The 51,872-nt window shown below is 42.6% G+C and overlaps 2 protein-coding genes across 2 annotated transcripts in view; one reads left to right on the plus strand and one right to left on the minus strand.

Moving 5' to 3' along the window:
- Positions 1–2,895, minus strand: part of LOC134626803 (uncharacterized) — a 13,277-nt gene extending 10,382 nt beyond the window's left edge. Inside the window, exon 1 of the mRNA XM_065470706.1 lies at positions 2,449–2,895. Within this exon, the coding sequence (XP_065326778.1) occupies positions 2,449–2,895 (447 nt within the window). The remainder of the gene's footprint in view (positions 1–2,448) is intronic.
- Positions 2,896–7,778: 4,883 nt separating this feature from the next.
- LOC134626561 (xylosyltransferase 1-like) lies at positions 7,779–51,447 on the plus strand. Its single transcript, XM_063472487.1, has 11 exons — positions 7,779–8,153; positions 18,295–18,847; positions 21,513–21,679; positions 23,654–23,856; positions 30,607–30,687; positions 31,413–31,629; positions 31,986–32,162; positions 36,816–37,084; positions 43,522–43,717; positions 46,325–46,661; positions 48,432–51,447. Exons 1-11 carry the CDS (start codon positions 7,869–7,871, stop codon positions 48,752–48,754), a joined length of 2,808 nt encoding a protein of 935 aa, XP_063328557.1. The 5' UTR covers positions 7,779–7,868; the 3' UTR covers positions 48,755–51,447.
- The last annotated feature ends 425 nt before the right edge of the window (positions 51,448–51,872 follow it).

The following is a 51,872-nucleotide window of genomic DNA, read 5'->3' on the forward strand; positions in this document are numbered from 1 at the left end:
AAATTCACAGTAATCTTCCATCTACTTCTCAGTTTCTGTGCTTGACTTTTCCACTTTGGTGCTATTTCACATCCCCGCTCTCCTGTATATGAAGAAACCTCCAAACTAACTCTTAGGGTCCAGTCATCAGTTTGTCAATTTTTTATGAACTTTAGTGTAAATTCTTTATATTTTCCTTCATTAAAAAAAAATTCTTTTGGATTAATTTAAAGTCATTTTTGTGCATATTTGTGACTGCTTGGTTTTTTTTACATTTTATTTTGCGTGTGTGTGTGTGTGTGTGTGTGTGTGTGTGTGTGTGTGTGTGTGTGTGTGTGTGTGTGTATGTGTGTACGGGTTCGTACTATCCTGGTGGGGACCAAAATCTGACTTTTACTATCCTGGTGGGGACTTTCTGCACCGTGGGGACCAAAATCCAGGTCCCCTCGGGGTTGAAAGCAATTTTCACACTCAAAATGCGGTTTTACTGTCAGGGTTACAATTAGGTTATGGTTAGGTTTAGGGTAAGGGTTAGGGTTAGGCATTCATTTTTAATGGTTAGGGTTAGGGTAAGGGGCTAGGGAAAGCATTATGTCAATGGGATGTCCCCACGAGGATAGCAAACCAGACATGTGTGTGTGTGTGTGTGTGTGAATTAAGCACACTGAGTAATGTCTGCTGTCATGTCCAGGGGGCGCTGTGGCTCTACAGTAATCACTGCCACATGGATGAACTTGTTAGTCACTCACATGAATCTACTCATTTAAATTATGTTATGAATTTATTTTATGGTCACATGTTTTCAGATCTTCACTATGACTCCAGGTTTTATGTACTGTAGATGACAATTTTCTGCTCTCATTCAGAATCAAAAGACTCAAAAAGGACACTTGTAGCAGGCACCGCCTATCCTGCCAGATTCCTGCTGTATTTGCAAACGTTTGCATTTTCTGCTGCAGGCTGTCTTACATTTACACAACATAAACCAGTTTACCGGAATAACATATTTCCCATAAATGTGATCACTGTAACTTTAAGGTTACTGCTAACTTTGTATTTACACTTTCAAATGTCTCTGAGTATTTTTTTTAAGATAAAAAAGCAAACCCATGCCTCCTAAAAAGACCAAGATCCCCTACAAACCCCCTTTTGTTTTTTGGGGGCTATTTTATGTCCTCTTTGCTATTAAAAAAAACTTTATAGGCAATTTTTCCCTCTTTGTGTTGTTTTGCTTGGATGTTTGTACATCTTTGTTTCTTTTTTATGATTTTACATTTTTTAAGATCATTATATTTTTTAGTTTTGTCATCTCTGTGGTGCTCATGTCTCCGACTGTTTTAATTTTATGCATTTTTATAAACATTTTGTGTTACCAAGTTATACAGTGTCTGACCAGATAGAAATTTATTGTAAGCTGGTCTCACAGCAAAGTAAATATACACTCACCCACAATTCATCATGTACAACTGTTCATCTGCTTGTTAGCAAAACTGTCTAATCAGCCAATCACATGGGAGGATTCAGTGCATTTAAGCACTTTACTGTTAATGAATATATGAACGTTTACCTTTTTGAATAAAGTATGAAAAGTCTCTTCCAGTTAGAAGTTTTTCCTTCCCACTGCCACCAACTCCTGCTTCACTGATCTAAAAGGTTTAAAAATGCTTTAATAATAATAAATATTGAACTATAAATATTGAACTGATGTTACCAAGATAACAATATCCAGTTTGAAAAAGGAGACAGCGAGGCAAAGTTGACAATAGAATAAAGGTTTTATTAAAAACTAAATAAAAAAGACACACAAGCCTGTATTTTACCCCAAAAGAAAGAAACACACAAACGTAATAAGTGTCGTTCAAAGGCTACATGAACCAAGGTCAGTCTTTATGACTAGCACGACCACGGCCAGTACCACCACGGGCAGCACCACCACGGGCAGCACCAGCACGGGCAGCACCACCACGGGCAGCACCACCACGACCAGCACCACCACGGGCAGCACCACCACGGGTAGCACCACCACGGGCAGCACCACCACGGGCAGCACCAGCACGGGCAGCACCACCACGGGCAGCACCACCACGGGTAGCACCACCACGGGTAGCACCACCACGACTAGCACCACCACGACCAGCACCACCACGGCCACGACCGCCTTCACTATCAGAATTGCTGTCTGGCATTGGTGCGCTCCACCCCATGGCCTGAAATCCTGCTGCCCTACAATGACACATACAAAACTCTTTTTTTTTACATCACAATACATAAAACACTTCCAAATATGGAAAATACAACAATAACTGCTTACAGAATTTACCTGTAGTGCATGGTGTGCATCCATGCACACCATGCATCATAATCATCATCATCATCATATGAGTAGTGATTATGCTCTGGGAGGTCTGGGAGTGAGTAAGTTAATTCTCTCATCGAGATCGGTCTTGAACCAGCTCGAGTATCCCTGACAGGTTTTGGTTCAATGGTCTCAAGGATTGTGATTCGCTTGGGATCCCAGACACAGTTCTCTTCCCGGCCACTTGACACCATCCCACAGTTAGGTGGCACCCAGGCAGTGTCGTATCCTTCTTCATGCCAGGTCTTCTGAAGTGGGTGATTCTGACGATCGATGGCCTTTACTTTTCCCACGTTGACCTGAACCTTAATAACAACCCTGTCACGCTCAGGGTGACCGATAGGATACCCACTTGCTTTCTGGAGGTCTCTGCTGAGGTACACGCCCCGACCCAGCATCCCGCCTGAAGACTGACGAAAACCTGAAGCCCGGATCAATGAAACATTTGCCCTTTTTGTGCCATGGTACATGACATAGGTTTTACCATCTTTTGGTCCTTCACAGTCCACTCGAACTACCCCAGAAGGAAGACCGTCATCTTCAGCCCACTCAATGCTCATTTTTTAGATTCTGATATTGGTGTCAGTGTCCCTGCAGGAAGAAGGGTTGTTATGATGAGGACATCATCAAATTAAGACAAAAACAGGGTAAGGGTTACCGTTCAAAAAGGCTTATTATTATTATTATATGTCAAGTAATTTAAAGGTGTGTCCAGAAAAGCAATTTGAATTTACTTTAAATTCATTTTTAAGTAAAGTTAATCTTAAATCATTTCCAGTCCAAACATATGGAATAAAAACCCACATATACAATAATATAGTAAGAAAAAAAATGGAAAACATGAATCTTAAAAAGACAAAAACACTTGATTAATGTCAGCTGGAGTTTGGCTTTATGATTTCAACATAAAGCCAACAGAAAATAATGATAAAAATATATAATAATAATAAAATGCAAATCTCAATAAATACAACAGCTGTCCCCCCAATTTTAAAATATCATAAGATGAATATATTCTATATATTATTTAACACAGTTGGATAGATACCAATACTTCTATTTATGGCTAGAAGTATTGGTATCTTAATGCAGATATAAATGAGACCTCTAAGTGGAGCCTCACTGGAGGCCAAGGTAATACCATCCAGTCAGTATCTGCTTAGACACCAGGTTTCTGAGGGTTATTCGCAGGAAGTACAATAACAGTTAAATCAGAATTTAGAAGCAGAAAACTAGTGGTCATCTAGGCCTTTATGTCTTTAAGACAGGCCTGGGTATGTCGTATGTATTACTGTAATAAGCAGCACCTACGGAAAGTATGTATAAAATAAAAAGTACTGGTCCCAACCCAAGAACCATGTGCAACTCTGTGACTAAGTTTTGTGGGTGAAGAAGACAGACGAGAATATTTACATGAAAAATTACTAGAATCTACTAGAACCTATTAGAAATTATTCAAACAGGTGCATTGCATTTTCTTCAGTACCAACACCCACAGTACAAAGTACTAATACCAAGTACTCGACTGTTTGCAGAAAAATATTATGGTCACTGGTATTGAACGCTGCCTAGCAGGACAGGTCCAGAGAGTGCACTGTCAGAGGCTTTAAGGGGGTCATTAGTACCCTTCACTAATGTTGTTTCTGTGCTCTGATCATCTCTAAATCACGACTGAAACTCTAGAAATAAACAATTCATCAGAAAGAGTCACAAAGCTGATTAGTCAATAAGCAGCTAACTGGACTTTAATTGGCACTTTATGTCCACAGAACTATCTGTGAAAATCTAGACTTTGAAGAAAAAAGAAAAGCTGAGTTCACGTACCTCTCTCCAGGTTCATCTGAAAGTGCAGTCTGTGTCTCAGTCTGCTTCATTTAAATAACAATTTCAGCCTTCAGGAGGAAGTACCATAAATAGACATCCTTCTATCAGCTGTTTCACATTCTGCACATTGTTACGTCCTTCAATTTATATTGTAGATGATGTTATTTATTGGGTGAGGTCTGTGCAGGAGTTATCATAGGTTTCAGTCCTGAGAACCAACTGCACACCACCCAGGGTCTATCAGACAAAATGGGCTTTCGAGAACTTTCTTTTCCTCCACGAAAGATTTATGATTAGCACAAATTTGCCTTTTTAAAATGTATATTTTCCTATAGGTCTGTAAGACAAATTACAGGCAGTCAGAAATATCAGAAGGAAATGTGCAAACAGGCATCACCTGTCCAACTACATTCCTACCAGTATTAAAGTTTCCATTGCTCTGCTGTGTTCTCTCTTACATTTCTCATCACATAAAACATCTTATGGGAATATGGCTTACATACTGTTAGGCCCTGGACTTTTGGAAAATGGCACACATTTGTAATTTAACCTCTGTACACAACCACAATGGATTTTAAATCCAGTCAACATTTTTAAAAATCAAGATCTGATTAAAATTAAAGTGCACGCCTTCAGCTTTAATTCAAGGAGGTTAACAGAAGTATCGTATTAACTGCTTAGGAATGACAGATATCTTTATACACAGTCCCCCTTTTTTAGAGGCCCAAAACAGATAGTGATGGAGGAGCAGTTTCACTGCCAGGTTAGGCCTGCTCCATCATTATTCCATGACAAATTAAGTAACTAAAAGATCTGGAGTTCATTCCAAGTGTTTGCCTCTTTTACATCTCTTTGGACCTCGTATTCAGAGTTCTAGTGAACAGCTTCCAAATGCAAGGTCATCACTAGGCTGAAAGAACAAAAATAGAGAAACAGAAAAACTTTAGGGTTTACAAAAAGGTGCAAACCACTGGCTGTACTCAGGAACAGGAAGTCCAGATTCAGTCAGAAAACATCTAAAAGAGAAATAATACTTTGGACAGACAGAACCAAGATGAATTTGTACCAAACTGATGGGAAGAGAAAAGTATGGAGAAAGACAGAAGCATGCACATGATCCATCAAACATGGTGAAAGCAACGTTAGGGCAGGAGCTTGTAGGCCTGCCAGTAGAACGAGGTCATTATTGCGATGGCTGATCGCGGCAGCAGGATGAACTGTGATGTGCCAAATGCTGTGAAACTGATCAGGCAGAACTTCACAGTGTAAGTGGATAATAACCCACAGCAAACTGCAAAAGTAACCTCGAGGCAAAGAAATGGGATATTCTTCAATCGCCAAATACACCCAATAAATGCACTTTGAAAGAAGCAGAAGTTGAAAAATGCTCTGTTTCTTCTTTAAGGTGACGAACACTAGGGAGCAGGAGAAGCAGATCTAAAGGGAGGACAGGGAATAAAAATCATCGGCCTGTTGTTTTGTTTCTCAGTAACACAGCCACCTGTTAGCTTGTTCGACCTGTTTTAAATCCAAGTTTCACTTTTGTTTCAGGTCTTGTACATTTTCTTGTAAGTCACACATCATGGTATTCAGGAGGTGTGGTTAGCAGAACAGCAGGTCCCACATCCATGTTTTTGACAGGAGACCACAAAGATATATAGTTGTGGCGGGGCGTGGCCTGTGGTGCCATGCAGGGAAGGCGGACGCACCTGCACGGCATTTGCAGTCACGCCTGCCGACTTAAATATTGCACTGGGTTCTGTGGTTGGGGTTGTTGTTGTGGTACTGGTGAGCTGGCAGCGGGAGAGCTGCAGCTCTGTGTGTATTGTGAACAGCAACTGTGTGTGTGCTAATAAAGAATGCTGCAAAGCATGTTAATGTCACCGGGTCTGCCGTGGTCATTTACAATAGTTATATGGCCTTTCCCTAAAAGAAAAAGTGTTTTTTCATTTTAATTTTGCCCTGCTGCTAGAGGAGGTTGTTTATGATCATTCATATGAAGTCAACATATTCTCTTTTTTACAGCTATATTCAGAAACCATTGGTCAACTTACAGAGTTGATAACCACTTGCATGTGCCTGTGAGGCTTACTGTGAGAAGGAAAGGATGTCCTGATAATAATTCATTTGTTTCTTAGTGCTGAATCCAGATGTGGTCCAGATGTCACCACACAATTGATCCATGAAAGACTCACATGTGCCTAAACCCTCAGTCAAGGCCACATGTGAACCAGAGAAAACTGCAGGTGGGGCTATGTTTAGGTTGAACATGCTGGCACTCAGACAATGAAGGTGGTAACAAATATTACTTAAATATCATGTTGAATATTAGGTTTGACTGCTACTATATGCTCATTCAAAAACCAAAATTTGACCAACTGTATTAGGGCTGCTTTATAAAAGAAAACTGTGGAACAGCAGTGAAGAAACTCCAGTGTGATCACGGTGACAGAAACAGAAAAAGTAGCAAAATGTTCATATCGATGCTATCAACACCTTCACGGGTTTTGGTGTTGGATCGATACTTAGTTTCCATCGTCTAAGTTCAGCATGTAGCCCACTGAAAATGATCTATTATTTTTTAAGTAAAATAAAATATACGTCAAACAGGAACTCTGAAAAATGTCACAACTTTTCAGTGTTCGCTGTCATGCCTTTTTTATTTAACGTCTATAGCACATTTAAACAACAGAAGTTGGCCTAAAGTGTTTTAGACACAGACACATTTATGTTTAATTATATACATGAAAGCTGAAAGATGTGTTTCACTGTGTTATTTATGGCAGAAAGTGAAAGTCACAGTGATTTACTGATCATTAAAATGTGTTGATGATGATTCACCTCATAAATCATGAAACACTGCTCTCCTCTGTATAAGCTCCCCTTATAGGTTAAAAATATTGGTTTCTGTTGGTATCAGCAGTGTTTTATTTATTTGGTATCACATTGATTCCAATTTTTGCAGTATGACACAGCATTACAATTCAGGCAAATGTGTTGGTATTTTTCCTCGAAAAGTAAGAAAAAAATTAATTTATAATTTTTCAGTGTGTGGTTTCATGGGGGGGGGGGGGGGGGGGGGGGGGCAACAACACCTTTCTGCTCCTGTCTACAGAAATGCAGCTCCGGCCCTGCTGAGGTGTCACTACAGAATCAGATTCAGAACATTTTATTAATCCCAGAAGAAATGATGTGGTTACAGTCGGTCCAAGACAGTAGGAACGGCAACAGGCCATATATATTATATATTATAACGTTACAAAATATAAGAAACAGCTCTAACATATACAAATAGCTTACTTATAAATATCCAGAATATTACAGACATTTTACTGTAAAACTTTGTTATTTCACTGTGCAGCATGTAATAAAGGGTACAGCTACTGGATGGGGGAGTCGTACAGATATATCCACAGGCAGGAAGGATTTCCTGAGTCGTTCACTGGTGCATTCGGGGAATCTCAGTCTAAAGACTTTCTCTGAACTGCTGACGTTAAACGGCCGCATGAGGGCCTCTGCGTCCTCTTCACTGCCTCCAAAACCCTCTCCTCATTTCGAGTCTGTGCCAAATTCCCTCCTCCTCCTCCTGCTCTCTGCCAGCCAGTAGCAGCTCTCTGGCCGCGGAGGGGAGCATTCACACCCCGCTGTCGGCGTTTAGCGGATGGAGCTCTCAGTCTAAGTCTGACCCGAAGGGAGGGAGGAGGAGAAGATGAACGGTAACCCGTGCGCCCGCAGGCTGGCCCGGCGCTCCAGGTCCGCGCTGCTGCTGGTCGCCGCTCTGGCCGTCCTGCTGGTCCAGACTCTCATCGTGTGGAACTTCAGCAGCCTGGACTCTGCTGGCGGGGACGGAGGCGCCAGGAGCCGTGAGAAGAGAGAGGACCGAACCGGGGGGCTCAACAAAGCCGACAGGGAGCACCCGCGGAGGGGGCTGCAGAAGAGGGGCGAACCGCCACCGCTGGTCGGGAAGGCGGCCGCTCAGCAGCAGCTGCAGGCGGTGGGTTTGACTGATATGTCCTTCACGAGGCGCTTTAATCAGATTTTAACACGCGTGTTTTCGGAGAACGAGCCGAAGGAAGCCGCATGGCAGCCACGGAGAGGATGCTGCAGCTGCTGCCTGTTGTTTTGGCTTTCCCGTCAATAGTTTGCCCGCTTTCGTCTGGGAGATGGGTCTGTAGGCCAAACTTAATTTAAAAAAACAGCCAATTTAAGGTGTCGATTATTGGCGGCTGTGGCAGGTAAACTGCGCCACCTTCTCATTCGTAGCTACAGTTTAAGAGCGTATCAGCACCGGTTAATCAATTCATCACTTTAAGCTGTGTGCCTCAGCCAGTTTTCATTAACGCTTCATAACAGCTGATTGCTGTGACAATGAAACGAAAACTACGGGTGATCACGTGCTTTAATTATTTTAATATCAATGCCGAATTAAAGATAACGCAGACATTTAAAAAGAAATGACCCCAGTCTTGTTCTACAATCTAACTTTAAGGGTCGACAACCGAGAAAATGTGGAAATGGCTGTTTTTGTTGTTGGAGTTTGGTTTGGCAGCGTCTCACGTTTTAAACGTCATTTGTGTTACTTTCAGCGTGAAAGGTCACCGTGTTTTTTATGAATCTGTTCATTCTAAGCCTGCAGTCATTTTAGTTTCTCATACTTTGGTGTTTTTGCACAGAATGAGGTTTGGGCCTGAAATGCTTTTCGGTTTAGGTGTTAGGGGTTTCCTTGGTAAACTTGAAGAATTGCACCGACACTTAAGGAATATAGGAAATGATTTGAGCAAATTAGGTAACAATTGTCCGTTTTTATTTGGGGTCTGTGTGTAAAACTTGGCAATTATGACCAAGAATTAAAAAATTAACATGACCCTGATGAAGGCCACAAGCCGAAACGCGTTGGTCAATTATTAAAGTTGTTCTTCTTTCCTCAAGTGTTGCTGGAGTTCCTGTTTTTTAATTCTCTCATCTTCTCCATGCACCTTGGAAGTAGGGGAAGTTGTGCCAGGATTTTTTTTACTGTGAATTATGACCAAGACGCAGCATATCAAGTGAAAGTTTTGGTGATGGGGTCCAGTCTTGCAACAATATAACTTTTGGTGTAATTCTTTTCATCATATTTTGATAAATTGTTTCATTTCAAGCTCTAACACCTATTTTAGTGTCATGTAATTTTGCACAGAATCAGGAGTTCTTAGAGGAAAATGTTTTAAGCTTGAATTTTAGGAGGTTTCCTTACTAAAATTAAGGAATTGTAGCAACACTTAAGGAACTAGGAAAACAGATTTAACCATGTATTATTAATGGAAGCCGGTCTGCTCTGATATTAAGTTGTAAAATGACTTTTATAAATGAGGCTTTGTGTAGAATTTCTTTAGCAAACCTGTATTTAAGTTTTACCCGAAAGCTAAAATTTAAAGCAGTTTTACCTTAAAGGCAAAACCCGAAAATCTCTATTTTAGTAATTTTCTGTCTTCTCACATTCATAATTAGATTTCCATCTTCATCTCCACGTGAATGCTCCACAGCTCATTTCAGGCACAGCACAGTACTCGTTATCATCCTGCTGAGATTCCTTTGTGTTTTTATGTTCAGAAAAACCTGTTGGGATCCAGGTGTTCTCACATGTTTTAATGACATGGATGTACTCTGTGTGTGTGTGTGTGTGTGTGTGTGTGTGTGTGTGTGTGTGTGTGTGTGTGTGTGTGTGTGTGTGTGTGTGTGAGCAGGAAGCAGTATCCCATTTCCAATAAAATATCACTTGCTGGAACTCAGTGAAAACCGCTTCCTCCCCCTGAAACACCGAGTGTGTGCTTTTATGTCCTATCTTTGTGAGAACATGTTGGCCCGTTCCTTAAAAAGCTGTTTGATAACTAAGAGTAGATGTTGGTGTTGTTCTAGAAAATACATGACGTGTTATCCGGCCGTGTCAGAGAACAAGAATGTTTCCAAACAGCCACAGTCTGGACTTCTCAGGAGAACTCTGATAGCGCCGATTCACTGAAGAACACTGTGGGAGTCAGCGTTTGTGATTGTGATGGTGGGGGTGATTGGAAAGGCACAGGACTTATCCCATATTCTGATCGCACTGGAGGTATGACTGTAATGCTGAGCCTGTATCAATGTGGCTGTTGATCCAAGTCGTTCCACTGTATGAGTTGGGAGGATCCCGGCATCCTGCGACCTGTCTGTTACAGACTTGGACAGGTCAGCTTTTCCGTGCTTTAATGACGGAAATAAAACAAGTATATTTAATTCTTTCGTTACTCAGAAATGTCCTATTTTAAATAGTTGGCAGCCTTCAGAAACCTCAATGTTTACATGCAGCGTTATCTACTTTTCTATCATCTGAACTTCCTGTCAGAGTGGAGCAGAACCACCAGGCCGCGACTGTTTAGGCCAGAGTTGAGGCTCGGGTGTGAAATTTGTGGTTTTCAGGGTTTTTATTGTTTACTTGGTTTCCCTTGTTGTAGCTGTGTGTCTTATTTTGAAAAAAATATTTACGCGTTACCATAGCGACCAGAGAGGAGGATGTTACTCTCAGTGTTGTTGGTGCATTTATATTATCTGACATTAAACCGGTCTGCGGCTCAAAAAAGGTTGGGGACCGCTGGTTTAGTCGGCAATGGTGACATGCCTTAAACTTGCATTCTTTCCAATGGCCAGCAGGGGGCAGTGACTCTGGTTTCAAAAAGATTTCAGGTTGTATAGAAGTCTGTGGGAAAATTACCCTACTTCACCCCTCATCTATGAGCTCAGTAAACACTTTCCTGATGATCTTCTTGTCTCAACCAGTAGTTTAAAGTGCTATTTAATACAACACAATCATGATTTATTAAACTTTTGTCCCATTAGGTTAAATAGGCAGGAGCTGCTTTAGCTTTTTAAAAGAGAGTTCAGCATCATTCGTCCTGTTTCAGTCTTGTTTCTGTTCAAAAAGCTTGCAGTTTTTTTAAATGTGCCCAAGAGCCAGTTTCAAAATCTTTACCATTCTTTGTCTTATGATGTATATATTTAACAGATTCTAACTGTTAAATGTTCAAGAAAATCTTTTATTTTTTATTCAAAATTTAGCAAACTTCAAAATTTTTTGAATGTTTAATGTTTTTATTAAATATTTGGGGTCTTCCTGGACATCAAACCTCAAAAACATCTTGAATAGTAACTGAAATATCAACAGGTTGTATGATGTGTTAATTTATCAGTTTGATGTCGTTTTTTCAGTACAAATCCCCAAGGTTTTTTTTGTTTTGTTTTTTTTAAAAGGTGAATATATTCTGGGTTTGTAACTTTTCTATAACATTAACCGCAGGATGTTGGAACAAAACGAGATATTCTGAGCATAGCTAGGAAGCATCAGACCTGGGACGAGTTGCCCCTAACCCTGGTTACATTTTTATCTGGGCATGTGCAGAAACAGGAAACCTGCTTCAGTGAAACACAATCATAGAAGTCACGTATGAGTGCGGTCCTCCACCTCAAAGGTGTGATGAATGTGAGAGTTGTGTCACTGTGGCGCCTTTCGGGATTGTAGTGAGCACACTTGACTGGATGTTATAAACGAGGCTGCAGTGTGTTGGACACACACACACACACACACACACACAGCCGTTGCTGGAAAGCTGAACACTGCTGGTATTTAAACTCTGAAATCTGCAGTTGTGTCTTTGTGAGGACTTTGTTTGACATAAAGCTTTCCCAGGTTGCTGACCCCAGCCTAATCCTGATTCTAACCTGAACTCTTAAATCAAACGTGAACCCTCAGAAAGCCCCGTGAAGCTGTCTGTGCGCACACGTGTAGCGTGCTGACCGCGCTGTGCGTGTCAGAGCCGATACACATACTAACAGCCAGGTCAGATCAGATTAGAGGATTTCTTTGGATCACGTTTCTCTGATGGGATTTATACTTTCTAATCTAGTTTAGATTGTACAATAATCCCTAAATGCTGTGTTTGTGTGTCTGTGTGTCCTCGCTTGTATCTCTGCACCGAACATTGTTAAAAAAGGAGAGTGAGAACAGTTTAAGAGCGTGAGGACAGTAAGGCTTCAGATTAGGAATCTGTCAGTCTGCCTCTCTGATGTATCCGGCTGATTGTCATGAAGATGAACGTGTGACGCACAGGAGCCTCAGATATCCTTCATACCGGCTGTAAACCTGTGATGGCCCCAGAATGATGTAAAATATTTGGGTTTCAGACCAATAAGTTGTTCTTAACAGACACAAAATGAGACGGGAGCTCTGTACATTTACTGGGGATGCTATCTGCCTTCATGTCAATATTTTCTACATGGATTTGAGATTGTAAGCTAGTTTAAAAAAAGCCACTTCTTACCTGGACAGTGCTTGATGGTGTAATGGGGCTTATTAAGACTCAGGCAGGACTCGACATTGGTTCTGTTTTTGGACTTGGTTCAAACTGATTTTGAGCATGGTCATGATGCCATTACGTAAATATTTTAGCGTTGTTTTAAGTTTTTTAAATATCATTATGTTGAGATAAGGTTTCTGTTTTTGGACTTGGTGACAGATATTGAATCTTGATCTGGGACTGGTTTTGGTCTTGGTTCCTGACTCATTGATGCTGACGTCTCTATTTTTGGACGTCTTGACAGGGTCATTGAGCTTGGGGCTCTGTTTTTGGATCATCAGAGTGGTTCCATGATGTTGAGATCAGGGTTCTGTTCCTGGACTTGGTTCATTATGAAACATTTGGGGCTTTGTTTTAGTGTTTGGGCGGGGGGGGGGGGGGGGGGGGGCTTTCCAACACCATGATGAGATCAGAGCAAAATGTTTGGACTTGATTTGAAAGTGATTTGGGAAAAAGTAAATGTTATAATCTTGGGTCCTGACTCTGTGGTGTAGACGTTGCAGCTTTGTTTTTGGACCTGGTGTTGGACTTTTGTTGATTATGGTAATTCGCACAATGATTTGAGATCAAACAATCAGGTTTGATCTAAGGTTTCCAGACCCGCTGTTGCAGGACTCTCCTAGTTATTGAAGATGATTTGTTTGACTCTGATTGTATATTTGTGCTTATGGATGCAGAATTAATTGGGATGATCTGTCTCTCTGATGGTGTTAATGATGCATATAAATCTAAAATTAGATTTTTTTTTTAAGGAAAAACCTGGTAGCAGTGCCTGAAACCAGCAGAGCAGCCGCTTAGCATAACACAAGTAAACTGATGCGATGGTCCAAATCTAATTCAGTATATGTGATTTAGCATCGTAGACCGCTGTCAGAACCACGAAGCTGCTTTATGTTTTTCTGTATTTTCTTTGATATAATTCTCAGTAAATCTGGCATGGATGGATGTAAATCCCTGCTGTAATCCTGGGGCGCCCTGTTGGTGCCGGGGTGGTTTCAGTCAGGTTTCACAGCACCATCCTAACCCTCATTACAGTCCATTTAGCTTACTTTCTGTCCATCTGGCTCTGGTTTTCCTTTGTCTCTCAATCTCTCTATTTAGACAGATTACTCCATTCATCTCCTTTGGGACGTGATGCTCTTCTTTGTCAGTTTTTTTTCTTTCTTTTTTTTTTGCCTTGGCAGACTCAGTTTTTGTTTTTTTTTTTAAAGATGAGATAATGATCATCCTGTATGGCTAATAAATGAGCGTTCCTAATCACGCTTTAAAACCCCCCCAAAACTGTCACTCAGTATCATAGTTTACTAAACTATGATGAATATTATTATTTTACTATTCCCATATCATTGTGTATTTAGTGCCAGTGTGTATTTTGAGCTACAGTGCACTTATTGCCAAATATAGTGGTCTGATTACTCAGATTTGTTTATTCAGACCCCAAAAAATCAGAAAAATCGAGCCTTTTTTTAAAAAACAAACAAACCACCAACTGTGTGCCATTCACACCGTTGTATTAAGAATGGGCAAATCTGAAAAGTATTTTTAATTCATACAACTGGACATAGCGCTGTCAGAGGGAGAAACGTTTCTCCCTCTGACAGCGCTATGTCCAGATGAACAGAATTAACTTTTGGGGACTTACTTACCTGGATGATTGAGCATGCATCAAGACGTAATTCATACAATATTCACGCAAATTTTTAACAGTGAAGAACTGACAGTCTGGTTTCAAAGTTGGTCAAACTGTATGAAGTAATTAGAACATTATCTTAAATAGGATTATTATCATAGTCACGTTTAGCTGCAAAAAGATGAGGTTAGCTCTTACACTCGATTAAACAAAATAAATGTTAACAAAAACAAATTGCGGTGGTGTAGGAGACTCGATATCATAATCCCATTACTAAGCTATAACATGCTATTCCTACAATCCCATTTCCCAAGTTAGGAAGTCATTCTTCTGGCTGGTGCGTTGAGGTTTTGCAGAAATGTGACCCCGAAACATGTGAATGTGGCAATCATAGCAATCATGGCCTGGGGACCAGTCTGCAACCATCTGGCAAACAACTGTTTCTGGGAGAAACATGCATTCGCCACAAGCTGGGAATTAACTAGTTGTGTGGCAAACTTTTTTGAGCTTTTGATGTTTTCTTTTTACTCGAGAGGACGTTCACATGAGCTAGTAGATCATCATTTTCTTTAAAGCATTTCGTATGTCTTCTGTGTTTAGGCTCCACTTTCATGCAGAAGTGAAATTATCACAGCTTAAGTTCAGCATACATTAATTACAAAAGACATTATGAAGATGCAGTAGAAAAACTAGAAACGTCTGCATAATGGCTCTCACTGTGAGACATATAGAAATCTACAGGCCTTATGAAACGTACCATCTGTGAGTTAAAACATCTCAGGCACCATGGAAGCCCTGCCAACCTTTTCTGCTTCATGGATGGATTTGTAAACATGACCAACATAAGGCAGCCTATAAGATTTTCACTGCCCACCAGTCTGCATTTTCCCGCAGGTATACTGAGGGTAAACACACCTACACAGGAGCTTGATTAATGCATAACCAGAGCTGTGTACAGATGCAGCCTACAGCCATGTGAAAGGGCTCTTTATCGCGTTATATGAAGGTGTTTTTTCGCTCTGTCTGTCACAACACACCAAATCACTGCTGCCAAGAAAACAACAGCCTCTTTCTACCCTTTCACCGCCTGCCTGTGGGGGGCATTTGAGCAGACATTAGAGACATCGTGGTACTGGATATTTGGCAGTTGGAATCATTAAAGAACCATTTGATATGAAAAATGTCCATTTCTGTGGACGGATGCAGACTTTGGTCTGAACTGTAAAAGCAGTAACAGAGACCTGTGGGCTCATTCATAAGACTGAATCATGACTTTATTGGGATTTACTGGGTGATAATAAAGGGTGAAGGTGGCATTTGATGTGAACTGTAGGTCCGTTAGTATCCATGATCATTCTGTGGAGAATTGCCTAACTTTGCAGAAAGAGTAGAAGTTCTGATGTAAACAAACGCCTGCATTTATCTTTGCATGGTCACCTTTGCTGTGTGCCACAGCCTTCGCTCACATTTGTGACTTTTGGACCTGCATTGTGTTCCTGTTGCGTTGATGTCGTTGGTGGATGTAACAGACCAATCTGACTGGTGATCTGTGTAACCAGTCAGGCTTTTAATCCAGTTAAATGTGTTAATGTAAACGAGGATATTGTGAGGCAGGCGTTTCTAATGTTGTGGCTCACTGGTGCATCTCTCGGAGCAGGCGTCTGTGCACTCTTGCCTTTTTTGTCAACACTTCAAGATCTTTTACAAGATGCAGATAAATATGAGGAGCACAGCAGCTTTTCGCTGATAGTCACACATGTGTAAGTGGCTGTTCTGCCCTGACGTGCTGCTGCTCTTCCCTCACTTTCAGACATTCCCAGAAAACACCACCACACATTCTTGTCACCACACCAGATCCAGGCATTCTCAGATTATCCTTACTAGTGTGAACTTGTAATCAACAGATGTCAGAGCAACAGGTCTCTTTCCTCCCACCCTTTCCCTGCCTCGCCCCCGGCGCCCGGGGGAACGGCCTCTCTTGTCTCTTGTGTGTCTCCTTTATCGCGGAGCAGCAGGAGGTCTGAAGGCTTCAATAGGAACCTGCTGAGAAGGAGAGTGGCTGAGAGCAAACTGACTCACACAGGAGCACCACGAGCAAGAAAGCAGTGACTCAGTCCCTCTGTGAGTGTAAAGAATGATGTCTTTGTAGGTAAGCGGTGGTATTTTAGCTGTGGTCGGTCTCCATGGAATGCACGGCCCTCTGGGAAAAAACGCTCTGCTTTTCTTTGGAGGTGGATCTTTGAAGGAGAGACAAACTTGTATTATTGTGTCGAGCGAATTACAGCCAGAAACGCTCGAGGGCATTTTGGAAAACTCCCGAAAAGGCATCAAATCGGCCTCATTACAAAAAACATTTCATTTACAAATCTCTGACAGATCTTCCTGTTTGCACTGAAGGAGTAATATTAGCTGTTAGGAAAAACAACATCATCATCATCATACGCCAGTTTTCTACCTGCTGTCCTGCTTTTTTATGTTTGTAGTCAGTTTGTGTCATTTTATTAGCGTTTCTGAGCCGAGTGTGTCGGCATCTTGTTTTTCTTGTGGTCATTTTTTTGTTTCTTTCTGATAATGTTTTTTGTCTGTAAGGTTATTTTGTGGTTGGATGGCTGGCTGCTCCAGTCTGCATGCCAAATGTCCTTGGGTAAGATTCTTAACTCCAAGCAGCTCTCCAATGCATCCATCAGAATATGCATGAGTGTGAATGTTGGACAGAAAGCACTTGAATGGGTGAAAGAGGGATGTTGTATAAATCGCTGAGTGCTCAGGTGGAGTCGGAAAGCGTTATATAAGAATCAGTCCATTTACCTTTGTTTTGTTTTTGTGTAACAGTTTTTCCTCTCTGTGGTCATTTTGACATGATTTGTGTGCGTTTGGCATTCTGTTGTTGTCACTTTGCATTTCTTTGAGGTTTTGTTTTGTTCCTTTGGTTGTTTTGTGTCTCTTTGGTATTTTGAGCCTCTGAGATGGCGTTGTGTTTGTGGCTGTTTGGTTTTCATCGTGTTTTGGGTTTGTTTGGGGGTTTTTTTGGGGGGGGGGGGTGTCTTTGGGATCTTTTTGTGGTTATTTTGTGTTTGTGTGTAAATTGTTGTTAGCAGGTTAAAGAGTTTAGACGTTTTTCACAGTTTTCTGTTGAATTTCGAGACTTTGGTCCAGACTGACATATTTTAGAGGTAAGAAACAACCTCAGTCAGATGTTTCAAGAAAGATAACGAAGAAGGAAAAACAGAAGTGTGTGTGTGCGTGTGTGTGTGTGTGTGTGTGTGTGTGTGTGTGTGTGTGTGTGTGAAATCTATCTCTTGCTGTACTCTGGAGGTTTTATTCCTGGATATCACACTTATAATAATGGCAGGAGAGCTGAAAATGTTCACTGTGGCAACACACACACACACACACACACACACACACACACACACGCACACGCACACACACACTCTTTCCTCTAAGCTGATATTACAGATGAGATAATGAAAGGTTGACTGAGAAGCAGGTGGCAAGAGCTGATATTACTGTCTTCCTGCTGGGACTTAGTGTGTGTGTGTGTGTGTGTGTGCGCGTGTGTGTGTGTGTGCACTCTTTATCCTGGGAAAGACAGATATGGGGAGATCTGTGGGATTAAAATACTCATCGAGGTCATGTGGCGATGCTGCTGAAACACAGACGACCACCAGGCTCTGATTATAGCGCTGTGGACCCCGGCGTGTGGTCGAGTCTTTGCTTCTGCTGTCTGTTTTATTGTGATGTGCAGGAACAACATTTGATTCATTCCAAGGAGATAAACGAGCTCACGTGGGTGTAACACGTGGAGCTCCGTACATTTAACATGTACGTGAAGAAGGGATAGCCTAAAGGGTCCGAATGGTCTTCCTGACTTAAGCATTGCTCCCGTCCTGTCCAAACTTTCCTTTCTAGCCTCATCACTTTCAGATTTAGCTGGAAGTTATTTATTTTCTTGCAGCTGGTCCACGTCCATCACTTTAGTATTTGGATTCAAAATGACGATGCAAATTTTTTTCTTAAACAATGCATCATATAATTCTAAATGGATGCACAGCCTGTCTTTGTAACCGTTAAAGTAGAGTTTGGTTTGATTTAATTTAGTTGTTGATTTATGTAAGAACTATATTTGTCATTCCTTGCAGGAGGTTTACCACTCGCACCGCCCCAAAGAGAAAGTCCGCCTGGACAGCAACAATAATGAGAACTCGGTCCCCAAAGACTTTGACACCATCGACAGCAACAGCAACCTGGGGGCCCGATCACATAGCCAGCGAGTGCCAGTCGGAAATGCCAAACGTAAGCTAGAAAAGAGCCAAGCGCAAAGCATGCTGGGAAAATCTGCCAACGAGGTCCTCAAGTACCCTCCCATCCAACCGAGAGTGCTGGGCCACAATCGCAACCACACCCACATCCGTAAAGCCCACCCCAAGCTGCCAACGGTTGCAGCGCCGGCTCAGGGGTCCAATCCGGATTCACCGTTCTACCAGACCAAGAAGCCGGCTTCTCCTCCGCTGCCGCCTGGTCTGGAGGTGAGGAAGGAGCAGCTGCAGTGTGAGATCAGCGGTAAAGAAGCCATTTCAGCTCTTTCCAGAGCCAAGAGCCGGGAGTGCCGGCAGCAGATAGTAGAGGTGTACTGCAAACACAAAGAGGGGACGCTGATGCCCCAGAAAGTTCCTCGCTACTGCCCCGCAGAAGGTAAGATCACATCTCAGTGTGTGCAGGTGACAACAGACGGGTTTCATATTGTTCACATAACCAACAACAAAAATCACAAAAGTCATAAACATCCTTAAATTTTAGGTTAAAGGAATGTTTTATACACTTTATGTTCTGCTGCATAAATGTTGTTCAAACCTTCTCTTTGTGAGGGAGAGCCAATCAGAATAAAGGGAGGTGACTGTGCGGACGAAGCTAAAACAGCTGAGGATGAAGATGAACTGAGGACCTCTGAATAAAATAAATTGTTTTTTTAGAAAAGTGAGTCATAGTCATCCTCATTACTGTCATGAATTGGAATGTGAAGGGTGAAAAACCCAAACGCAGGCGCCAGAAGCCGATCGATTTGATGAAGCAGAGGTTGAACGATCTGTTATGTTTATAAAGTCCAAGAATAAAACAGAAGGACGCAAAGAAGCAGAGAGGCTCAGAGAAACACATGAAACAGGAGGGAGGAAACAGCTGAAACTAATCAAAGACACTTTACCGTCAAAATAAAACAGGAAGTAACCTAAACAGAACAACTAACACCGATGAAGACTCGACAAGATGCAGGAAGACACAAAACATCAGACATGCTAAACACTAACACAATCAGATTACAGAGATTACTTGACATTAATGGAGACATGCTTACTCTTACTATGATTGTAGCGTATGTAGACATATTAATCAGTCTGAAAGAAACTTACTGTATAAACTGCCCTGGATTACAGGATTATACACATCTAGAACATGTTGGCTGTGCAATTTATAACAGCATCCGATCAATTTTTCATTGATTTCTAAAGCTGTGCGTTTCTTATTTACGATAAATCTTTCTAAGAAAATAACCAAAAACAGCTGCCCGGGGCGAATAAATGTGTCACTTCAGACGGCTTTCACATTGTGAGCTGTCTCACAAGCATTTATTTATTTTTAATGTGGCAAAGGTGATAAAATATTTTTGTTGTTTACATGGCATCAGTTACAGCGAGGGTACCAGGAATGTGTTGTCATGCATATCTGTGAAATAATTGTTCATCAAACGGTGACGGTGCCTGTAATCCATGCTTTGGTTTATATAATGAACATGTAGCTCGTGAAGAAGAAGAAGTATATGTATTTATTATTGTTGATTGTTTGGTGTTTATGAACAGCTGTTTATGCCATCTGAGTATAAATGGTGACATAATGAAGATATAAAGAAAAACATGACAAGTTGATATGCATGTCTTTGTTTTTAATACGTTTGCAAATGTCCAAAAATACGAAACACTTGGTTCAAAACACAGGACGGAGACAGTTTGATAGTTTTTTTCTTGACCATCTGAAGGATGGATGTGTAGGTGGCATCAAGATGAAAGCTGCCCACCCTCTTTGTCTGAACCTGCCATGAAGATATAAAAAGATTACTTTGATAATCTGTAAATTGCACGTTCAGAAATGTGCTTTACCTCGATGTAGCTGACAGCTGTGGTGGTGCGATCCATCACTGCAGGATGCAGTCTGCTCCGGGTGTCAGCGCGACTAAATTTCCACGTGTATGAGCACCTCGAGATTTATTCATAGTCTGCATGTATTAACCTAGGATATTTCAGACCTAAAATCATTTCATGTTAACATAGTGATTCATTTGTCAGCAAATGAATGGGCGACAGATTTAAAGACAGAAAGGACATGAACAAGTGGCTGCTTTGAAGTGGCAGATTGCAGTAAGTGGAAAAGGGATTTTTGCCTTCCAAATTTACCCTTTCAGAAACATTTTTAACTGAGCACGTGCCGTAGATGCAAAGAGGCATCCCTCACGGGTGCCAGCTCTATTTTCAGGGACTTGAAGCATGAATGGACACAGAGGAGGACGATGCTCATCCAGCATAATTACACCCTAATTAAACAAGCAGTTTGTAGTCTTATTTTTGGAAAGGCTGACTAATGATTTACTCAGGGCCGTTTGAGGGTTAATTTATATGATTATAGGTTGTTTTGATGACACACCAGTGGTTGTATCCTCAGAGTGAAGCTGGGCAGGGGATTGGTTTCAGATTGACGGGCATGCGTTCGGTCTTTTAAGGAGTTTGGTGTTTCTGTGCACGTCCCTGGGCGTATTTGACGCATCTCTGCCTCTGCGTTCGACTCAGCCGCCTGATTACTGTCATTCCCCCCTCAAACTCCAATCCCAGCATGTTCCACAGCCCAAAAAGGTCACTAATTAAAGCCAAGCAAGCCAAGGCCGGCGGGATGAGGAGGAGGCATTAGGCTGTCAGAGCGTTTGTATGTACAAGATTTGGCTCGGCCAGCTGCAGACGGCATGTCTAGGAAAGGCGGAAGTGAAGAACTGGAGTGAGGAATGAGCTTAGAAGTGGCGCTGATGTCTTAAAAAGGAAACGTTCTGCTTCTTTCCAGGTCCATATTTGTATTTTTGGGGTCTATCTTTGTATGACTGACAGTTAAACATTAGCCCTCTTTATCTTACCTGTCTGAATTGAACCGTTTTAGCATCAAAAAGCAGAGAAGTAGGAGAATGGACTAAAAAAGAAGGAGTATTATTCATAAGACCATAAAACTCACCTGCTAGTATGAAGTGGATGGGATGAACACTTTTCACACAGGCAGAGATTCATGGATTTATCAGCGAGATGTTAACCGACCTCCTCCTGTCCAGGTAAAGCTAATGTGAACGTACAGTGGGACGAGGACGCCTCCGATGCTTCTCCGCCCGTACGGATCGCCTTCGTCCTGGTCGTCCACGGCCGAGCCTCGCGTCAGTTCCAGCGTCTCTTCAAAGCCATCTACCACACCTCACACTACTACTACATCCACGTGGACCAGGTAGGACTGCTGACTGTCACCCAGAGCAGGATTTTTTTGTAATATCTTAATTTTTCTTTATAAATATTAAATTTATAAACATAAATAAACTTGAATTTCTGAACATCAAACGTAACTGAAAGAACAAAAAAATAAGACTTGAACCAGAAGTCAAGGGGCCACTGGTGCACAGAGATTATGGTTGGGGACTTTGTTTTGTCCCCATTGCAGGGGTTTAGGAGCCCAGCATTAAAGGGTTAAAGGGAGTTCCAGCTTTTATCCCTTAACCAGAGTCTAGCTACAGGTTTGGGACTGAAGTGCTGTGCTGTTACAACCAGACTGTGTCCTCTGTGGGGGTTGGAACTTTTTCCAGTTTTTGATATGGGAATGCTGGAGAAAGTTTGAGACTGGCTTCAAATGATGTGTGAGGGAGGGTCTCCCTGCAGGCTTCCCCGTGGCTGCACTCATGGGTTTGCAGCTGAAGCGTCTGCAGCTGCCCAGCTGTTTGAAAAGGCTGCTGCTTTCAGTTTTCAGTCGTGTATTCCTCGTGAAAAGATCTAAGGTTTAGTCCGCGTGGTTGGTTTATATTCTTTGTTTTTTCTTGTATAAACAGATTAATTCACTTTTCTTGTATATACCGCCTTGTTGTTTTGCTCAGGTACTTCCTGTTTGTGTGATCGAGTGCGCTGGGTTGGTCTGATTTGTTTTAACTTGGGGTCAGGTTAAACTACTTTTGGAACCATGTCTCTGCTCGGTTTGTTGTTTCAGCCTTGGTGCTTTTAATTCTCATCACATTTCTTTTAGATGAACTTGATAAAAAAGTCACACTTCATTGACAAACCCGTAGGTGGAACGAGGCGGGAATCCCGCTCTGCTACGCTGAGACGTCAAACTCATTAAAATGTGTGATTTTAAAAAAGCAGGAAAGTATAACACAGGTAACAAAATGTAATTAATAATTAATAATAATGAATGCCAACACTGGGACAGAGATCTCACTTCTGCAGCAGGACTTGGACACACTGCAGCTTTAAAGAACAGTTACAGTTAATGAACGTCAGCACAGTCACCTCAGTCATTAGTAGCTCATTGCTACCTAAACTTAACACTGTTGTCAGCGGTAATTAAGACAACGATCAGAGAACAAACACAAACTGTAGTAATGATGGAGCACTCGCTGTCGAACAACGTGACAGTGTTTTCTATGGAACACTTAATAACACTAATCCTGCAAAACATCTAAACTTAAACAGGTTTCTGATGTAAAGAATGCAGAGACTGCGTGTTATCTTCAGACTGCTGTTGCTGTTTTAGATCATGTTGTGTAAGCTCCACTATAAATTGTATCTGTTGCATTTTTATTATGTTGAGAGTTTGCGTGGCTTCAGCCTCAAACAGGTCTCCCAGGGAAAACAGATTTTCATCTCAGTGGGACTTCCTGCTACAATAAAGGTTGATTAAAAAACATTAACAGTCCCATGAGTCTGTGCACGCTCTGTTGCAAAGCTGTCCACTGTCCTAGCGAGCGCCCCCAGTACTTTATCTGACTCTGTTATTTTCTTCACGTCTTCAGCTGAGAAGCTTTAAAACTTTGTGCAACATTAACCGGCTCATAATCAGACTTTTACATCATAACACGCCACTTTTAGGCAGCGTTTCTTGTTCCCTCATTTAAACCTGCACCAAAGCATTTAGCAGCAGTGACTACAAAGCCGGCAGTATGACGCCCAGTCCACATCTCTTGGGACGAATCCGACACCCTTGATTTCACTCTTGCGAAAAAACACTGTCTGAAAAATGGAGCTAAATGTGCGTTTATAGTGAGCTTTATAAATCCTGTGAAATGGTTGAGAAAGCAGTTTTGAAGCTCTGTCGATGTCCACAGCAACAAAAGTGTTTGAACTGCTGAAAAAAATCCACCTCCAGTGGATCCCGGGGGGGTGGAGCCTATCACAGCTGTCATATTTCTTAATTGTGATCCCTTCCCTCTCTCAGAGGTCCAACTACCTCCACAGAGAGGTGGTGTCTCTGGCCAGCCGGTATCCAAACGTGCGGGTGACTCCCTGGAGGATGGCCACCATCTGGGGCGGGGCCAGCCTGTTGACCATGTACCTACGCAGCATGGAGGACCTCCTCAGAATGGCCGACTGGTCCTGGGACTTCTTCATCAATCTCAGCGCTGCAGACTACCCCATCAGGTAAGAGCCTGAGCTGAAGTTTACACCTGATATTAAAACGTGTGATTACAGTGTGAAGATGAGCCCCAGCTGAAAGTGCCCGTAGTTCATGTTGTTTATGTTAGGTCTGCAAGTGTGATCTGACTGATTCTGGTGATGTAAGAAAAGGTCAGTTTGCAGAAATACAAACAGCCTTTGGTGGATAAAACACCACAGATCTGTTTAAAATAGACTGGAAGTGGGTGACAATGAGGTTTTAATAGCTTTTCCAAAACTACCTCCTCACCATTTAATCCCATGAACAACAGTACCACCAATGCTGGAAGATGTGTCAGACCTAAAGTTGGTCTAAAAGGTCATTACGTGATGACCTTTTATAAAATTTGTAAGTCAGGCTACTTCCTGGTTTGCAGTGTGGTTTGCTCCTGAATGTAAAAGCCTGACACTGTCAGTCATCATTTGAAATCCTCTGTTTAAGGAACACAATGGCAGCGTACAGAGTTGTAATTACAGTCAGATCTTCCTGTGGGCTGTGATGCTGATAATCTGTTAACTGACACATTTTTTTCTGCCAGTTTTTCTTGCTGGCTTCTTCCTTCCTCGTACTTCCTCGGCTGCAGGTGTAGCTTTCAGACGGCTGTGGAAGCTGTGCCACTCATGTCAGCTAACAGCCACTAATCTGCCCAGTCCTGTGGGCCTTGTTTGTTTGAGTTGATGCTCTTGTGGTTTATTGGTAACTTGATCTATACGACTGTAAACCAGAGCGAGCTGTGAACCTGCAGCTTTGAAGCAGAGCATTTCTTCTTGGCTGTCCCGTGTCTCGGTTTGATGGGATCTTTTTCTCTTTTTTCTTTTATTTGAGTGAAGGGATCGGCAGTGATCAGCAGAAGTCCTGAATTATGTAAAGCAGTAACGAGGTTACATAAAGAGGCCGGTGGAGGATACGTTTTGGCTCATCGGTGTGTTTGAACTGGTGCAGGGATGTTGAGAAGCAGGATGAGATCCAGCTGCCTCTCGCCTTCCTGAGTAAACGCCTCAGGCAGGTCTTCTAGCAATTTAGGAGCAAGTGTGAGCTGGCTTTGGGGATGTCAGAGGGTCACAGATGGGTGACATGTGAAAGGAATCAGCTCTACTGCACTTTAATGCACCTCAGCCAGGATATTGGTTTAAGTTTCTCAGATTTCATTGTGACCTAATCAGTTTCAACAGAGTCCACAATTAGGTGCAAATCTTAAGAGAAAAGTATGATTGCATTCAGACGAATCAATAGCCAGTGTCTTTGTGCCCTTTCTGAAAAGGATCTAAAATAACTTCAAGTATTTATCTGATCCACATTCTTATTTCTTGTAAATATTTATGAATGACTTAAAGTTTTAAACCAGTTTGCTGAGGAGTTTAACCCTGGAAGCAGACGAATCTCAGAGCTCACATTTCCACCCACGCTGCTCGGACAAAACCAAACTCAAGCCTGTTCTTAATGTTTTGGCATTCAGAGCTACATCACACAGTTGTTCTAATTGGTTCTAGCTCTATCCATCGCATCCACAGGCATTTTGGTATGTGCTTGTGTGACAGAGGCATACTATAGCTTTCTTCTTATTGGCTGCCCCTCATAAACAGAGGGTTGGCGCGGCAGGTGGGTGGAGCTTCTGTTCCTGAGACCTATAACGCCTCTCTATGACACCATATAGTGAGAAGAATAAAAACGGCATCAAACAGCATAACAGTATTTGTATGTATATATGTAAATATAAAAGCCAAGTTATTAGGTACATTTGTTCAGCTGCATGACAGAAACTCATTTAGTGGTGTAGACACAGAAACGCAGGTAGTTTCCGTGTCTACTTTGGATGTGGCGTGGCTGGTCTGAGTCTTTCAGGATCTGCCGCTCTGGTGGAATATTCCCACAGGACCATATCTATGGTGTACAGATAATAGTCTGAAAAAGAGAGAAACCAAATTTTCTTTAACGTTTATTTAAAGATAATCTGTCCTTTGGTTGTTAACAGAAAGAGACAAAATAAGAATTACAATCTTCACATTCAAGTGAGCTTTTATTCATTTTCCCACTTTCTGTAATCTGTAAAAACAGGTAAAAGTATCACTTCAAAAATATCACTTTCACATTCAGTTTGAACCTCTTTGCAGAGCTGATCAATCAGCCAGATTTTCTGCATGCTTGGCTCTGTGCAGTGACCGGCCACGGTCCACAACATGAGCACAACAGTGCAGGCAAATAGCACGATGGCGTGCACACTCGCAGCACACCAACATGTCATTAGCATGTGGCTGCGGCCCTTGCTAATGACATTCTTCTCTGTGATGGAAGAAGACACAACATTTGTAATGCATCGATCAGTTTCTTTGATAAAATCCATGAAAGTTTCCGTCCTGCTTTCCTCTCAGGATGTAAGTCATTTGTTTTATTACCTCCAGCGGTTAGTTTGCTGTTTTAATAGAAATATAAACTATACATGAACTAATTAAGTCACACACAGCATAAATACAAACATAAACAAACCGTGCATGGAAAAGCAAAGAGAAAGCTGTCACCCTGAAAGGCCTGAGGCTACTCTGATATTAGCTTTTAAATGGAAAGTTAAAGGTGACTGAAGGTTGTTTAAACTTTACTGGTGGACGGCTGAGCAGCTGAGGTCATTGTTTACTTTGTACACAGTGAAACAGCAAAGTGGTGTTTTCAGATTTCCACATCCTGGAGTCTGGACCGAGAGCTAAAAGCCTCACAGATGCAATCAAATTTATTTACTTCTCCAAATCAGAACTGGAGTCCTAATGCTGAGCTGACTGTTTAAAGCCAGCATTCATCTAAACGAAGCTGTTTCTGTGGAGAGCTCCACTGATGACACGTGTTCATCTTTCAGTCTTTTTTCTTTTCCATCGTTCTGTCCTCGTGAGCTCACGCAGACACAGCACCGGCCTGCTGTCCTCCATAACAGCAATGGTTTGAACATGCTTCTGGCTAAAATCCATAACACAGCTGCAGCATTAGCACCACAGCATCCATCGATAGCTGTGGCGTCATGAGCGATGGCAGCTCTCTGTGGAGAGGGGGTCACACAGCTTTCTCTTTCTTCACTTAAACATTCAAACGTTTCTTCCAAACAGTAAGACTGCAGATCAGTCTCTGCAGTTTTCAACTCTTAAACTGTTAAAGCAGCAGACAGAAATGTGCATGAGCACAGCAGGAGGGCGCGTCAGGGTGTCCGCTCTCTGAGGAGGACGTTCAGTTAATCGGGACAGAGAGGAGCTCAAAGTGAACCCGTCACACTATATATTATTCTTGGACGCTACTAGAGGTGCTTTGAATGAGTCGCAGCTCAAAATGATCCTCGTTTATCTTCTCACGGTTCTTTGTGCAGCTCCTCAACTCATCTTCTAGCCCCTCCCACTTAAAGCAAACCACCTTCTGATTGGCTGCCCCTCGTAAGAAGAGTGTTTGTGCAACATGCTCGGATGTTTGCAACATGTCTGTCATAACTAGACCCGCCCAAAAGCATAATCTGATTCTTGGACCCTAATGTGGACCATAATTCAAAAAGATTACATCATTTTGAATTTAATCAGACTTGAAACTGGAGATTGAGACCATAAAACCATCAGAAAGGTCACAGATCAGGAGATTCGAGACCTGTTTTCTCGTGGCCTCATGCAGTCAGTCTTAAGATCCACTGTGAAGTTTGTGTGGAGTTTGTGGTGCCATGAAGTGTCCAGAGTCTGGAGCAGGGGTGAGGAAAGGTTTTGGAAGATGTGGATAAGTAGGGAATGAGTTTATTGATCACTGGTCCTGATGAACACTGGCAGAATAAGACTATATTGTTCTGACAATGAGATGACGGCTAAATGACAGAGGCTGTGGAAGAATCCGATTTAGCAGACAGGGGAACGTCCTCATCCAGCTGAGGAGGAAGGTGAAATATACTTAATGTATGCAGTTCTTTCATCTTTCATCGTCACGATATCTTTGCACGTGTGTGTGAACGTTGGCACACTGCAGGGAGTCATGGACGGCCCGTCTATCTGCAGGCAAAAACCTAATCAGATGTTTTTTAAAACAAGCTGTAGTGTTTGCATGTAGATTGTGACAAACAGGTTTTTGTTTTTTGTTTTTTAAAAAGATAAAGGTATGTTTCCATGAATAATTGGGGCCAGCTGTGGGCCAGCTGTGGAGACACAGCACTGCTCTGCGGGATCATGTTTTTATCTTTGTTCTTGGACAAAATAAGACAAAAAGATGATTTTAGTGTTTTGTCCATGGACACACCGTCATGCAGTGACTGTATGTACTCACCACTGCTGGCCACTTTGACAGATGTGCCAACCCAGTAACTGTGATCAGCTCAGATTAGGAGCTAAATACAAACGGGTGATTTTCCAGCTGTTTATGTTACAAATGTGTCGTTCATACATTTAAGAAACAAATGAAAGAAAACAATAAGACGATAACATGAAACTCTTCTGTTATTGTTGAGTTTCCTTCTAAAATGATTTATTTATAGTTAAAATCACATTATTTAGAAAAAAAGGTCAGTGTATATAAACAGTGAGTCAGCAAAGAAACACGAATTCATGTGTCTCAACACGAAGGGAACAAAACAGTTTCAGCCCTAATAGATGTCAAAGCATCCGAAAAAACAAGCTGTCAAAAAGTGAAATTATTCCTCAGCTAACACATCTGTAAATATAATTTACCAAAGTAAATTGTACATGTGAGAAATCTTTGCTGATATACGACCAGCTATAGATTGCTGTGCACAGCAGCAACACAAACACGGCCACAGATGCACACATGCACGCCTGCGGTTCGTCTTAACGACTGTAATCAGCCATAATCAAAGCGATCTGTGCGTCTGCTGTCCTGTCTGCAGCTCGGGCCGACACCAGGCTCGTGCTGTGCATGCTGGGAGAGTCGGTGTGAGCGTGCAGCCTTCGCTTCAGGCCTCGCGCTGAAGCCGAGCCGCTTCCCCTCGACTGGAAGAGGAAGTAAACAAACTGGGGCAGCTGTCCCAAAAAACAGCCACGCAGCATCACCTCGATTCCCCTAAATGGAAGATTGTTTTTGCACAGTTTACAACAAGAGCCGCATCCTTCGTCAGCAACAGCATCCTGCTTACACGTACGGCCGTTAAAGGTTTAAAGTCCTCATCAGACACCTAAATGTTTGGTTTCTTCAGGAGGCCAAACGCTCACGACATCATGTCAGGATCAGATATGAACGAATTATTACATAATGGGAGACTGTTATGATTACACAGGATGAGTTAAAATCCGATTTATTTATTCCAAAAGTTGGGAAATTCCTGCGTTTAAAAAAAATAAAGTTACAGCTTAATAGAGTAGAGTTACTCGAGTCAAAATGGTTTTATAACTAGAATAGGAGGAAATAAAATAACATTTTTATTTTTATTTTAATCCCCCCAAGGAACGTTGGGAAGTAGAACAGCTCATTATGACAAAATAACTCTAATGAGGTAAAAATGACACAAAAGAATTAAATAGAAAAATAAAGTAAAATTAAATGCATGATCGCAGTCAGTAAAAATCTAAATAAAAAACAATCGAACACCATGTAAAGGCTGAATATAGAACTACAAAGTAAAATAGGTCAAAAAGTGCAATAAAGCCAAAAAAAAGAATAAACAGTTACTAAATGTAATAAAAATAAGCACAGTGCAACACAGTGTAAAGAGTAGATGAGAAAAACAACACAATAAATGAGCTCTATAAGATAAAAAGGTGCTCGATAGATGAAATAGAAGAATGAAAACTTCTTGCAGTGTTGTTTCAGTGTCCGTCTGATTTGGTGTTATGAGCAGCTGAAGTCTGGATGCTTTCAGAAATAGTCCTATGAATAGTTTAAAGTTGGGGTCACACGACAGGTGGGCCGTTCCGACGTGTTGGAGTTGTTATTATTAAACCTGGTTTGAGCCTGGATTAGGACTGCTGCTGTTTAAAAGTGTTTTTATTTTCTAAAGGAGGATATTTAGAGAGTAATTTTAAAGAGTAACACTTGACAAAATTAACCGTCTTTTACCTTTGTGAGAGCACGGTGTTGTTTCTGATAGCTTTTATATTATTTTAGTTGATTACGGTAACTTTTCACACGCCAGCTTTTACTGTAACTGTAAAAACAAACACCTAGACTCTGTTTTGGATGAAGCTCCAGCTGGTTTTGCACGAGGTGTGGGACAGGCTTCAGACTCACGTTAGACTTGTTTAATCCAGGTTTGGTTTTAGGTTTTTGTGTTTTTGTATATCTGATATATTTTCCTTTTTTCCCCTTTCGTCACAGCAGACTAACTTGCACGATGTTGAGATCAGAGCTCTGCGTTTAGCCGAGATTTGTTAAACTGTTTGCTAACAACAGGGATTAAAAACCAGCAGATGTTTCATTTTACAGCTCTGACCTGATGATGGCGCCTTAATAAGAGTGTCACAATCATCCTGAGTGGAAATGTGAACATCTTCTCTGCATTTCATCGTCATCTTTGCCGTAGTTGTCCTAATATTACGTTTTGAACAGCAGCACTGAAGCTCATGGTGACATCACAACCTGAACATTATAAACCTTGTTGCTGTCAAACTGCTTGTCTTCTAGACATAAACAGACTGGAACTGTTGATACTGAGGTCCAAACACATAAGTCACAGCAGTGTTCGCAGCATGGGGCCGGGGTGTGTTTGTTTCTGTGACCCGCACCTCCCGGTCAGATGGAGTCTGATCTGATGATTCACAGCTGTCGTCTCTCCTCAGGACCAACGAGCAGCTGGTGGCTTTCCTGTCCAAATACCGCAACATGAACTTCATCAAATCTCACGGCAGAGACAACGCGCGGTAAGAGAGTCCGCTGTGTGCCCCACGGGCCTTTATTAAAACACTGAGTGCAATGAAGTGAAAAACAAGCTGCACAATAACTCAGCGTTACGTTGGGCTGCGGGCCGAGCTGCTGAACCTGAATCGTGGATTCATGGAACAACGATTTGAAGCTCTCGGCGTTTGTGAGCGTAAAGCGGGGAGATACTTGGAAATGCTCCTGCGCTTCAAGAAAATGATCCCAAAATTATGTCCAAGTTAACCAAAGCTCGGTTCCTGGAAAGCCCTTGAGGGGCCAGCGCAGTTCCACTGAAACATCTTTGGCTGCATTCACAGAAAGGAAATCTGTGGGAAGGAAACACTGCTTGCTTTCAGGTTCTTTACATAAGCCTGTGTGTGTCGCAGTGTCAGATGCTGATATGAAATATCATATTAAAAGAAACAGACCTAAATACAACATGTGGGCTAAACACCACACTCTGTTAGGGTTACGGTTAGCACTGGCTGCTGCCCCTCATCCTCCAGGCTTTGAATCACAGAATAGACTGAGGGAAGAAGTTTACAACTCTTCTGAACTTGGACATCAATAAAATCTGGTCTACTCTGCATTAAGTAAAATAAATAACATTAAAGGTTAAAGGGTGTCATTATTTGGGCCTTTTTAAAGAAATCTTTATTCTGTAAGTCTTTAGCTGTCTCCTCATTACAGCACGCTTCAGGCTGAATGATCGTAAGCGTCCTCTCAGTTTCATCCGTAAACAGGGCCTGGACCGTCTCTTCTACGAGTGCGACACCCACATGTGGCGTCTTGGAGATCGAAAGATCCCAGAGGGCATTTCTGTGGATGGAGGCTCTGATTGGTTCCTGCTCAACAGGCGCTTTGTGGATTATGTGGTCAACTCCAGGGACGAGCTGGTCGGCAGCATGAAGCGTTTCTACGCCTACACGCTGCTGCCCGCCGAGGTACCACACACGCACACATATGTATAGAACTCTTCAGACACGCCACGCCGATACAGAGTCTGTCATTTTAACAAGAAAACATATAAAGTATTCCAGCAGAAATGATCCTGGGACATCCTCCAAGTCTGTTCTCTTAAAATGAGGCAATATTTCAGTTTTATTTCAGCTCACTTTAGGAATATTTGAAAAACCTGAAACACTTCTAATTTTTCACGAGTCTCTTTATCATCAAAAAAATTTTTTTATATATTTGATAAGTCAAAAAGCAAAACGAGATTTTGGGTTTTTTATTCTGCATTAAATGCATAAAACAGCCAAACGATGATGACTGATAAACGTATCTCTCCCTCCTCCAGTCCTTTTTCCACACCGTGCTGGAGAACAGCGCCCACTGTGAGACCATGGTGGACAACAACCTGAGGCTCACCAACTGGAACCGCAAACTGGGATGTAAGTGCCAGTACAAGCACATCGTGGACTGGTGCGGCTGCTCGCCCAACGACTTCAAGCCCTCAGATCTGCCACGCTTCCAGGTAGGACGCCACACTGTGCAGCATCATGTGATATCACAGCTGGCTTAGAGCCAATCAGGGCCCAGCATAAAAAAGACCAGCACAGACACTCGTGTCTGTGCTGTGGTTTGTGTTTGGAGTGAGTAGTCCTGTAACACCGGCTCACATCCCAGCAAACACTTTCCACTTGAGTCTGAGTTTAATGAGTTGCTGACTGTGTCTATGAAATATGATGGTCTAGTAGAATTAGCTCAGCCTGAACCAGCTGCACACAGCTGGACTTCCTGTTTCTTCTGTCAGGATGATGTGCACAGACGTCTTTTGTAGGCTAACCTGGACGTTAGCATTGCCTGCTTCCCTGCTGGGATTTTCTCTTTAAACTGTTGTTACTGCAAAAAATAAATCATTGCATTACATCTTCACATATTAATACAACCTTAATGATTCCTGAAGCATCAATAATATCATTAACATTAGTCTGTAGGTGACTTAAACACTATCTAACTGTTTAATGTTCTGGACAGTTTCTTGTTTGAGCATTCAGGGGTTGTGGTTAGTCAGCAAAACCCTTCATCTTAACCAAAGAGCTTCCTCGATCACATGGGACACAACTAACCAATCAGAGACTCGGACTGAAACGTGACATATGAACATGTATATATTTAATGTTTAAATCTTATATAACCACAAACGCATTAAAAACATTTGCTTTGAGGAATAAGAAGTACAAAATGTGAATTTCCAGGTTTCCTGTATACAGAGGCAGTAATCACACAAGAGGCAGCAACACCAGTGACATTTGTGTGTGTGGGGTTTTTGTTTTAGCAGAACTACACAAAAACTGATTTGAATTCCAGACAAGTTTATTCTGACGTCTTATTGTAGATTACATTTTGGTGGGAAACTGAGGGACTGTTTGTGTGGCTGTTTTTGTTTGTTTGTATTAAATAACTTGTGAATTTTAGGTCGACTCTGTGTTTATGAATTAGCTGCTAAAACATTAGCATTTTCTTTAATGTCTCTTGATTAATGTGTACTGTCCCCTAAAACCCCTAAAGAAAAACCTTGGGAAGCCCTACAGAGAAATCTGTTAACAGTTAAAGATTGAACTGAATTTGAAAAATCACATTCAGAAGTAAAGATGCCTGCAGAAAAGAGAGACCCGATCTGATGTGAACAAATAATTCATCCCTCAAAAATTCGTAACAACGAACCAAATCCCTTCAACAATAGTTCCCTGATAGAGAGGCAACTTTTGCTCCTAATATTTACCAAACTTACATCATTAATTTACGCAGGCCAGTGACGAGTGAAGCTCACCGTTTGCAGTTTAGCGTGCATACAGTTGCAAGCTGCTTTGGAACCCACCCAGCCTCCCGTTTTCCTGCTGTTCCCGACCTAAAGTCAGATCTGTTGTACTGATGCAACTTTTTCCACCTCTGGCTAAAAACAGAGTCTCAGCCATTATGAGTGACTGTAAGAAGATCCTGTCACAGTTATGATTGGTGGTGTGAGAACACATGAAGTCTGGATAAATCCACACTTGACACTTTTTTGAGATTTACTCATGAAATCTGGTAAATTTGTGGCCGTATCATGTCTCAGAAACTCCGCCTTCTTTTCCTCCTGAAGTCACCAGAGACCAGAATAGCTTCGCATTCACAAATTAGCAGTGCTGCTTTTACTTCCAGCAGGCGGTCCTCAGCTCGCTGTAACAACAGACCTGAGGACAGCGCCTGTGGTGGGGCTGCTGATGGCTTCTGTAAGGAGAGCTGATCCTGGAAAAGGCTCTGCACTTATGGCAAAAATATTTTTAGAGCTCGGTAGCTCCCCAAAACTCACTGCTGAGGTTTCTCAAGGTTGTCATTATTATAATGTCGGGTTTGCCAGTTGGAAAAGCGGCTCAGAGTCCTGGATATAAGGGTCACAGGACATATATGTACATACGCTTTAGTTTTTAGACTAGGCCACAATAAAAAAATACTAAAATGCACTGAAAAATCAGTCATTTGTAGCAAACTGTTTACATATACAGCATTAGTTCTCATCAGTTACTGCTCTTTTAGTTATTGACTTCTTTAAATCAGTTGGAAACCATTTCACAGATAATGTGCAGACTTGTAACTGACCAAAGTACGTGACAAGATCCTCTAAATAAAAGCAAAGACTTCACTGGTGCCAGCGTCTGAAATGTGAATACTGTGGTTTCATTAGGTTCCTCTGATGGGAAGCTTGAGTATGTTTGGCTTTATTTGTCACTTTAAATGTCAGGTTGGGAGTTTGAAGGCTTAGTTTGGTTTCTGTTGGACAAACTGCTGCCAACAATAATCAGTAATGGGAATAATGAGGGAATACGGCTCTCCTGGAATAACCTGAAGGATAAAAGGGTTAAAGATGATATATCTGGGCTAAATAAAGCTCCAGCATAAGAGTCTTGTCTGACCTTTGTGGGCACAGCGGAGAGCACGGAGTTAAGGTAGATTTATATGATTTCCCTCTGATCTGATGATGGATGAAACAAAAAGGCTCCCTGACTCTGTAACTAGTGGTTTCCACTGTTGTTTAGCTACAAATCACCCAGAATAACTTCTCAGAGGAACAAAGCGCCCCGCTGCAGGCTGCTCAGGCCTTCTCATTAGTCTGGGGTTTCCTGGCTCGCCGGTGCTGCCGGAGCCCACCGAGTTGGCGTGGTGAGGTCACACCCTCCTGGTGACATCATGTAGCCACGCCCTTCTTTCCTGCAGTCTGGAGGAGTTCTTCTTCTTGCTCTCAGCCTCTTTGTCACTTCTGTCCCACATGTTCTGAGCACTTCTGCTTTTTATGATTGGCAGCTAAACCAAGAGCTCTTTGAATTCTCAATGATAAGGATCCAGTGTATCAGTGCAGGTCATACACTGGACACCTTTATGAAAGAGCTCCTAAACTCCAGACTTTTATGACCTGCATGAATCGATAGCCCTCGCAGGACCTGACGATCTGATTTATCTCTGCTGAAAACCAGCAGAGCTCAAACCAGATGTGATGCCGTCCCATCACCGTCTGCGTCTTCAAAAACCTCAAAATGTTTTAAATGTTTATTCCTTTGAGGAGCTGAACCATAATACAGATTATTACAGCAGCTGTTTCTCTGCTGTGGCATAAAAATTACATTCATGAGACGAGAAATTTCACCAGTTAATATTTGACATGATTCACCTTTTTACTGGAAACCAGTCCAGGTGGCGACCTCATAAAGCTGTCAATGCGAATGTTCGCTCGGTACTTTTATTACTACAGTCTGATTTGATCATTTTCGTGTCTTTTTTCCCATCACGGCTATTTTAGGAAAGAAGGAGCCGTTCATGTTTCCTTTGAGATCCCAGCATGATGTCAGACTTGGTGTCTGTCTGTTGGGAGTGGTTTGAGTTTTGGAGCCTGGGAGTGAGAACATCGTATGGCAGACCTTCAAAATACTGCGTTTGGTTTCCAGACTTGGTTTTAGGTTAGAATCAGGTGTAGGCCGGGGTAAGCTGTCTGGGAATGTGCTGACTCAGAGGGTTTTCACATGGACTAATGTGTTCCCGGGCCGTCCTTTCACTGAGAATAAAATGATGCAAAGTATGTTTTTCCCTCAGTGCGCGTTTAAAAAAATAATGTGTGTGATGGTGAGAGTCTTTTACTGCAATGACAGTTTTTAACGTGTGAAGCTGCATGCTGGAGATTTCTGACTTAAATAGTGATCATCAGTATCAGATATGCTGACTGAAACTGTCCTTATTATGAGCTCGGTGGCTCTGTAGCTGCTGAGTGATGAGTTGATGTTTGTTTACATTTTAATTTCTATTTATCTGTATAAAAATTCCAGAGCTAAAACATCTGGACATGTTGTCATGTGACTAAAAACAAGTGAAAACAAAATATGTGAATAGAAGCCATAAACTTTAATGGATAAATTGTTAAAATACTTAAAAGTAAAGGATAAATGGTTGAAATTGTTACAAGAAACAAGGACATTATTTGGTTTATTATTTCTAATGCTTTTTAGTGATAAATCTTACATGCTTATAATTGTAAATGGGTGAAACAGCAGAAAGTAAAGGGTAAAAGGTTTAAATGTGCATCGTCAAACGTAAATAGTTTAATGTGGCAGTGAGTTAAATCGCTGAAAGTGAAGCTAAATGGTTGAAATTGTTATCTGTGAGTGATGTTGATGGATAAATGGCTTACAGTACAGTGGAGACATTATAAAAGAGGCTAAACATCGAATTAATGGTCAAATGCAGAGGTAGCTGTGAAGTTAACGTGGGTAAAGTAATGGCTTCGGTGTTGAAGCTGTTGGCTATAATTGGACGGGCTGGTGGTAAACAGACTGCAGAAACTGACTCATTTCAGGGTTTTTACTGCAGCATTTCATTACAACATTCATCTCACAGCTGCAGAAAGCAGTGACTGAGGCTACTGTGCTTCGTGTTTTTCTTGGTAAACATCAGTGATCCTGCAGGTATGCTGGACGTAAACAGCATGAATAAACCTGTTTGTGACAGCAAGGCACCATGGGATTGTGTTCCTTGTGTTTGGACTCATTTCAACCAGTGAGTCAGTGAAAAAAGTAAAATATCTTCTTTGTGACCATCAAACTGCCTTTTATTGTGCACATATCTTCATCCCTCCTCGTCTTGTCTCTCCTGACCGCAGCAAGCATCCAGACCCACCTTCTTCGCCCGGAAGTTTGAGGCCAGCGTCAGTCAGGAGATCATCAGCCAGCTGGACGCCTACCTGTTCGGAGCTCTCGCCTCGGGAACACCGGGTCTGCAGGCCTACTGGGAGAACATCTACGAGGCAGAGACAGACGGACCCGCAGGACTGTCGGACTCTGCGCTCACCCACTACCACGCCTTTGCTCGTATGGGACTGTCCCGCGCTGCCAGCTCGCTCCAGGGACATCCCAGCGACAACAGCTGCAGGTACGAACAAGGGTGCTGGGCTCCCATGCATGAAGAGGGCTTTGATATGTGTGGCAGTGTGTTTGCACCAGAGCCCAACCAACCACACGGTTACTTGCTGAAATCCCAGGCGTGTGTGTGTGTGTGTGTGTGTGTGTGTGTGTGTGTGTGTGTGTGTGTGTGTGTGTGTGTGCATACACGTACGCACTGGGGTTCAAAATTGTCCCAGAAGCATCCAAAGGCTCTTTTGTTAACACCAATAACCACAAATGGGAACATAAACGTTAAGAGTGCATCGAATCATGACGTGTAACTTCAGGGTAGATTACAAACAAACAGGAAGTGTTTTGCTTCACGGCATCAACAGAAAAACATTTTCGGATTAGCAGAAAAATGATTCTCACAGCTCAGATTTTTGACTGTCACCGTTTCACACATGGACACTTCTGTGAGGATATTTTCCACAAATGCCACACAGCAGGAATCGATCCACTTCAGAGCCACTCGATACTGGAACTGCTCCGTGTGGTTTCGGTGAGGGGTCTGCATGAATGGAGCTTGCAGGAATAATGCCCACTCAGTAGCAGTAAATGTGCCCGGCTGTGAGCTGCAGTATTTGCACACTGGCCCAGTCTGACGTCACTGACAGGTTCAAACCGGCTAACGTATGATCGTGTGATCCATCTGCATCAGGCATTACGTTCTCTCACACCTCTGTCAGCTGATGTTTACAGAAGCTCAGACTGGAAAGGATGTGATGTGAAAATGAGTAATGTTGCTCAGGTTTACTGCTTTCTCTATATTAATCAAATGTAGCGCTGTGCAAGCTTTAATTAAAATCATACTGAAAACTTGGCCTACCTAAAGAGTCCAAACACGTCAGCCAAACAGCCTCTTTTTGGTTTGTAAAGAGGGAATTTGGGGTCGTTTTGCTCAGGTTATTTTTCGAGCTCAGCTCCTCACCTGCAGGCAGGAAATGAGATAAAAACCTTGGCTTTATCCGGGGCAGTCAGACTGGGAATAGCACAGGGTATTGCATGGGAGAGCATCCATCTACAGGTGTAATCGTGTCTCAGGATCCCTTTTTTTCCACCGTTCTCATTTATTATCTACGTGATCGCCCATGCAGTGCAGTGTTTGCAGAGCCTTCAGGTTTGAACTCCAAGAACTTTGAAACTGTAAAATGAAGATGAAGCTGTTGTTGGTTTGAACTCAACATCTAGAAGCATTCGTCTCATCAGGTCCAGCTCACTGTTTGCACGGCTGTCAGAGGCTGGAGCAGAGGTGCAGGTATCACCTCCATCAGTTTCCATCAGTCTCTGTGTGACACACTGTTATTATTGGCCGTGCCAGTAAATTGTGCTTTTTGCAGAGAAAGAAACTGTGCAGTCGTCTTCTCAGGGGAAAGGGGAGGACTAGCAGATGAAATGTCTTTCCACCAAACTGGCCACCGCTGGTGTTTGTGCAGTCCAAATTAAATATGAAGATAAGGCGAGCTTGTTCCTTTGTACAATCAGGCTTCAGTTTCTGCACAGGCTAGATTTTTCCAGCTCCGTCTCTCTCACAGACCCACAGTAGGTACAAGGAGGTACTTGTTGCTGGAGCTTGGGTGGGGACTGGTGGCTGGCATGGGTGGGGGCAGCATTATGGGAGTGTGTGTGTGTGCGTGCGTGTGTGCAAGGGGAAGTAGGGGGTGGTTAGAAAGGGCCAGTCTGTTTCCTTCAACCTGTGATTTCAGTCAGAGACCTCTAAAACCATGTCTGCAGTAACATAGATGCATTTGAAAGCAGGCAGACACGGTTCCCTTCACAGTGGTGCTTTAGTTGGTTTAACAGATCCTTGGAGATTCTCCACATCCTCTGTAGAGATTCAGGGATTCGAGCTGTCACATTAAGAAAAAGTGTTTTCCAGGAAAAAGATTCGCCTGCCAGTCCGAATGAAAAAGGAGAAACAGACATAAACACCTGAAAGACGATTTTGATAATAAGGTGAGGCCATTCATCAGGAAATGAATGATAGCCGACCTGATGTCATTCTTCAAAGAGCTGGTTTCACATTTGGAGCAAAGTACCTTTGCATGATTCAAAATAATCCTAATCTATGTCAGTGAACACTGGCCAGTCCATCCTCTGTCTGAAACGAGCCGTTTCAGCGCCCTTCTCTCTTTCTTTGAGTTGTCTTTAATAGGATTGGCTTCCCCTTCAGAGCAGAAAGTCTGAATCGTAGCAGGATGGGGTGAAGTGCGTGCTCACAATCAGAGCAGAAAAATTAACATATTAAGGACTCTTTTACATACAGATTAAAGAGCAGAAAACTGTCTGAATCTGAGCATTTACAGAGTTTAAAGCCTGAGTTTATGTTATATACGAGCACTACTGCAACAGTATGTACACAACAGAAGAAAAGGAAATGCAGAAAAGACTGTCTGGAAACAGGAGAAAGGGCAATAACAGACTCTGTAAGCCTTAAAATCTAATTATCAGAAGCTCTGAATGTTGTAATTGAGGCTGCAGCCAAATGATTGGCATTAATGTGGAGAACAGTCACATCCTTAGATGTGTCCTTGATTCAACACAGCTGATTTAAATGGCTAAATGACCTCCTCAACATGCTTTGAAGCTCTCCAGAGGCCTGGTAATGAACTAATCATGCAGGTTTGAGACGGACAGACTCCCACGCCTCACCCTCCCCTCCCCAGAGACACTGCTTCAGACAATGACCCCCAACACACCTTCCACTTCTCCCCCCTTCACCCTCCCCCTCCCCAATCCAGTCTCAACGACCACCCCCACCCTCCCCATTTCAGACTCAACGACGACCATCACCCTCTCCAATCCAGACTCAACGACCTCCATCACACCTCTCACCCCCCTTCCCTCCTCCCTGAAACTCAGAATACACACTGAGGATGTGAGCCGACTATTTCAGAAACAGAAGCCCAGGAAAGCCCCCGGACCAGACGGTGTCTCACCCTCCTGCCTCAAGACCTGTTCTGAACAGCTGGCTCCCATCTTTACTCGCATCTTCAACAGATCCCTGGAACTGTGTGAAGTTCCCTCCTGCTTCAAACGCTCCACCATCATCCCTGTTCCCAAGAAACCCACCATCACAGGACTGAATGACTACAGACCTGTTGCCTTGACGTCTGTGGTCATGAAATCCTTTGAACGACTGGTGTTAGCCCATCTGAAGGACATTACAGGCCACCAGCTGGACCCTCTGCAGTTTGCCTACCGGGCAAACAGGTCGGTGGATGATGCAGTGAATATGGGGCTGCATTACATCCTGCAACACCTCGACCGCCCGGGAACTTATGCCAGGGTCCTGTTTGTGGACTTTAGTTCGGCTTTTAACACCATCGTGCCTGAACTTCTCTCTTCCAAACTCTCCCAGCTCAGCGTGTCTCCAGCTACCTGTCAGTGGATCACCAGCTTCCTGACAAACAGAAAGCAACAAGTGAGGCTGGGGGAGATCACCTCTGAAACTCGGTCCCTCAGTACTGGTGCCCCTCAAGGATGTGTCCTCTCACCACTACTGTTCTCCCTCTACACTAATGACTGCACCTCCAAGAACTCAGCTGTAAAACTCCTAAAGTTTGCAGATGACACCACCGTCATTGGCCTCATTCAGGATGGTGATGAGTCTGCATACCGGCAGGAAGTTGAGCGGCTGGTACTCTGGTGCAGTCAGCACAATCTGGAGCTGAACACTCTTAAAACTGTAGAGATGACAGTGGACTTCAGGAGACATCCCTCAACACTGCTCCCCCTCATCATATCAGACAGCCCTGTATCCACTGTGAAGATCTTCAAGTTCCTGGGTACCACCATCTCCCAGGACCTGAAGTGGGAGACCAACATCAACTCCATCCTCAAAAAGACCCAGCAGAGGATGTACTTCCTGAGACAACTGGGGAAGTACAGTCTTCCACAGGAGCTGCTGATCCAGTTCTACACTGCAGTCATTGAGTCTGTCCTGTGCTCCTCCATCACAGTCTGGTATGGTGCAGCCACCAAACAGGACAGGAGCAGACTGCAGCGGACTGTACGGGCAGCAGAAAGGATCATCGGCGCCCCCCTGCCCTCCATCCAGGATCTGTACCTCTCAAGAACCAGGAAACGGGCAGGGAAAATCGTCACAGACCCCTCACACCCTGGACACAGACTTTTTGATCTGTTGCCCTCTGGCAGACGGTACAGAAGCCTGCAGACCAGGACCACCCGACACGGGAACAGTTTCTTTCCCCTCGCCATCTCCCTTCTAAACAGTTGACCTGTCACACTGCTCCCACTGCCAGACTGCAACTGCACCTTATGTACATTCCGTGGTATTCATTCCACCTCATTTCATTTCTGTATTTTATGTATATACGTTTAGATTAGTTATTTATAGTTGGTTTACACAGCTTTGTGTATGTATGTGTATGCATGTGTAATGTATATATAGATACGTGTGTGTGTGTGTGTGTGTGTGTGTGTGTGTGTGTGTGTGTGTGTGTGTGTGTGATTTACATTGCTGTGCTCGAGAGCCACCATCTACCGGAACCAAATTCCTTGTATTTGTCTGCACATATACTTGGCAAATAAACACGATTCTGATTCTGATTCTGATTCTGATTTGATTCAGTGTGTTGACCCAGGGTGAGATCTAAAACCTGCAGGACATCGGCCCTCGAGGCCTGGAGTTGCCCACCCTGCTGTACAGTAATGCTTAAAGCGTTTCCTGTACCCATCGTTTGCACTGAACACAGACCATCTGTGGAAACGTCACTGGTTTTCCTGTACATGAAATGTCAGATGATCACCAGACTCATTAAGATGAAGTTTTATGGATAAATAATGTTTGAATCAAATGTCCATTTGATCCATTCTGTAGTTAATGGGAAAACGTAGGATTAACATAGACTGTACATCAAAGATGGCTGTTGAGAGCAAGATGGTTACATTTTGAAGGCCCAGCATTACTGCTTCAGCCATGCTGGCTTTTTTCAGAGACAGAAATTACCAGCGGGTGGAGTGCCAGATAATTAGCCGGCTTGGTTAGCAAACTGCATTCATAGACTATGTGGGCAGACACAGATACCTGCTAATTAGTGCTGAATAACATCCAATTAAAATCCTAGAATTTCACTCATCAAAACTGGAGCACAGACTTCTTGGGTGGCATGTCAGTACAATTAACTGCACAGCAGCAAAATTATTGGTCAGATGATTGTATTACAAATGCTCCAAATACTCCAGAGGTCCAATTCAGGGACTCCAGTGAGGTGAAGCTTCACAGCTACAGTTACTTGTGCCATCCACCTGACAGTCAACTTAGTGAGATCCTTAAAAAAATCATTTTATTTAATTAATTAAATTAACAAACATTTTTGTGTTAGTCTGTAAACATCTTACTTGTAAAGTTGGGTATTTTAAACCGACTCGCTTTGAGACTGCCTCTAGTGGACGTTAGAGGAACTGCAGTTTGATACTTTTGCATTGTAACAAACTGCACTTCCTGTCCAAAGCATCATGTGTTCTCTGATACTAATAAAATCAGATATTTTGTCTTGAAGGATAACACGGGGAAAATAAATTTTTTTTATTTTATTTATTTTTTTATTTTTATTTTATTTGTTCATTTCAGGCACAACAAAAATACATATATTGAACATAAAGTGCACAAAACAAAAAACAAAATTTTCCTGAAAAGGAGTGGGACGAAGAAAACTTATTAAATCCCACCCCTATACTCACTCATCAACAAAAAAACAATAAACTTCCCGCAGCTACGCCCATCGTTGCAAACCAAACAAACCCATCAACAGCCCCGGGCACATGCAAGCATCTCAACGGCAGCTCGCAAACAGCAAATAGAACCTTCATAACTGAATACAGAATATATTAATTATAAATTGCGTTACCACAGGTAACAGGCAATTACATGGTAACAAACACACATACATATACATACATACATACATATATATCTACACACACATGTACATACATACGCACACACTTTTTTTTTTTTTTTTTTTGGAATCCATACCAGCAATGGTAAGAGAACAGACATTACAGAGCACACTAAAACCATCATTAAGTATACTGTGACCAAACCGACTGTTTGTAGAGGAATTTAAATCTATGAATACTTTTGCATTGTTTCAGTTGTAAACTCAGACTGTTCCAGATTTTATAAAGATGTGTATTTAATACAGTTTTATTTATATGGCGCCAAATCACAAAAACTGTCACCTCAAGGTGCTTTATATTGTAAGGTGAGGACCCTTTGATCCACTTGGTGAAAGTGGGAAGGAAAAACTCTGTTTTAACAGGAAGAAACCAGGCTCAGAGAGGGGCAGCCATCTGCTGGGACCAGTTAGGAGTCAGGGGAGGAAGTTGTATCTACTTTATTGTATATGTGATTTAAATATGCTTTGGGGCTTTTTTCTTTTTTTTTCTCTCCTTTCTCAGGTACGTCGGCGTGAGTCACCCGGTGTCTGTGCACCTTTACTTCCTGTCCGACCAGTACCAGGGTTACCTGGTCCATCATGTGGCTACCAACCAAGCCTCTAACCAGTTGGAAACCCTGGAGACCTGGGTAGCCCCCAAAGACCACTTCACCCTGACCAGCTCTCCACATGCCGCTAACAGGCTCCAACACATCCAGGTCAGACTTGTGTCTTTATGAGGACTCTCTTAACTAAACATAAACCTGGAAATCGTTCTGCAGTCGCTGTTTTGTGTTTATTATTACCTCAGTTTACATGCCTTAATATATTCTCAGTTACATAAATGTCCCAGGATGCTTTAATGTTTTGAATTTAAGTCTAAGAAATGATTGATCCCTGCAGGGAAGTAAAAACAAAGACTAAAAGCAAATATTCAAAAATTAGAAAGCAGGTAAATAGAAAAACATGTAGGTGAAAATACAAACCGGATTCCAAAAAAGTTGGGACAAGGCCATTTTCACCACTGTGTGGCATCTCCCCTTCTTCTTACAACACTCAACAGACGTCTGGGGACCGAGGAGACCAGTTTCTCAAGTTTAGCAATAGGAATGCTCTCCCATTCGTGTCTAATACAGGCCTCTAACTGTTCAATCATCTTGGGCCTTCTTTGTCGCACCTTCCTCTTTATGATGCGCCAAATGTTCTCTATAGGTGAAAGATCTGGACTGCAGACTGGCCATTTCAGTACCCGGATCCTTCTCCTACGCAGCCATGATGTTGTGATTGATGCAGAATGTGGTCTGGCATTATCTTGTTGACAAATGCAGGGTCTTCCCTAAAAGAGATGACGTCTGGATGGGAGCATATGTTGTTCTAGAACCTGAATATATTTTTCTGCATTGATGGTGCCTTTCCAGACATGCAAGCTGCCCATGCCACACGCACTCATGCAACCCCATACCATCAGAGACGCAGGCTTCTGAACTGAGCGTTGATAAACAACTTGGGTTGTCCTTGTCCTCTTTGGTCCGGATGACATGGCGTCCCACATTTCCAAAAAGAACTTCGAATCGTGACTCGTCTGACCACAGAACAGTCCACACTCCATTTTACATGATCCCTGGCCCAGTGGAAACGCCTGAGCTTGTGGATCTTGCTTAGAAATGGCTTCTTCTTTACACTGTAGAGTTTCAGCTGGCAACGGTGGATGGCACGGTGGATTGTGTTTACTGACAATGATTTCTGGAAGTATTCCTGAGCCCATTCTGTGATTTCCTTTACAGTAGCATTCCTGTTTGTGGTGCAGTGTCGTTTAAGGGCCCGGAGATCACGGGCATCCAGTATGGGTTTACGCCCTTGACCCTTACGCACAGAGATTGTTCCAAATTCTCTGAATCTTCGGATGATGTTATGCACAGTTGATGATGATAACTGCAAAGTCTTTGCAATTTTTCGCTGGGTAACACTTTTCTGATATTGCTCCACTATCTTTCTGCGCAACATTGTGGGAATTGGTGATCCTCTACCCATCTTGGCTTCTGAGAGACACTGCCACTCTGAGAAGCTCTTTTTATACCCAATCATGTTGCCAATTAGCCTAATTAGTGTTAATTGGTCTTCCAGCTCTTCGTTATGCTCAAATTTACTTTTTCCAGCCTCTTATTGCTACTTGTCCCAACTTTTTTGGGATTTGTTGACACCGTGAAATTTTGAATCAACATATTTTTCCTTTAAAATGATACATTTTCTCGGATTGAACTTTTGATCTGTAATCTACGTTCTATTCTGAATAAAATATTGACATTTGCCATCTCCACATCATTGCATTCAGTTTTTATGCACAATTTGTTTAGTGTCCCAACTTTTTTGGAATCCGGTTTGTATAAAAATTTAGAGTGAATCTCCAATCTCACAGGATTACATTCCCCAGAGAAACAAAAGACAGCAGAGACGTGAACAAGAGCATCCCACACACACGACCAATAGCCTCAAACAACTGTAGATGTGACTGTGACAGTTGTACCATGCTGGGACTCCAACAGTTCAATATTTCTGCTGCAGAAATGTTAAGTTGTGGTTTTATGACCGGCTAGAACAGGTTAATTAAAGCAGCTCAGACCAACAGTGAACGCTAACAGATCAGCCCCCTTCAGTGACGCTGACGTATTCTAGAGCAGCTTTCACACATTTTCAGCCAGTTTCAGGAGAAACCAGTTGGAATACTTTGTAAAGTTTTCCTTTGTCACAAGACAACAGCCAGAAGGAAACGACATCACGCGTAACAGTGTGACGTAAAGTCTATAAAAACGAGTTCTTGGATAGAAGGAGGTCACTGATTGTGCGAGCTCGATCTCATCGGGCGGGTCAGTTCAAAGCCGGGGGCCCTGGTGGCAAAACCAGCCAGCTTTAGATTGGATCAGCCACGCGGGACCAGCCTGAAGCTCTGAGGCCCAGGAGTCGACACTTCTGCTGTGTAGCTTGGGGCCAGACATGACATGCTTTAAAAGTGATCAGTAAAATATTAAAGTGAACTCTAAAAATATACAGGAAGCCAAAACCGGCCTGAACTAGTACTAAAACCAGTAAAGAAGCTGAGTTGGTGCATTCTGGCCTAACTGGAGGTGAGAGGGTGACTTTTTGTTGATACCAGAGAGGAGAGAGTTGGAGTAATCGAGCCTGGAGGACAGCTGGTAGGCTCTCAGGGTCTCGTATCAGTAAACGCGTCTCACGTGCACCTTTCTCTAACCGATGTCTAAACTCTGTCAAGCTGCAGCGCATTCGTATAGACAGCTTTAAGAGTCGTCTCTGACCTTTCCGCTGTTCAGGTGGGGACCGACTGGGATCCTAAGGAGCGTCTCTTCAGGAACTGGGGGCGTCTCCTGGGGCCCGAGGACGAGCCGGTGGCCGTGCAGCGCTGGAGCCGGAGCCAGAGCAACCTGACGGCTACGATTGTCTGGATCGACCCCACCAACGTCATCGCCGCCACCTACGACATCCTGGTGGACGCCTCCGCTGAGGTCACACACTACCGGCCGCCTCTCACCTCCCCGCTGAGGCCCGGCATGTGGACACTGAGGGTGCTGCACCACTGGAGCCCGCTGGGCCAGACCAGCTTCATCGTAGCTCCTCTGGAGTTTCACAGGCAAAGGCCGATACAGCAAGGTGGGTGATCAGACCTCATCCTGCTTAGAAGCGAGTGCAGGGTTTCCAGGAAATATACAGCACCAAGGCAGCTCTACCTGTAAAGAAAGAGTGCAGGTTTAAAACCTCCCTGGGATGGGAAGTCTCTGTTTTGTTCTTGTGCTTGTGAGTCAGACTTGGACTTTTACACATCATTGCAAGTTTTCTCATCTGTTTTGGCTACTAGGTGGACAGAAACTAAAGTTTACAGCCTCATACTTTAGTAGAAATTCATTGGTGGTTAAAAGAAAACGTGTGTTCTTAGTAATCAGAGTACTTTTATCCACTGGATTCATTTCACTTACATGCACAGCGAGTTATTTCATTTCATTTATTTATTTATAAAGCACATTTAATAACAACCGAGAGTCGACCAAAGTGCTGTACAAAGTAATAATTAAACAAGTTAGGCTTAAACCTGGCACAAAGTGTCGGCCTTCAGAAACTCTCCTGGAAACAAGTGTTAAAATTATATCTTCATACTTGTTCATGTCAATAGCAGATAATAGCCAGTACTTAAATTACACAGAGCAGAGGCCCTCCTGTCACAGCTGTCAGCACCATGCAAACATGTATTTATAGTGTCGTATCCAATCGCCCTCTCGCGCCCACACGGGGTCACCTCTGTCCGAATTAGCCTGCCCCGGGTTAACGGTCTGTTTGTTTGACCTCCTCGGGCCATGTGTGGGTATTCAGGGGATAACTGCATGACTAAGTAAAGCTCGGTGCACGAATAGACACCGAGGTTTTACAGGGCGCTGCTATGAAGTGCAGGTGGTGCGTGACGTGATCCAATCAGACTGTTGTTGCATGCACAGGCATCTGTAACTGGTGGCTGTACTTTAAAATAACAGCATTCACCTCCAATTAATTTAGAGAAGACTCCTCAAGCTTCTCGCTAATGAACTATTCCACCAATAATCATTAATTACATTTAAGCACTTTATTAGAAAGCTAAACAGTTCACAGTAAAATTTGCAGCATTTTTGTTTGAAATGTCCACTCCTAACATGGTTTTTATAATTAATGATAAACTAAAAATGTTAAGTGGTTTGGATTTGGTCAGATCTGTCTGCACAGCCCGTCTGAGGCTTTGCTGCACATGCACAGGACTGCGGGTCAGCAGGCTTTAAAAAGTGGCTCTTCGTATTGCAAGCTTCTTAAATTTTACTCTTGAAATATGCCTCATGTTGCAGTAATTAAAAAGATGAAGACTTACTGTGAAACTTACGAAACATTTTTAAGCAATAACGACTAAAAAAAACCTTTAAAATTCAGAAAAATGTGTAAAAGATAAAAAGCTGTTATAACTCTGATCCTGAATGGCTACTTGTTCTGTAGTGAAACCAGCATTCCCTGTAATGACCAGCAGGGGGCGACTCTTGGTTGTGAGACTGACTCTGAGAAAGACCCTTTTCATGACTTGAAGGATGATAAAGCAGAAGCTTACAGAATGCTAACCTCGTGTGCAGCATCCGTTAGTTTCTCACTCAGATCCTACTATTGCTTCCAACTTTTATATACAGTCTTTGGACCAGACCACCTCAGTCTGGATTTGGGCCGAGGGGAACCAAAGATACCTGAAAATAAATGAAATGTGCGTCTATGTTTGGATAAACATTTTCTGTGCTTACCTGCTTTTTCTTACCTGCGTCTTACGTAGACGGTGTTACTTTTTGTGGCAGCTCAGGTCCCCCATCATGACTACAGTTTAACTCAGACTTTCTTTGTCCTTCTGCTGTTGGACTCCAGAGGACGCTCTGCGGCTGCACGGCGGACCAGCCAAGAACTCCTACATGGAGCAGAGCTTCCACGGCCTCAACCCGGTCCTGCAGCTGCCGGTGAGCCTGGGCGCTGTCGAGGAGGCCGAGGCCAACGCCAGTCTGACGGGGGCGCCGTTGCGTCGCTGGCTGGACGGGCTGCTGGAGGGCTACTGGTCCGCCTCAGACGTCTGCTCGATGGGCCCCAGCGCCTGTCCGGTCATGCAGCGCTGCCGCCTCACCGCGTGGAGCTCCGCCAGCCCCGATCCGAAATCCGAACTGAGCCTGCCTAGAGAGGACGGGCGGATAAGGTAGCAGGCGGACGGACTGAGGGAGGATGAGGCGAGGGAAAATGAAGGAAAACACGGGGCTGACGTCCCGTTTGTGTCCAGTATTTATTTATTTAAAGTCTGTGGGCGTGAACAGAGAGGACAGATGGAGCATCAGAGGGAACAGTGGGAAGAGACACTGAGGAAAATCTTCTCCTTCAGTCCTCATTCGGTCTGCTCTCACTTTTATTTAGGACTGTGCGTGCTCGAGTGAGTGAGTGAAAGTGTGTTAAGAGTGTTCGAAGAACTTTATACCTCTTGTTGTACGAGTGTCTCCCTGAGTTTAGGGTCACATGCTGAAAACAGACGTGGTTGCTCGTTCTTTAGGCCCATTATTTAAAAACTACAACGTAAACCTGAATCAAGCCTCTAAGGATCACCGCAGAATGAGATTTCTCCACGCTACTAGTTTAAAACCCAAAATCAGCCTCTTAAAAAATAAAATCTGATTTTTTTTTTTCTTTTTGGCTCTGTGTGACGTCAGTGAGAAAGGATATGCACAAAGCCTGTGAGATAAACAGATTATTTTGAACACTGAATCATGCAAATGGAGTCCAAGAATAAAAATATAGAGCTGGAAGGGAGCAGAACAGCCCACTTTAAAGCACAGTATGTGATTTCTGAAAGCTTTTTTTTAATGTCCTGTTGAGCTGGAAAAATTTCCGTGTTTTTTCTTCTTTAAAAAGGAAAATCGGTTTAAGTAAAATTTAGAAATATTTAACTAATAACTGCTGACATTTAACTGTAAAAATGTTCTTTTTTTACATCAATGCCGTGTCTGTATGAATCATCCACAGAAGCAGCTGCCAGTAAGAATCAGCTGTAGATGGAAATCCCACTGCAGCGACGGTATCAATGATTTTCCCTTTAACCACCTTTCCAGAGATAATGAGCCTAAAATCAGTTCTCAGCAACCACAGATGTTCTCTCACAGAGCCAGTTGGGTATCAGGGGAAATTATGATTAATCTTTTAAAGTGCTAATTTATGGACAGAATATATTTAATGAGTTTTCTTAAGTTGTTCGGGCTCTGTGTGCGATTCGTGTTTTCTTGCTGTGCCATGTCTGAATCCCTCAGACTTGAAGTGAGACGTCCGCTGTGCTGGAAGAGATCCGCGTCCTCTTTCCTTTAATCTGCACACATTAAAAAACGACAAACTTTCTGCTGTACAAACGGCTACCCGACTAACTTATTCAAAACTTTTTCTTTTTTTGTTTGTTTTTTTACATAAATGGGACCAAAGCTGGAGCCCAGCAGCTCTGAATGAGTTTTAAGAGTCTCTGAGCGTGTGGGGCGTGAACAGGACGTGTCGGTTCCACGCAGGTCTGTGAGGGTTACATTTATTTACCGTTACATTAAGCGGCCGTAATGTGTTGAATTTAAAACCTCTGCAGTTTAATACCAAATTCAACTCATTTATTTTTTCTATTCAAATCCAAACCTAATTTGAAGATTCAGAGCCATTTTTACATCCGGTGTGTATTTTTCATATATCGAACGAATCTATGTAAAGCTGTATTTTGTAAAAACCTGACAGATGATGTACAGTTTTTAAGTTAATGAGTATTAAGATGCAGATGTTTGGACTGTGACGGTGTCGCAGAAGTGGTGACGTTGTGTGAAAACGTTCCTGAGATGTTCTGACTCTGGAGGACGGTCCCAGCCGAGGGCGTCCCGCTGTGCTTCGCCGCGGCTCCGTCCGTATGTCCGCCCAGCCTGTTCCTTCGTCTCCTCTTTATCGTCGTCTCTCGCTGGGAGCTGTGCTGCTGTGCCTTAGCTGTTCTCCTGTCTTTAGGAAACCCTCCTGAAAGCGTCTGTAATGTCTAAAAACTGAAAAATTAAAGACAAAGATTTGTTGTGAATGCCTTATAAATGATCTCGGTGGTTTTAAAGTACAATTTCTAAAAAATAAAAACAATCTCCTTTTAGTTTGTGTCGGACCTCATGTCATACGTTCATGTGACCCAGAGTCGGTGCAGCTTTGTATTTACTAATGTTTTTCATTTTCTTTTGGTTTTTAATTCAGTTATTTTTAAAGTCTTTTTAATAATGTATGGAGGGCGTGTGTCAGACACCAGATTTAGGAAAATCAGAGCTGTTACAATAAAAAATAAAAACTGTTACATTTTCTGTCTGTTAACATCCAGAGTCACACATCCATCAACACCTCATCAGGAAAATTTTCATATGTTTGACAAAGTTATTACAACTAACGATATTTACTGTTTTGTTTTTTTTTTAAAAATTGTTTTCTAAGTCACAAGAATTGTTTCAATTTTACAGACTAGTTTTATTTTAACTATTTTTTTCCAGTCTAGTCTCAGTTGAACATAATGGCCTTGAATTGATCTTCAGTAAAATCAGGATTTGAGGCTTGCTGATTGAAAACACTTATAGATCTGCGTTGCCCTGTGGAGGCAGGGCGGAATGGCAGAAATGATTATCTGCCTCTTAACTCGGCCTACAATCAGAACTACAATTCCTCTTCCAGGTACGACACTTCATCATCATCCTCAAATTCACCACCACTGATACTATTACTGCTGTACTACAGAAGCCAAGATAAAAATCCTCTCCCCGCCAGAGATGACCTGATTTCTCAGGATCCAGAAGGATGTGCTGATCCTGATCAAACTGTTTCCTTATTTGTATTTTGTCAGTTTGTCTAAAAAAATAAAAATCCTTTAAAAAAAATAATCTGGGATCAGCTCTCCTGGATCCTTTCATCCTTGGTCCAAGTATCTACTAAAGCACTTTGAATAACTTCGAGTGATGCTGTTAATAACAATAATCACATGAGCTCCTCGGTGAGGGTCAGGAATAGCGCGCAGATGTTGAGGATTTCAAATCAGCAGTGAATGAAGAACAGCCAGAGGAGATGAAGTCATCACCACAGCTGATCGATGACACACAGCCGGAAGGACAGGCCTGATGATCGGGACCACGTGACACCAATTACATCTCAAACAAGTCACATTTATGCTTCAAGGCAGTTTTTACATTTTTAATAAATACCATTTTAATTCATATATTTCCCTTTTTACATAAACGATTTAATCTCTTAAGCGTGTGCTGTAGAAATAAAACTTTACGTTCTTTACAA

Source organism: Pelmatolapia mariae, linkage group LG4 (assembly GCF_036321145.2).
Source record: "Pelmatolapia mariae isolate MD_Pm_ZW linkage group LG4, Pm_UMD_F_2, whole genome shotgun sequence".
In the NCBI taxonomy this organism is placed as follows: Eukaryota; Metazoa; Chordata; class Actinopteri; order Cichliformes; family Cichlidae; genus Pelmatolapia; species Pelmatolapia mariae.

Coding starts and splice junctions, on each gene's coding strand:
- LOC134626561 (XM_063472487.1), top strand. CDS start 7,869: ATGAACGGTAACCCGTGCGCCCGCAGGCTGGCCCGGCGCTCCAGGTCC. Junction 21,680..23,653: donor ACTACATCCACGTGGACCAG/GTAGGACTGCTG, acceptor TCCCTCTCTCAG/AGGTCCAACTACCTCCACAG. Junction 43,718..46,324: donor ACAGGCTCCAACACATCCAG/GTCAGACTTGTG, acceptor TCCGCTGTTCAG/GTGGGGACCGACTGGGATCC.